At 42.6% G+C, this 72,089-nt stretch overlaps 2 protein-coding genes across 6 annotated transcripts in view; both read left to right on the top strand.

The window, feature by feature from the left end:
* The first annotated feature begins 45,987 nt into the window (after positions 1-45,987).
* Positions 45,988-55,314, top strand: LOC311070291 (uncharacterized protein). Of its 2 annotated transcripts, none has more exons than XR_014603646.1 (2): positions 45,988-47,252; positions 48,577-48,831. XR_014603646.1 is itself a non-coding variant. In XM_084094073.1 (2 exons), exons 1-2 carry the CDS (start codon positions 47,085-47,087, stop codon positions 54,338-54,340), a joined length of 408 nt encoding a protein of 135 aa, XP_083950199.1. In that variant the 5' UTR covers positions 45,988-47,084; the 3' UTR covers positions 54,341-55,314. The 2 variants fall into 2 exon arrangements, 1 of the variants encoding a protein (XP_083950199.1); XM_084094073.1 differs by lacking the exon at positions 48,577-48,831 and adding an exon at positions 54,101-55,314.
* A 4,810-nt stretch (positions 55,315-60,124) lies between these two features.
* The window catches only part of LOC311069251 (von Willebrand factor A domain-containing protein 5A-like), a 24,372-nt gene continuing 12,407 nt past the window's right edge, over positions 60,125-72,089 (top strand). For 3 of the 4 annotated variants that reach the window (XR_014603500.1, XM_084092274.1, XM_084092276.1), the window contains exons 1-12: positions 60,133-60,297; positions 60,574-60,625; positions 61,483-61,685; positions 64,348-64,570; positions 66,720-66,880; positions 66,977-67,091; positions 68,075-68,250; positions 70,263-70,351; positions 70,442-70,586; positions 70,658-70,737; positions 70,825-70,939; positions 71,020-71,178. Coding sequence is in view for 3 of the 4 variants with exons in the window: in XM_084092274.1 (XP_083948400.1) it covers positions 60,583-60,625; positions 61,483-61,685; positions 64,348-64,570; positions 66,720-66,880; positions 66,977-67,091; positions 68,075-68,250; positions 70,263-70,351; positions 70,442-70,586; positions 70,658-70,737; positions 70,825-70,939; positions 71,020-71,178 (1,509 nt within the window). In the remaining variant the exon portion in view is untranslated. Of the gene's footprint in view, positions 60,298-60,573; positions 60,626-61,482; positions 61,686-64,347; positions 64,571-66,719; positions 66,881-66,976; positions 67,092-68,074; positions 68,251-70,262; positions 70,352-70,441; positions 70,587-70,657; positions 70,738-70,824; positions 70,940-71,019; positions 71,179-72,089 lie in introns of all 4 variants that reach the window. The other variant, XM_084092275.1, reaches the window with a different exon arrangement.

Raw genomic sequence — 72,089 nt, forward strand, 5'->3', positions numbered from 1 at the left:
AGCACCACGCTCAGCACCACGCTCAGCACCACGCTCATCTCCACGCTCAACACCACGCTCAACTGCACGCTCAGCACCACGCTCAGCACCACGCTCAGCACCACGCTCTGCACCACGCTCTGCACCACGCTCTGCACCACGCTCTGCACCACGCTCTGCACCACGCTCAGCACCACGCTCAGCACCACGCTCAACTCCACGCTCAACTCCACGCTCAGCACCACGCTCAACTCCACGCTCAACTTTTTAGCTTACACAGGAGTATAAATTAAAAATTGCTCTAAACTGGCAATTTACAAAGTGTGAAGCATGGGAAATTATGATAAGTTCACTAAAATTATAATTTCCGTATTCAAAGAAATCTAATGAAATCTAAAAATAGGCAAATGTTTCTCAGCTGTAAGGTAAGGTAAGGTAAAACTTTATTATCCCACATGGAGAAATTTGTCTTGGGCCATCACCCATGCTGCAGTCAGTACACAATTAACACACAGTAATCAACAAACCAGACAATAATAGAACGATAAAAAAAACACAATTAGGTCTTAGCTCTGGCTCTGTGCATGGTGTGCAAAAGTCCTGAAGGGTTTAGCTCCAACACATACAGTACCTGTAGTTTTCAAATAAGCCTGAAGGACATGATTAGCTGCATTGGGTGAATTTAATTAGGGTTGAAGCTACACTCTGCAGGGCTGTGGCCCTCCAGGAACTGAGTTTTGCACCCCTGTAAAAGTTTATTTATTCCCACAGACAAGACCTTCTTGAAGAAGACCACTGTCTAAGACTTTGAATCCCCCATTCCAACGACTCAATGTAAATGAGCTGAAATAATGGCTTAAATAGTTTAACTGTTCTTCCCTGTTCCTCTTTCACCTTCAGGACATTTCTACAAAGTCAATGTTCCTGTAATGGTCACGCGAGGAGCTCAGCATGTCATGACCCGACCCGCTCCGACCTGCATTGAGCAGAATTCCAACCCGGTTTCTCGTCCCATGGCCGTTGCTCGCAACATCCCGGCCCATCTGTCTGTTCCCTGTGCTCCAGTGCCATCTGGTTGTGTAGCGTCTGAGACCCTGCCGAATCCTCCGCAACCGTTGCACCATCAGCTATTCCAACAAACCGACGACAAACCCTCCCCATCAGCCTCTGACAGTCAGAGCGAGTTTAACCTCGACGGCATTGAGTTCAGCCCGCAGCCCATCGACATGAGCGCCTCATCGTTCTTCACTCCGCCAGCACAGGGGCCGCGCTCGGATTATCCCCGGGATGTGGTGGAGACGGCCTTAAAAGAGCCAGATGGAGCAGCTGATGAATTAACTGCTCTTCCAGACTTGAAGGCTGAAACGAGTCATGACATTAAGGTAAACTTCAATGCAACATGCAAGACACCTATAAATATGAAACCAGTGTTGTGTTCTAGTCGTGTCTGTCGTTTCTAAAGGGGAGTCGTTTCTAGTCGTTTCGAAGGGGTGGCATACCAGTATACAGTCCTACCATTTGGACTGTCTCTGGCCCCACGCACGTTTACAAAGTGCATGTACGCAGAGCATTCCCCGCTGAGACAGAAGGGGAGCCGACTTGGCCCAGTCAGAGGAAGAATTAATATCTCACAGATCTGTGAAACCGATTATCAGTATTGATCGATTGCTCCTGTCTGCCTCGTTGCTTCTGCTGCTGTTGCGTTGGTGTGCGTCTGAAAACTTCGTATATCTTTCTGTTTTGAATCATTATTTACTATAATTCCTTGTTGTTTATACTGCTAAATATAACTTACTCAACATCACACATTAACCTGACATCGCCAGCTTCAATCTAAATCATATTGCTAGCACAACACGCTAGTAATTCGCTAGCCTGTTAACGTGCCATCCGTGCGCTCTTTATTTATTTATTTTTCTCGCGCGCGCTCGCGCCTTTTACAAGTCCATCAAACAACTTAGGTGAGTAGAATCAGTCAACAAACACGGTAAGTCATGTCATCTTCTCCTCTTATTGTCACCTGCACCTCATGCAACATGTTTAGCATATCCTTCTCTGTCAGCACAGGATTTACATGTGATAAATGCAGGGAGATAGTAAAGCTGACGGGGAAGATTTCAGAACTAGAGACACGCATCCAAGCTTTAATCGAGGTTAATTGTAAGAGTGCAAGGGCTTTAGATACTGCTTTGGATGCGACTAGCTTAGTGAACTCTGTACATTGTTCTGTTCTGGCTGAAGTAGAGCCCGTGCAGCAGGGCAACTGGGTGACGTTGAGACGCTGTAGTTGCGGGACAAAACACCGCTCTTCTGTTCCGATTACAACTTCAAATAGATTCTCCCCTCTCAATGAATCACCCACTGAGAATCCTGTTGAATGTGCCGTAGTTATTGGCGATTCTATTACATGGAATGTGAAATTAGAGACACCAGCCACCATAGTCACATGTTTGCCGGGAGCCAGAGCGCCTGACATCAAAGCAAATTTAAATGTGCTGGCTAATGCTAATCGTAAATTCTCCAAGATTATTGTTCACGTCGGCACAAATGATGTTCGACTCCTCCAGTCGGAGATCACCAAAATTAATATTAAAGAGGTGTGTGAACTCGGCAAGTACGATGTCAGGCACTGTAATTTGCTCTGGCCCCCTTCCTGTTTGCAGGAGTGATGAGATACTTAGTAGATTGTCATCACTCAGTGACTGGCTGTCTAAGTGGTGTCCGCAAAATAATAAAGAATTCATAGACAATTGGAAAAGTTTTTGGGGCAGACCTGACCTGTTGAAAAGAGATGGTATTCATCCCTCCTGGGATGGTGCTGCTCTTCTCTCTAGTAATATGGCACATAGTCTTAGAGCTCAAACATGACAATCTGGGGCTCAAGTCAGGAAGCAGACAGACTGGCTAAACCAACCGTCTGCTAGCGGCCTCGCGTCACCAAGGTCAGATAAATCCCATCACATAGAGCCTCTTTCACCTAGCTGTCATCACATAGAGACTGTGTCTGTTCCCCGAATTAGGACATACAAAAAACTTCCAAACGCATCTAAGGGTAAAAATTTAATTGATGTTCAACAAATAGAAAACAGATATAATACAAATGAGCAAATGATAAAGCTTGGGTTTCTGAATATTAGATCCCTTACTTCAAAAGCACTTATTGTTAATGATATGATTATAGACTATAATCTAGATGTGCTGTGTTTGACAGAAACCCGGCTAAAACCAAACGATTACATTACTTTAAATGAGACCACCCCGCAAGATTACTGTTATAAACATGAGCCTCGTCTGAAGGGCAAAGGGGGAGGTGTTGCTGTAATTTATAGTAATATTTTTAGAATTACTAAGAAGTCTAGTTTCAAATATAATTATTTTGAAGTGTTGAAGTATACAGGCCACCAGGGCACCATACAGACTTTATCAAAGAATTTGCTGACTTTCTATCAGAGTTAGTACTGGCTGCAGATGAAGTCCTAATTGTTGGTGATTTTAATATACATGTAGATAACGAAAAAGATGCATTGGGTTTGGAATTTAAAGACATTCTTAACTCTATTGGAGTTAGACAACATGTGTCAGGACCTACTCATTGTCGTAATCATACTCGAGATCTAATATTATCACATGGAATAGATGTTGATGCCGTTGAAATTCTGCAGCAGAGCGATGACATCTCAGATCATTATCTAGTCTCGTGTAAACTTAATTTAGCCAAGGCTGCAAAGCCGACTCCGTGTTACAAATATGTTAGACCTATCACTTCTGCCACTAAAGATTGCTTTATTAATAATCTTCCTGATCAGTTTCATCATCTCAGCATCCCAGATAGCTTAGAAGAACTTGATATTATGACAGAAACTTTTAACTCTCTCTTTTCCAGCACTTTAGACACATTTGCTCCTTTGCGCTTAAAGAAGATTAAAGAAAATAGTCCAACGCCGTGGTACAACGAGCACACTCGGGCCCTTAAGAGAGCAGCCAGAAAAATGGAACGCAACTGGAAGAAAACAAAACTAGAGGTATTTTGCATTTCATGGAAGGAGAGCTTGATTACTTACAGAGAGGCTTTAAAAGCTGCTAGATCTGCTTATTTTACAACCCTATTAGAAGAAAATAAACATAATCCTAGGTATTTATTTGAAACAGTGGCTAAACTAACGAAAAATAAAGCTTCAAGCCCTTCAAGAAGAATTGTCTAAACTCGTTAAATCATCTAAATCGACAACATGTATGTTAGACCCTATACCGACTAAGCTACTGAAAGAGATGCTTCCAGAGGTCATAGATCCTCTTCTTAGTGTCATTAATTCATCTTTGTCATTAGGATAAGTACCAAAAACCTTTAAGCTGGCTATGATTAAACCGCTTGTTGAAAAAACGCAACTTGATCGTACAGAATTAGTCAATTACAGGCCGATCTCGAATCTGCCTTTTCTGTCAAAGATATTAGAAAAAGGCAGTATCCTCACAACTGTGTTCCTTTCTAGAAAGAAATGATATCTGTGAGGATTTTCAGTCCGGATTTAGACCGTACCATAGTACTGAGACAGCTATCATTAGAGTTACAAATGATTTGCTCTTATCATCCGATCGTGGTTGTATCTCTCTATTAGTGTTAGTCGATCTTAGTGCTGCATTTGATGCTATCGACCACAACATTCTTTTAAATAGACTCGAAAATTATTTTGGCATTAGTGGAATTACATTAGTATGGTTTAAATCATACTTATCTGACTGTTATCAGTTTGTAGCAGTAAATGAAGAGATGTCTCATCGATCACATGTTCAGTATGGTGTACCTAGACTTGTAGTCAAGACCGCCTAAACCGAGACCAAGACACTACCAAGACCAGAGGGTATCGAGACCAAGACCAAGACCAAGACCAAGACAGACCAAGTCAAGACCAAGACCAAGTCGAGACCAAGACCGAGACCAAGTCGAGACCAAGACCGAGACCAAGTCGAGACCGGAGGGGAAAAAAACAGACTAGTGTTGAAGCTAAGCAATAACTTGTATGAATTCAAGAACAGCAGCATAGGGTTCAGCCGCAGTTTACATTCAATGCATATTAGATGGTATTACTTCAACTACACAGGCAGAACAATACAGAGACAGACCATGTCATGTGTGTGACTGTGAGCTCACTGTAAATGTTTATGCAGATTGGGTGAGATCAACTATGTGTAGCAATTGCATGACGGCTGTTACTGCACTATTAGAGGATTGAGACTCCCTTAACTTTTGTGTACTGTTGAGGACTGACATGACTGGTACTGACTGGTTCATCTGACAAAACATCAAACACCTCCAACACCATCTTGCTCCTCCAACAACTGTCTAAAGAATGAGAAATATGTAACCAATTGAAATTATAATTAATGTGTAGATGAAAATGTATAACATCAAATTAAAGATACACAATTATAAACTTGGATTAGGTCTAATGTTTAGTCAACACAACGGAGATATGCAGATGATATTTAAAAGACCATTTATTTAGTCTAACACCAACAACACAACATACACACACACACAGATATCAAAGATACAAATTCATCCAAGCAAATGCCTGCCTATCTCTGCCGATTTCGGAGTCTCAGACTCCAAATGAACCCATTCTGCAACTTTTAAATACTTAATTACATTTTTAAAAACGAAATTATAGGCTTAAGTGCGGGATCCGAAAGTTGGTCGTTTTGTCGCTATGGTTACACACACACACACACACACACACACACACACCGTTGGCGGTGCGCTCAAGTCATCTGTCAGTTGTGTAGTTGTGCAGTTACCCAAAATGAATGACTCCTGAATGAAGTTAAAACCCATCATGTTACTGATATGTGTTTTCTAAACCAAGTGATCAAAGTGCTCGTTGCCGCTGCGATCAGTGGCGCGGATAAAGTGTTTTCTCGTGTGGCTCGAGCACACGCCGCACTGTCAGCACTCGGACGCGCGCTTCAATCCGTTCCGTTGCGGATAATAATGTTGCATTATCGAACGTTGTGTCGTCGTGGATATTGTAATATTGTATTGCTAAATCCCCCGACCACTATGTTGGTCTGAGACAGCGAGACCTAGACAAGACCGAGAGGTCCGAGACCAAGACAAGACCAAGACCGAAGACCGTCAAGGCCGTGACAAGACCGAGACCACGTAAAAGTGGTCTCGAGACCGGTCTCGAGACCAAGACCGGTCTCGAGACATACATCACTAGGTGTACCACAAGACTCAGTACTAGGACCGTTGCTTTTCACTCTGTACATGCTACCATTAGGAGATATCATTAGGAAACATGGAATTAGCTTTCACTGTTATGCCGACGATACTCGGCTGTATATTTCTTCACGCCCTTACCAATACACAAAATTAACGGAATGCATAGCTGGTATAAAAAATTGGATGACTAGTAATTTCCTACAACTTAATTCTGAAAAAACAGAGATTCTAATTATTGGACAAAAAACGTCCTCACGTAATAATCTAGAATACCGTCTAACACTTGATGGCTGCTCTGGCAAGTCTTCGTCGTCAGTTAGGAACCTGGGTGTGCTCTTTGATACCAATCTTTCATTTGAAAGTCACGTGTCTAGCATCTGTAAAACCGCATTCTTCCGTCTTAAAAATATATCTAAATTATGTCATATGCTCTCATTGACAAATGCGGAACAATTAGTTCATGCGTTCATGACATCAAGGCTAGATTATTGTAATGCTCTACTGGGTGGTTGCCCTGCATGCTTAATAAACAAACTACAGCTGGTCCAAAACGCAGCAACTCGAGTTCTTACTAGAACCAGGAAGTATGACCATATTAGCCCAGTTCTGTCAACACTGAATTGGCTGCCTATTGAACATCGTATACATTTTAAAATATTGCTGATTACTTACAAAGCACTAAATGGTTTAGCTCCGCTGTACTTGAGCGAGCTCTTAACGCATTATAGTCCTTCACGTCTATTGCGATCTCAAAATTCCGGCCAGTTGATAATACCTAGGATGTCAAAATCGACTGCTGGCGGTAGATCCTTCTCCTATTTAGCTCCAAAACTTTGGAACAGTCTTCCTAACATTGTCCGGGAAGCAGACACTCTCTGTCAGTTCAAAGCAAGACTAAAAACACATCTCTTTGACCTAGCATACACATAACACATTATAGACATTTATAATTCAATGTTAGGCTGCATAGATTAGGTCAGCCGGAACCGGGAACACTTCCCATAAATCCTGATGTACTCGTTACATCATAAGAAGAATGGCGTCTACGCTAATATTAGTGTCTCTGTTTATCCCGAGGTTTACCGCAGTCCGCCAGATCCAGGTCGTGTCCAGATCCGATGAAGGACCGGTGCCTGGACATGATGACAGCGCAGTCCTGAAATGTCCACTAGTCTCTCCCTGCGAAGGCCTCCCTCCCCTCCCTTTACCGCTCTACAAATAAAGCGTTGTCGGGATAATTCCGGTTCGCGTGGCTACGTGGAAGCGATAAAAATTCTGTATTATAAATTTTAAGGCCAGACAAGTAGTATGTTGAGGGTTGATTAGTAGGGAAGGACTACACGCCTGCGCACATATATTCAAACGTACATACCTATAGACTGAACTCGTAATACGCATGTGCACGCCATCGGCGTTCTCACTGGTTCGCGTTTGCACAGAAAGAACTTAAAGGAGAACTCCTGGCAATTTTTAAGTTAATCTTGATCGTTATACCTTTTGTGAGTACTGTCTATAGAAAAAAAACGAACCGGATTGGTGCTTGCAACACGGAGCTGCTACAGCTAATGCCCAGAGCTCCCACTCAGCTAAAACGGCAGTTATGGGGGCATATATATATAAAGAGTGTCTTTGTGCCTCTACCAGACACAAAATGCAATTAAAATGTCTGTCCAACATGAACAGGGCCCTTACATGACAACAAGATGCGTTTAGCAACTTAGCCATTGTTTAAATTCACTATTCATAAATAGTGTTTTAGACGGCTAGCTGTAGTCTCGCGCTGAAGTCCCGGGGAACTCAGTTGTAGCCGGAAAAAGGTAAATAGCAGTGTGCAGGTGGGAGGAGCGTAGTGTGTGAGGACGTGTGTGCCCAAATGGAAGGATAAATAAAGTTTACATCAGGGGTGCCCAATCCTGCTCCTGCCGATCGACTGTCCTGCACAGTTCATCTCCAACCCTAATCAAACACACCTGCCTTTAATTTTCAGGTGATCCTGAAGACCTTAATTTGTTACTTCAGGTGTGTTTGATTAGGGTTGGAGATGAACTGTGTAGGACAGTCGATCGGCAGGAGCAGGATTGGGCACCCCTGGTTTACCTCCACAGTGGTTGCACCCGTCTTCGTCCACGGAATGGCATTTTTCTTCAACTGGCCAAACTGTGTTGTGTCTGTGTAGTCATCCTTGTCAAAGTGTTCGCTGCAAATGCGGTAATTTTTAGCACGTAGTAGTCAAGTCAAGTCATCTTCATTTATATAGCGGTTTTAACAATGTAGATTGTTTCAAAGCAGCTTTACAGAGATAAGCGTATAATTTAAGGTAACAGAGATTGTTTTGGCTTTATAGCGGTTCTTTAATAAAGTTATTTTCCAGCTAAAGTTAGTTTTGATTGATTTGCTTCCATCGCAACGATCATTTGTTATTAAATTAGGGGCCGCTAAGACGACACCATTCTCTCTACACAGACTTTAAACGCGAACCTGTGAGAAACGCTGATGGCGTTCACATGCGCATTTAGAATTGGTTCTATAGTTATGTGCGTTTGAATATATGTACGCAGGTTTGGAATTCCCTACAAGCCAAGCCTAAACAAAGTACTTGTCTTTCCTTATAAATTTTGATAAAGAATTTTATTTTATTTTGTCACTTCGGGGTAGGAACGCGAAACGAATTTTCCCGACAACGCTTTATCTGTAGAGTGGTAAAGGGATCCTCCATAGGGAGAGACTAGTTGGCACTTCAGCACTTGCGTTGTCATCGGGTCCAGGCGAAGGTCCTTCGTCAGATCTGGATACGGCCTGGATCCGGCAGGCTGCAGGAAAACCTCGGGATAAACACAGACACTAAAATTAGCGTAGATGCCATTCTTCTCATGATGTAACGAGTACATCAGGATTTATGGGAAGTGTTCCCGGTTCCGGCTGACCTAATCTATGCAGCCTAACATTGAATTATAGAAGTCTATATGTATTATGTGAATGCTAGGTCAAAGAGATGTGTCTTTAATCTGGCTTTGAACTGACAGAGTGTGTCTGCTTCCCGGACAATGTTAGGAAGACTGTTCCAAAGTTTTGGTGCTAAATAGGAGAAGGATCTACCGCCAGCGGTCGATTTTGATATTCTAGGTATTATTAACTGGCTGGAATTTTGAGATCGCAATAGACGTGCAGGACTATAATGCGTTAAGAGCTCGCTCAAGTACTGCGGAGCTAAACCATTTAGTGCTTTGTAAGTAATCAGCAATATTTTAAAATGTATGCGATGTTTAATAGGCAGCCAATGCAGTGTTGACAGAACCGAGCTAATATGGTCATACTTCCTGGTTCTGGTAAGAACTCGAGCTGCTGCGTTTTGGACCAGCTGTAGTTTGTTTATTAAGCGTGCAGGGCAACCACCCAGTAGAGCATTACAATAATCTAGCCTTGAGGTCATGAACGCTTGAACTAATTGTTCCGCATTTGTCAGTGAGAGCATATGGCATAATTTAGATATATTTTTAAGATGGAAAAATGCGGTTTTACAGATACTAGACACATGACTTTCAAATGAAAGATTGGTATCAAAGAGCACACCCAGGTTCCTAACCGACGACGAAGACTTAACAGAGCAGCCATCAAGTGTTAGACAGTATTCTAGATTATGGGTTTTTTGTCCAATAATTAGAATCTCTGTTTTTTCAGAATTAAGTAGTAGAAAATTACTAGTCATCCAATTTTTTATATCAGCTATGCATTCCGTTAATTTTGTGAACTGGTAAGTTTCGTTAGGTTTTGAAGAAATATACAGCTGAGTATCGTCAGCATAACAGTGAAAACTAATGCCATGCTTCCTAATGATATCTCCTAAGGGTAGCATGTACAAAGTGAACAGCAGCGGTCCTAGTACTGAGCCTTGTTGTACGCCATACTGAACTTGTGATCGATGAGACATCTCTTCATTTACTACTACAAACTGATAACGGTCAGATAGGTATGATTTAAACCATGCTAGTGCAATTCCACCAATGCCAACATAGTTTTATAGTCTATTTAAAAGAATGTTGTGGTCAATGGTGTCAAATGCAGCACTAAGATCGAGTAACACTAATAGAGAGATACAACCACGATTGGATGATAAGAGCAAATCATTTGTGACTCTAACGAGAGCAGTCTCGGTACTATGGTACGGTCTAAATCCGGACTGGAAATCCTCACAGATATAATTTATTTCAAGAAAGGAACACAGTTCTGAGGATACTGCTTTTTCTAATATCTTTGACAGAAAAGGTAGATTCGAGATCGGCCTGTAATTGACTAATTCTGTAGGATCAAGTTGCGTTTTTTTAACAAGCGGTTTAATCATAGCCAGCTTAAAGTTTTTTGGTACGTATCCTAGAGACAAAGACGAATTAATGATATTAAGAAGAGGATCTATGACCTCTGGAAGCATCTCTTTCAGTAGCTTAGTCGGTATAGGGTCTAACATACATGTTGTCGATTTAGTTCGGGGAACAGACACAGTCTCTATGTGATGATAGCTTGGTGAAAGAGGCTCTATGTGATGAGATGTATCTGACCTTGGTGACGCGAGGCCGCTAGCAGACAGTCGGTTTAGCCAGTCTGTCTGCTTCCTGACCTGAGCCCCAGATTGTCATGTTTGAGCTCTAAGACTATGAGCCATATTACTAGAGAGAAGAGCAGCACCATCCCAGGAGGGATGAATACCATCTCTTTTCAACAGGTCAGGTTTGCCCCAAAAACTTTTCCAATTGTCTATGAATTCTATATTATTTTGCGGACACCACTTAGACAGCCAACCGTTAAGCGAACACAATCTACTAACTATCTCATCACCCCTTGCAACAGGAAGGGGGCCAGAGCAAATTACAGTCCTTGACATTGCACTTGCGAGTTCACACACCTCTTTAATATTAATTTTGGTGATCTCCGACTGGAGGAGTCGAACATCATTAGTGCCGACATGAATAATGATCTTAGAGAATTTACGATTAGCATTAGCCAGCACTTTTAAATTTGCTTTGATGTCAGGCACTCTGGCTCCCGGCAAACATGTGACTATGGTGGCTGGTGTCTCTATTTTCACGTTCCGTGTAATAGAATCGCCAATAACTAGGGCAAATCATTCTCAGTGGGTGTTTCACTGAGCGGGGCAAATCGATTTGTTATGGTAATCGGAACGGAAAAGTGTTTTTTTGATCCGCGACTAGAGCGATCCCTCACTGTCACCCATTTGCCTTGCTGCATAGGCTCTACTTCAGCCAGAACCGACTCATGTAAAGAGTTCACTATGCTAGGCGCATCCAAAGCAGTATTTAAATCTCTAGCACTCTTACTATCCTCAATTAAAGTTTGGATGTGTGTCTCTAGTTCTGAAATCTTCTCCGTCAACCTAACTGTCTCCTTGCATTTATCACACATAAATCCTATATTGCCGATAGAGAAGGCTATGCTAAACATGTGACATGAAGTGCAGGTGACAATAACAGGACAAGACATTACTCACCGTGTTTGTTGACTGATTCTTACTCACCTGAGCTTTTTATGAACTCAAAGGCGCAGGCGCGCGAGAGAAAAATAAATAAATAAAAATAGCTGAGCGCACGGGTGGCGCGTTAACAGGCTAGCGAATTACTAGCATGTTGAGCTAGTAGTAACGGAAGCTAGCGATGTCAGGTTAATCTGAGATGTTGGGTAAGCTGTATTTTAGTAGTATAAACAACTAGAAATTGTAGTAAATGATGGTTCAAAACAAAGAAATACGAGGCTTAAACGGAGCTTACAGCACCGAAGCAAACACACACTCACAGCAGGCAGCGAGGCAGACAGGAGCAATCGATCAGGGACTTGACTAGTACTTGTATTGGAGTTTGCACATCAAGTTGAAGTACAACTAGCCACAACTGCAGAATCTCGAGGTCATGGAAAGGAAGACAATGAAAATTTAAGTTCTTGTATTTTCGCATTCTGTTGCCACAATTCGGAACGGCACAAACGCGAACCATTTCTTCTTCACTTGTGAGCAACTACGATCATCACTCTTCACACACTACGCTCCTCCCACCTGCACACTGCTATTTACATTTTTTCTGGCTACAACTGAGTTCCCACGTTCCCCTGAGTTCCCATTTTAATTGCATTTTGTGTCTGTTAAGAGGCACAAAGACACTCTTTATGTATATGCCCCCATAACTGCCGTTTTAGCTGAGTGGGAGCTCTGGGCATTAGCTGTAGCAGCTCTGTGTTGCAAGCACCAATCCGGTTCGTTTTTTTTCTATAGACAGTACTCACAAAGGTATAACGATCAAGAATAACTTAAAAATTGCCTGGAGTTCTCCTTTAAGAGTTTTCTGTTAAAACAGTGTCATGTTAGCGGCCCCTAAGTTAATAACTAATGATTGTTGCGACGGAAGTGAATCAATCAAACTAACTTTAGCTGGACAATAACTTTATTCTAGAGCTGCTATAAAGCCAAAACAATCTCTGTTACTTTAATTTCCTATATTCAATGTAAAACTGCTTTGGACAATCTACATTGTTAAAAGCACTATATAAATGAAGATGACTTGACTTGACTATGCTCCTCAGCCATCTGGAATGCCTAGGACTCAGAATGATTATAGCCAAGAGCTCACTGTCTCCCAGCCAGAGAATCTCTTTCCTGGGATTCTAGACTCAGCCAAAATGAAGGTGTGGTTAACCCATAAGCTTCGTTCAGAGTGGGGGCCTTTTCCCCCTCAGAACTTTTCAGAAGATGCTAGGCCATATGGCCTCTGCATCGCCAGTTCTTCCGCTGGGTACTGCAGTACTGGCTGAAACCCAAGGTCCCAGCTCACGCATGGCGTACAGGTCGCCTCCACGTCAAGGTGGACCACGGCTGCATCAGAGCCCTCGCCCCTTGGAAGGACCCCAATCATTATCAGATTGGTGTAAAGATGGGGTTGGTCTGGAGGAGGAAGGTGGTCTTCACAGACACTTTCAACACAGGTTTGGGGAGCTGTGTGCGAGGGCAGACCGACTTTCAGCTCCTGGTCGAGCACGGAAAAGCAGCTGCATATCAACTGCCTTGAAATGATGGCGGTTTTTCTGGCCCTCAAAACATTCCTTCCAAACTTAACCCTTTAGGTTTTTTCCTAAAACGTTCAATTTTGACATCTTAATTTCAAAAGGATATATCTTAAAAGTGATAAAAGATAGAGACTTTCTGTAAATTAGAGAAATATTAAGGATGACCCAAAGTTTATGTAGGGATTACATTTTCCCATCTAATTTGCATATTATGACGTCATATGGTGGCGGCCATCTTGGATTATAGAATTTTCATGAAAAGTCGCGTTTAAATGATAAAATGCAGCACTTCTTTCCCCCCAAAATGTCCCTCACCTTCTGTATGCTATATTGCACAATACTGAATGCTCAGGTAAATAGTAAGTAGTAAACAAACTGTGTAAATCATTACTAATAAATGGTAGAAACAAACCGAATGCATGTAGCGGTTGGCCTTTTGCTGTAGAGATTTTCCATTTACTACATACAGTAGGCACTTTGATTCCATGTATGGGGCACATATATATTATTCATATGACACACAAAGCCGGCATTCCCATCAGCTTGCGATAGACTATGCATAATAGCCCCTCTGCCCGGTGTCACACCGCCTCTGCTCCTGCTACGAGCAGCGCGAGCGCGAGGCAGATCTGGCTGCGCCCGCGCTGCTCGTAGCAGGAGCAGAGGCGGTGCACAGCTGGGAGTGTGCACAGCTCAGACTACTGTCATTGTCATTGCAACTCCCCACCCTGCCTCCACGTTGCCCCCTAACTGTCCTATGAATACTTCGACCTCGTCTAACATACCCAGTGGCATTAGACAAGGTCTCCACCACAATACTGTCGCCGCGATTGCGGAGAGGCACACGGTCAGAAGACAAAGCTGCCTAGCACGGTAAAAATCAGTAAAAATATCCCGCCTCGTTTCCCACAACACGACCCCGGGAAACATTGTTCCCACCACTGACATTGGGCAAAGGATTCACCGTTTGTGCTTGGTGTAGGGCTACTTTAGCCCCTTTCACACAGCGCTTTGAACCCGGGAAATTGCCAGCAAATTGCCAGAGCACCTTCTGTGTGAACGCAAACACGACCCGGGATTTATGCCGGGATCGATGCCGGGTTGGGGACCTAGTAACATTGCCGTGTTCAGTCCCGGAACTCGCGCTGTGTGAACAAAAGCCGTAATGATGCCGTGTCGTAGTGATGACGCTGAAGCCAGGATCGTTCCCCAGCTGTGAAATGGTGCGTAATGCGCAAGTTCATGATCGAATCAGAGAAAAAATGCACAAGCGTGGTTTTTCGAGAGAGAAATCGCAGCTCATAAGCAAACTTAAGACGCTGCTGAGACATTAAAGTCACATAAATGTCACATGTCTTTACGGGATTTTTACGGGTTGTGTGTGAACGCACTCTCTGATTCCGGAAAATCACTGGCAGTGTGAATGAACCAAAATCAAACGAACCCGGGTCAAATCCCGGGTCACTTTATCCGTGTATTTTCCGGAATCTCTGTGTGAAAGGGGCTTTTCACTTTCAGAATCACCGTCAGATATTCTCCAACTAGGGTCCGCCAATAGAAGACCCAACACTTCATTGCGGGAAAGTTTATTGATGCCATTAGATAATAATAATAATAATAATAATAATAATAATAATAATAATAATCTAATGCAAATACTCGCTGACGTTGACAATATTGCTCTGATAAAATGGCTCATTCGCACACTAGCTCCGCTTTTGTTCGCACTGATTCAATGCACTCTAGCTCGAAGATTTTGTATAGAAGCATGACTTTTTTTGAGTCGGGGATGAAGTATGACATGTCTGCAATCTAGTGGAGGGGAGGTCGAATGAAACTTGACACCCTATTTGAAAAAATCGGCCGTTTTATTCAGTGCCGCATCTTGTCGAGTAAACTCGACCGTGGCGCCTAGAGGGTTAATAGGACACCATGTCCTAGTCCAGTTGGACAACATGGCAGTGGTGTCCTACATAAACCACTAGGGAGGACTCAGAGGACTCCTATTGTGGGCACAATGCAACCTGCGCTCTCTGGGGGCAATGCATGGGAACTGAACCAGGGAGCAGACATGAGACAACCTGTCCCGAGACAATGTGTTCCCAGGGGAATGATCCCTCCATTCCAAGACGGTTCAAATGATCTGGAGCATCTTAGGGAAGACAGGGGTCGACCTCTTCACCTCTGTAGCCAACTCTCACTGCCCAATATTCTTTACAAAGAGCACGGATGCGCTGACCCACGAATGGCCCAGCCTCCACCTTTATGCCTCTCCCCCGGTCGCGCTACTCCCTCAGGTCATCAAACGAATCAGGGAAAACAGGTGGGCCATTGGACGTGGTCCAGTGGTGTATCTATTGGTGAAATCTGTGCAGCGGCCGGCTGGTCCTCGCCGTTCACCTTCGCCAGATTTGACAATTTGGAGGTCCCTGCGCTGCAGGCACACATCCTCTCTGTCTAGTTGGAGTTGACCTTTGGGCTAGCTCAACCTGCTATTACCCTTCCAGAGGCTCCGACCTCAGTCCAAGCCCTTCCTTGTAGGCATTTATTTCCATTCCCTAGCCCTACCGTCTTGGGACGGGAAATGAGCTGCTTTTATAGGCAGGTGCCCCTCCCCTTTCGGCGGGCTCTCCTCGCCATAGGTTCGTGCAGATCCAACTGAGCAGCCAATGAGCTTTCAGATCGCCTCTGTTATGGCTTTGTAGTGGCACTGTGCTGTTAAATTAAAGACTTCAGAATTCTGAGAAAAAGGAGTTTTCCCCATAGCGTCTAGCAAAGATGCAATATTCGTTCCAAGTTATCTCAGGGAACCAAGGTTATGTGACATGTTCTTCAGTTCTTAATGTTCTGCATTTTTGTGTCCTCGCCCACGGACAGTCGGATCGACAGAGGGTTATTAACAGTTATTGTAAGAGTGTGTTTATCACTGAAAATTGTATTGTATTTTTTTTTACTTTGTGTAGCATTATGGTAAAACGGATCACTATGGCAACGGCTTTCTTATCTGTACACAACAGTGTTTTGCTTTGGGCAGAACAGACAGAACGGCAGTGTCTTTTAGTTTTTCCTTTTTTGGCCTAAAACACTGTTTTAAAACACTAATTAAACAACCTTGACTGGAAACCTAAAGTAACTCACTCTCACTAAACTTTTACTCTGACTTCTTGCACCCGGGAACAATACAAGTCGACAACATTATGACTAACATTTTGCTAAGTATTTCCTTCTAAATAGGGCTGTCCCCTTTTAGTCAATGAAACGTTAGTCGACCAGAAGAGGCTTAGTCGATCAATTTTATTAGTCAGTAAGTCGCAGAAAAAAAAACTCATTAATGACGGGTCCTTGTTGTAATTACAGTATGTTGGGCAGGAAATTCAAACGTTCGCCTATCATCCATCGACCTCAGATATGGTAGTAGCAACTTTACTTGTCTGCTCGCTCTGACATTAACCTAGATAGATGTGCACTATTATTAGGAGAATATCCAAGTGTTCCTGCAGAGTGTGAAAGCTGAAGTATTAGCGTGTTTTCTGCATGACATGGAGGCGCCGGAGCAGTAACTGGCATTTAACTTAAAATACTCTGTCAGTTTTGGTCATACAGATAAGAGTAATACATCATCCCATCTTGACAGTTTTATTTGTATTCACTCACAATAACAGTCTCGGTCTCCCTGAACAGCAGCACGTCACAAAAATTTACCAAAACTCTATAGGCTACTTGCCTCACAGACATGAGAAATATATCTATAGAAAGCTTGAAATGTCTACTTTTAAATGAACCAATTAAAATAGAAAACAAATACTCTGATTATGTAATCCGTATGAAAGGTGGATTTCTCTCTATAGGCGCGTCCACTGGCGAGTCAGCTTCGTCAACTTCATCTTTGCAGAAAACTCTGACTAAGAAAACACTATTTCATTAATAAACAATTAAAATGTCTCCTTGCTTAAATTTTCTGATACATTTATAATCATTACTTTTGCCGGTACTTTGCGGCAAGATTTATGCAAGCTCTTGAGCGCGGAATAAGCATATATTCCACCCCCAGGATATATTCAAGTAATTAAATTAATATAAATGTGCGATTAGTTGACTAATGGCTTAAATAAATGAATACTAGTCGACTAGAAAAATCTTTAGTTGAGGACAGCCCTATTAATATAGCAATGCTTTATTTGCACCAATTTTTAAAATACCTTTATAAAAACAAAGACTAAAATATAGCAATTGAATATGAATTATATCTTATAACTGATAAGAATTTAAAATTGTGTACCTTGAAATGCAATGCAAGTCGCTTTGGATAAAAGCGTCTGCCAAATGCATAAATGTAAATATATCCCCCAGCCTAATGTATGAACCGATGTATGAAAAAGTAGACCTTGAACTAAATGTGAATTGCTTTGGGTAAAAGCGTTTGTCTAAATCCATTAAAAAATGTGCATGTAAAATGGGTTGTAACTGAATATGGCTCTTCAGTTTAAATATGTTAATGTTAATGAGATTTGAGGGTGGAAGAATGGAAATCACGTGTATTTGAGATCAGTAACCATTTTCATTTTAGTAAAAACGCTTTCATCATGTAGCCTTGCAGTTTTAATGAAACCATATAAATGTTTCTGCTCAAAGATTGTCGTTTCAAACACAGCATATGATACTGATGCTGTTTCATCAGCTTGAGACGGAGCTCAACTTCATCACACAACTGGATGGAGTCGCTGACAGCAGCTCCGACACGGAGGAAGATGATGATGATGAAGATCTGGGGCTTGTTGGAGAGGAAGAGTTTCTGGGAATGATCAATGGCAATGAGGAGGAGGAGTTGGAAGAGGAAGAGGTAATAAAAGCACTTACAGTACACAGAACACCGAAAGTTTCTGTTACGTTATTGTTGTTTTTCTTTCGTCAGAAATATAAACTGTATGCGGGTCATTCCAGTTTACGGACTAATCATTTCAGTCAAATCTTTAGATTGATTTGATTCTTTTGAAAATTTCGAATGGCATGCACTTCAACTGCGTTGTTTAACACGTGATGTGAATGTGCGTGCCGTTGGACAGTGTGTTGTGACGGTGGCGCTAGAGCTGCGACTGATATAATGTGCAGTGGAGCACCATACTAACAATCTCTCTCCAAAAGCAGATTGTGGAGACATTTTATTTGTTCATGGTCTAATATCATGATACCGGTGAGAGTTGAACTCTTACAGACACGATACACTATAGACCAGTTACTGAACCAAAGATTTCAGAGGGCGAGTGCCAATACGACACTTGTACGAGGAAACATGCTGATGACTAGTTGCCTGTTATTAAAGGTTCACTATGTAACTTTTTTTCAAAATTAACCAAATTTAAACAGTAAGTGAGTGTATCATGAATCTGTCTTCTAAAGTGTGTTTTTGTCTTGCTCTGATTCACTAAGGAAAGCCTGTTATAAGTGTTTATATTTTAGACCTGTAGGGGTGGTTATACTGTAATCCAGTGTGTGTCATATCTGTACTTAGAAGAGTAGCTTGTGTATAGTGTGTGAAGAGCACAGGTTAGTTGTTACTTGACCATGGATGGACCACGCAAAACTACAAACCTCCGGGGAATCACTGGTTATAAAAATAAAGAAACTCTGAACTTTTCAGGAAAATTTCTGAGAATTCAAAATAATTATGGAAATAATAATAATTATGGAAATCCATAAATTGCTTTTGAATTTAATAGGGCTGAACGATTAATCGCACTTTACATGTAATCGCACTTAAATCGAGATGGCTTATCGTGATTTTAAAATCGCAAAGGCTGCGATTATTTTTTTATGCGCAGCTTGTCAGTGACGTACAGCTCTGGAAACGCTGCTCACTCTGAAAGCACTGTGAGTTTGAGTCACTTATAACGTGCATTTGAAAAAACAACACGCGTCAAACATCTTTCCAAAACATGAGAAGCATTTATGAACCTCTTGTCCAACAACAGACAACATTTAATAACATGCATTTACTCCAAACTCACTTCATAACGACAGCTGAGCTCCTCCTCCTGTGAGATGATGAGCTTCTGACACAGAATAAGGCAGTCGTGTGTTTATAAGTCATGTTTAATCAAAGCGTTTCAATCTTCTGTTTATTTAGCTACAGCAGAGAATGTCTAATAAGGGGAGAAGTTTCACTCTCAGTAAACTTCCGGCTTCTGAACTGGTTGCAGTTCCACTCTGGCTCCATATGAGGGCGCTCACAGGACGAGTGCAGAATGAATGGAGGTCTATGACGCTATACCCCTCAAAATCCACTTTTCTCAGGATATAATTTTTTGTCTAGTAATTTGAATGTTGTCTTCGAAAGTAGATGCAAAGAAATTACACATTGCTGGGTGTTAGATTTTTTTAGTCAGTTTTTAGTTTAAAAAGTCTTTTAAAATGTCAATGACGTCATACACATCGTACGACCAGAGATACTGCTTACGGCAATCCTTCAGTCACTCTGGTGCTTTCGCGCTCTGCACTTTCTTTTCTCTCGAGAAATAGGACAACCCTTTGCCCACTATTAGAACAATTTATCATTGCACACCTGTGAGGCATTTTTCTCCTTTTTCAATTTTTATTGATATTTAGCACTATTGAGCGGGACATTTTTTTTTTTTTTTTTTTTTTTTAAGGTGGCAATACTATACCATATGTATCCTGTATTTCCTAACACAAGAATAACACAACAAGTACTCAAATTAAATTTATTTTCCGTGTAAATTTCACAGTACATACATAACCATAGGCAGATAAAAGTGCCAGCAACCAAAAAAAAAAGTTGCTGCTTTGAAAAAAAAAGACTTGGGTGAAAAAGTCTGCCTTAACATTCTGGTCCCGCTTCGGATGCCCAGAATGCTAGCGTGTTATGGGCAACAACAACTCAACCTGTAAGAAATCGAAAGGACATAAGTACTCGTTCATTCAACTTTCGACCTATAACCCATGTTGAACTTGCAAAACTTACAATCAAATCTGAGATTTCTCAACGGCAATCGGGTGAAAGAGACACATTTAGCCGTCTAGCTCCATAGACTCCCATTCATTTTGCACTCATGGGCGATCGCCCCCAGTGGAACTCTGGTGGAACTACAACCAAAATTCGGTACAATAGGACTTAATAGGGAGTGGCCAGGCTCTCCGTAGACGGGCTCTGGCTACAGTGTTAGGGATTTCCTGGAATAATGCGCCGTTATTGTACTTCTGCAGCGGGGCATATTTATCGTGTCAATCTTGTGCTCATGAAAGTCTGATCCAGTTTAAAGGAGAAGAAATGAACACTTTGTTTTCTTCTCATGCGTTCTCTCAGGATCCGCTGAACTCTGGAGATGACGTGAGTGATCAAGATATCCCAGAGATCTTTGACACAGAGAATGTCATCGTTTGCCAGTATGACAAGGTAAAAACTACAGAGAAACTATTTTATTGAATGAGGTGAAAGGAGGTGAAAATCAGCCTTTGCAAATCATACACTGGATGAAGATGATAGCTATGAAATAAAACCATACCGTTTTGTACAGGAAAAATAAGCTGGCGTCTTTCGAATGATTCTTTACTGTTATGGGTTCATAGATTGTGTTGCCCACAAGAAAAAACCTGTAGAATTATGAGTGTTAAATATATCTGAATGTACACTAGCTTTCAGAAGTTTGAGATCACTATGTAATAAAAAGCCATTCTTAATTTTACACAATCTTGGTAAAAACAATAAAAAAACAAGACTCTTTATAATATTGCAATTAGTGCTTCACTGAAACAAGTTTTGATATTATTTACCGATCTGATTCTGATACTGAATTCTGCACATCGGCCAGTAGCCTATATATAAATATATTAGGGGTGTGAACCGACACTGGTCTCACGGTTCGGTTCATTACGATTATCATGTCATCGATTCAGTTCAATTCGATATCACAAATGCACCGCGATGCACCGCATTCTCAATTTAAAATTTTTCTTCAAAAGTGATGTGCGCGCGTGTGTGTGTGTGCTCGCCTGTTCAAACAGTGACATTCCAGTTTAAGTTTCAAGGGAGTAAAGCTTGTTTATGCCATTGAGAAAATGAAAATCTGTCAAATAAATTTTGTTTTAAAGAAATGTTAATTTAAAAGCAGCGCTCATTAATCAGTGTATTATGTTACCATTAAAGATGTGTGCATCCGTCGGATGAAGGTGACGATCATCCATTTATAATCACGCATAACAACACAGAATAATTGTAATTTGACCATCGAGTGTGGATACTTAAATCAGAGAAAATTATTGGGGCGGGTGGATGATTTATTTTTGGTTGCGTATTCGGGTGAGGTTGGAGCTCATCCGCGCGTCTCTAGAGCCCCTTTCACACAGCGCTTTGAACCCGGGAAATTGCCGGCAAATTGCCAGAGCACCTTCTGTGTGAACGCAAACACGACCCGGGATTTATGCCGGGATCGATGCCGGGTTGGGGACCTAGTAACATTGCCGTGTTCAGTCCCGGAACTCGCGCTGTGTGAACAAAAGCCGTAATAATGCCGTGTCGTAGTGATGACGCTGAAGCCAGGATCGTTCCCCAGCTGTGAAACGGTGCGTAATGCGCAAGTTCATGATCGAATCAGAGAAAAAATGCACAAGCGTGGTTTTTCGAGAGAGAAAAAGCAGCTCATAAGCAAACTTAAGACGCTGATATCGATGTCTCATGTCTTTACGGGATTTTTACGGGTTGTGTGTGAACGCACTCTCTGATTCCGGAAAATCACTGGCAGTGTGAATGAACCAAAATCAAACGAACCCGGGTCAAATCCCGGGTCACTTTATCCGTGTATTTTCCGGAATATCTGTGTGAAAGGAGCTTAAAGCAGTCAGACTCTGCCAGGCGTTAACAGCTCGCGGTGAAAACTGCTAGCGTGGTTTATCAGTGGTATTACCTCCTGCATATTCTATTTGTGCATGACATGAGCGCAGCGACGGACTGGGGCTAAAAAACAGCCCTGGACTTTCTCCCAAATAGGCCCATCATCTGGCCATTCGCCCCTAGCCGTGCGCTACAGACACTATGGCCAGGATGTCCTGATACTATGCCACATACTGTAGCCTATCAGACAAGCAAGTAACATCTCAAAACCAATAATGATAATTGGGGTTGTGTTTATTAATGAAGCCTCAGCCTTCAAATAAAAACAAAAAATTTGTACAATGCCATTACATCTGCATTGAAAATAAAATACAAATAATGAAATGCCATTGGCCACAGAAACCCCAAATTACACAAACTTGTAATTTTAAAACATATAGTTACTATATCAGTCCCTCCAGTTTTTCGCGATTCCGCGATCGCTGAATATAACGCAAAATCAACAAAATGTCGCATTTTTTTGCGATCCTGCATAATTCCTAATTTAACCGGGAAATAATCACAAAAATGAAAAAGACCTCACAAAACATTAAATTATAATCACCCAATTGAAATATCTCTAGCTCTCCGCGCACATATTGAGACGCACACGCACACACACAAACTCTCCAAGCATTAGGCTATATGAAACGCGAGCACACACACACACAAACTCGCGCACATACACATACTCAATGTGACCCGAGCGCACACACACAAACTCTCCGCGCACATACTCATATGAGACGCGAGCATGCACACACACAATAGGCTACCTTAAAGATGTGGAAAAGTCGATCAAAAGTGTATCTACATTTCTCCAGGCTCGATGCCAGCAGCGCGCGATGCAGTATATCTCTCTCTCTCTCTCTAGGTCGTCCTCAGACGAGCCTTCCATCGTTGCCTCCAGTCATCCCGATTCTCCATGCATCTGGCCAGTTCGTTGGTGCTCAGGGCTCCTGCATCCCTCTTGAGTATGTCCACGTATGTTAGCGTGGGACGTCCTCTTGACCGATGGCCATGTGTTGGTTCCCATAGCACCAGCTTGCTGGCTGGCAGCTCTCGATGCCTTCGGCAATGTCCTGCAAGTCTCATTCTCCTCACAGCAATCTTGTTGCTCACTCTTGGTACTCCCTCATACAGGATTTTGTTGGTTACATGCGCACTCTTACTGATGTTAAGCACTGCATGCAGCATCCTGGTGTAGCACCCGTCCAGGGACTTCTCTAGGGTTGGATTCAGGGTCCAGCATTCACTGCCATAGAGGAGAACGGACTCTACCGTCGCGTAGAAGAAGCTGAGTTTGATTTGGCGGGAGAGGTTGGAGTTCCATACACTGTTCATGCCGTTCAGGGCCCTCCATGCAAGTGCCTTCCTCACTTTTAGATCTTGCTCAGTTGAGTTGACCCATGCGCCCAGGTACTTGAAGTCCTCAACTTCTTTCAGCACAGTGTCTCCTGCTGTTATCAGAGGTTGATGTTCTGGTGGAACGTTGTAGGTCATGACCTCAGTTTTCTTTGCATTTACCCTAAGGCCAACCTTAGTACACTCTAGCTCTACCCTGTGTAGTAGTTCCTGTGCTTGTTCCATGTTGTCGGAGAGAAGACTGATGTCATCCGCATAGTCAAGGTCTGTCAAGACTACTGCCGGGTGTCGACTTGACTTCCTTGGTGTCAGCGTGAAGCCAAGTTCCTGCTCTCGCCCACTGATTGCCTTCTTGAGCGCATAATCAAGGACTATGATGAAGAGGAAGGGGGCTAATGTATCCCCTTGCATAACTCCAGCCAGGATGTCAAACTCCTCGCTGTTGCCATCTGGGGTCACCACCCTGGCCCTTGTTCCTGAGTACATGGACTCTATTGCCCGGAGTAGGTTCAGAGGAATTCTGTATGCCTTCAGGATCTTCACCATCGTGCCTCGGTGAATCGAGTCAAATGCCTTTTTGAAGTCTATGAAACATAAGACTGCAGTCAGGTTGTCCTTCCTCACCTCCTCTATCAGTCTCCTGAGTGCCAAGATCTGGGTTGTAGCAGTTCGCCCTTCTCGAAAGCCGTTCTGATTTACTCTCAAGTGGGGGTCGATTGCTTGCCGGACCCTGTTAAGAATCATGCGGTTGTAGATTTTCGCAGTGATACAGGTCAGGCTGATGCCTCGGTAGTTGTCCGGCTTCGAGAGGTCTCCGGATTTGGGCACTGGCACGATGTTTGTTAGAGACCACATATCAGGCAGCCGATTGTGCAGCAGAGCAAGGTTGCAGAACTCTAGAATGATGTCATCAAGATCACAGTTCTTCAGCACCTCTGGAGGTATGCCATCCGGACCAGCGCTTTTTCCCACTCTTACTGTGGCTTTTGCCCTGACGAGCTCACCGAGTGTGAAGGGACCATCGATGACGTTCAGGTTTGGGAGGTATGATGGTATTTCCTCTTCCTCAGCTGCGACTGCTGTTTCTCCCAGCAGCCTTTTGAAATGGCTTGACCAGGTCGCCACCCTCTCCTCCGGGCTGTGTGGTCCTCCTTGGTCCTCTTCCGCCCCGTCATTTCATTTATGACCCTCCAGGCCTCCCCATACTGCTGTTCCCCTTGCGCCGCCTGCACCCTCCGCACTCTTTCCATCAGTTCTTCCCCTTTGATGGTATCATAGGTTCTGAAAAGAAACTGTTTGGCTTCGTTCAGCTGGCTGCGCCTCTCCTCAGTTGGTTCCCGCTCAAAGTTGAGGCGGGCTTCCTCCACCATCCCACGTGCTGCTATGACCTCTGGGTGTTTTGATCGCAGGGAGGTTCTGACTTTCTCCATCTTAGGCACGCACAGTCTGGTCGCCTCCATGTTCACAGTGACGAATCTCCTGTATTCGCCGCTTGCCTCCGCTCCCCTGTCCAGCTGCTGGAATCGTCTCCTCACCTCCTCTGTGTATCTGGTTAGAAGGCCAGGGTCACTTGAGAAATGCAGTATATGCTATATATACACTTTACATGCAGTATATGCGGTAAAATAAATGCTGCAAAGACCGGTAACGCGACAAATATGATGAAGCCCTTGACAGTGCACGGAGTAAACATAGCAGAAAGTTGCTCCGTCTTCGAATGGTAAATGAAGATATACCTTGTTGATCCCTCTGACAGTGTTTATATTGCAATAATGACCTACTGAATGTACACTGCCGTTCAAAAATCTGTTGGTTAATCAGAATTTGTTTTCAGTAAGGATGCTTTAAAGTTTAAAGTGATCAAAAGTGACCTTAAAACATGTCACGTGTAATGTTACAAAATATTTCGTTTTTAAATAAATGCTGTTCTTTTGAATATGTTATACATCAAAGAATCATGAAAAAAAAATCCAAAATGTTAAAGCAGCAAACTGTTTTCATATTTCTGAAGGATCATGTGACACTGAAGCAATGATTTTGAAATATATTCAAATAAGATTTTAAATTGTAATACTATTTCACAATATTACAAGTTTACTGTATTTTTGATCAAACAAATTCAGCTTTGGTGAGCATGAGCTCAGTGAGTGTCTGGCTCACTCATTGGCTGTGCTGCAGCAACTGCACATCCAACTTGCCAGGTTACTATAGTGCGGCCGGCTACGCAATACTCGTTCCCTACTCTCAGGGAACTGAGGTTACGATAGTAACCGAGTAGTTCCCTTTCGAACGGTCACTTCGTATTGCGTAGCTATACGCAGTGGGGACGCCATGCAAAACGCCGCACTGTAAGTAACTGGTTGCCTACTGCAGCTCAGGACCCCTTAACTCAGGATTTACACACAGCTCTACAGTATAAATGACTACACCTGCTGTTAATAGCCTATTTACATATAGGTCAGGTAGAAAAATTACCCATAGGTTGTTTTAAAAGTTAATTTGATGAGACCAAAATAAACAAGCTTTATGCATTGTTTGTGATTTGTGTCATGTATGACTATTGTGCATTTGACATAATACTATTATGGTAAATGTGATGTCCTAATTATAAAATATAAAAATCGCAAATTTTTTCACAAATTTCTGGAAATTACCACCACAAAATCAGTCATTTTGATCGCAAAAATCACACAAAAAAATCGTGAAATCCTGGAGGGACTGCTATATACCAGGGGTCTCCAACCTTTTTGTGTGCTAGGGCTACCTCAAGGGATAAAATAATCTAGAAGGGCTACTTGTTTGTTATAGGCCTACTCAAATATTTATTATACATATAACATGGTGCTTTTTAACTTTACCTTCAACTTTTTTTTACTTTTCACCATCATATGCGAAATAATAAAATATCTTGATATTCTGGTTCAACAAGCGTTTTAAAAAAATCAACAATTCCTGAAAAATTATGAAAATGTATATTGATTTTTTTTTTTATTCTCTATAAACCTATTGTATGTGTTATCAGTAGCACAAATATTTAGTATTAATATAAATGCAAAATAAATAAACTGCCATAACTTCTAAACAAAAACATTACTGCATTACATTTAATTAAAAAAAAAATTACTACAGTTTTACTATAGTAAAGTTGTGGAGTGAAATGTTTTCTAACTGGTTTGTTCTTGGAACAATGTTTCGCCTGTTTTTTGCGCTGTTTCATCTGTCTTTTAACTAACTTAAATCACATAGTCATCTGTGGGTTTATAATAGAGATAGAGAATTCTGCGCTGGTGGAAATGCTTCTCAGTGGATCGCGCAGCTCTGTGTAATAATGTTCGCGTTATCGATATCAGCACTGCTTGCTTTGGCCGCGCACAGATCAAACAAGTTCCGTTCCGCTTTTTGAGCGTTTCCCATTTGATGTTTATCAAACGCAACGCAAACGACAGCGTTTAATCAAAGAAAGTTGGGTAATTCAGTGGCAAGTTGGGTAAAAAGTGCAATAGTAAGTCTGGTAAGTGGTAAGTCTTATAAAACTAATTCTGTCAGTGGCTAGTAGGCCGACTCTTCTTCCTCAGTTTTTTTTTTTTTTTTTTTACACGTAGCATGTAAGTGATCGTATTAGTGCCCCTGCTGTTGGCTGTTCATATTGCTTTAGGCTATAGACTTTTTTCTTTTTTTTTTGCCGACGGCCCTCGGTTGGACGGCCGTTCTGGACTTTTCCAGAACGCACAGATTGTCAGTCCGTCCCTGCATGAGCGCACACAGCGCGTGTCTTCTGCTGGTCATGATTACCAGGTTGTTCATAAAAGCTGAAATGTGTCCAGATGTAGGCTTTAAAAGTAGTTGGAGCATCTTTAATCACTCGCACTCGCGTCTCGCCTCCCTCTGCCATTGTGTACTACCACGACAAAGCACGTACGCGACAAATGACGTCAGAAAAGCGTCAGTACATTATAATCGGTTATGGTCTATTACTGAACCGATACCGAATCGTCCTCGTCTGCATCGCGATGCATCGTAGAAACGATCAATTTTGACACCCCTAAAATATATTAGTTTTTATTTAACTACATTTAAGTTCTATTTCTGCAAAACCAAAGCGGGCTCATGTGAGTTTATGTGATGTGATTAAAAGTTAAACTGCAAGTTAATTATGTTATATATGTTATGTTATGTTATTATGTCATTTCTAGACACTGCGTTGTCAGTTTTGATTGTTTTGCTAATGGAAATAGTTCCAAAATGAGCAGAACAGTTGAACGACATGTACAGAGTTTCATGTGTCGTTATTAAATGATTCAGCATTTTTTAACAAACCGGGAGACTCGAAATGATTCAATGACCTGTTCATAAAGTGGTCATTTGCTTTATTCATGATCGAATCATCCGGTTTGAACGAATCGGTTTAATGGATGATTCTGTGGTTCACTTAAGTTTTTTCCGCCACCCACTGTCAGTTTTAGTTTCATATAGCCTAATTATATTGCTTAATTTTTCCAAAATGTCTGTATAAAAAATTATCTCATAAAATGTATTTATTAAATAATTCCAGTGTAAATGTATTTTGTTAATTAGTAAGATCGATTTTGTTGATTCTGATTTCATTGGATTGGTAACAGCCCTATAGTGGATATTGAAATCAAAACTAACTTTAGCTGGACAATAACTTTATTCTAGAGCTGCTGTAAAGCCAAACAATATCTGTTACTGTAATCTATTATCACTGTAAAGCTGCTGTGAAACATCTATATTGTTAAAAGCGCTATATAAAGGAACTTGACTATTGTTAATTAATGTAATTAGAATATATATACACACTACAGGTGTGACATGAGATTGGGTTCACAAGAACGAGACGATGAGATTTTTGCACAGTAATTTTAAGAAATCCTCAATGACAAAATTCATGACTGGAAAAATAGTCTGCAGGTGCATTTTGAAATTTGTATGTGCTTCTGTTACTTTCACTGTTCAATCTATGCTCTATCATATTTTATCTTTCATGTAATATCACAGCACATATTTAGAGCTAATTCAGCAGAGCTCAGTGCTGAGGATTGGGTCAGTGGTTTAAATGTTTAAACACCAGTGAAATATCACAATTCTCTATTACAATTTTGATACTACAGCAAAACTACTATTAAATGTAAATTTAAAACATTAATAAAGACAGTAAACAGTAAGTAAACAGTCAGTAATAAAATAAGACCTAATAATCAAATTACAAATAGCACAAATAAATAAAATATAACAAAAAAGGCTACAAATGAAATAAACTGTTTCTAGAGTTTTTCAGGTCTAACAAGTCAAAATCAAGTCAAAGTTTATTTATATAGCACGTTTTAAAAACAACAGGTGTTTAACAAAGTGCTGTACACACATATCCTTTATCAATAATGCAAACAACCAACATGACTTAAAATAAAAGGAATAAAAAACAAAAACAATAAAACAATACTCTCACATAGCATCAAATGCCAAACTGTAGTAGTGAGTTTTGAGATTCGATTTAAAAATAGCAAGGGTTTGAGCCTGTCTGATGTGCCGGGGCAAACTATTCCAGAGCTTCGGTCCTGCTACTGCAAATACTCTTTCACCTCTGCTTTTTAATTTCACCCGAGGGACAACCAACAGCAAATGGTCAGCAGACCTAAGCGCTCTTGACGGAGCGTATTGCCTAATCAGTTCTGACATATACTTAGGAGCAAGGCCATGAAGCGATTTAAAAACAAACATAAAAATTTAGAAGTTAATTCTAAAATAGATTGGCAACCAGTGAAGAGAGGAAAGAACAGGTGTAATATGTTCACGCTTTCGTGTCCCTGTCAACAAGCGAGCTGCAGCATTCTGAACCCTCTGCAGTCTAGAGAGAGAGGCCTGACTAATGCCTATATAGAGGCCATTACAATAATCTAGACGCGATGAAATAAAAATGTGGAGAAGTCTTTCAAATTCTCTAGAAGACAGAAATTATTTCACCTTGGTGAGTTGTCTCAATTGGAAAAAGCTCGATTTAACTACCAAGTTAATCTGTTTATCCAATTTAAAATCACAATCCATAGTGAAACCTAGATTTTTGACATAAGGTTTCACTAGTGGATTCAACTCACCAAGATCAAAATTTAGTGATTCATAAGTACCACCGGGAGTAAAAAGCATAACCTCTGTTTTGTTTTCATTAAAACATAAAAAGTTCTGTGCCATCCAAGCTTTAATTTCCTCAAGACACTGGAGTAAAGGCGCTAAGGTGCAAGTGTCTTTTCTTTTCAAAGGCAGATAAATTTCGGTATCATCTGCATAGACATGAAACGAAATTCCAAATTTTCTAAAGATATGACCCAGGGGCAGTAAATACAAGGCGAACAACATAGGCCCCAAAATGGAGCCCTGGGGGACCCCAGACGTGAGAGAAGCCGTAGAGGAGACAAATTCTCCAAGGCGAACTGCAAAAGTTATTTCGGACAAATACGACTTAAACCATGCCAACGCAATACCCTCAACACCAACACATTCTTCTAAACGTGAAATTAAAGTCCTATGGTCTAAGGTATCAAATGCAGCTGAAAGGTCCAATAATAATAAAATCGCACAATTCCCTGAGTCAGTGGTAAGTAACAAATCATTTGAAACCCTCAACAATGCAGTTTCTGTACTATGCAAAGACTTAAAACCAGACTGAAACACTTTGTGGATACCATTTAAACATAAAATTACATTCAACTGTTCAAATACAACCTTTTCGAGTAATTTAGACAAGAACGAAAGTCTAGAGATGGGTCTAAAATTAGCAAAGACTGATGGATCCAGATTAATTTTCTTAATAACCGGTTCCACCACTGCATGTTTAAAAGATTTGGGTACAACTCCCGTAGCCAGGCTACTGTTAATAATAGCAAGAACCGAAGAGCTAATGGCATCAAATGCATCATTTAAGAGTCGTGGAGGAACAATGTCAGTGTGACATGTAGATAATTTCATTTTGACAAAAGTCTCCCTCAATGAGACAAGGGACACCGGCTCGAACTGATTTAAGACAGCAAAGCACTCAAAATTAATAGGTTGGAAAATCAGAGAAGATGATACTAAAAACTAACAGTAGTAAGATAAAGATCCATAAAGATCCAGCAGCCATATCACCCTGTAGCCCAAGACTGGTCTCCCACTGAAGATCAGCAGGGTTGAGTCTGGTCAGTTCCTGGATGGGAGACTTCTGGGAAACTAGGTTGCTTCTGGAAGAGGTGTTAGTGAGGCCAGCAGGGGGTGCTCACCCTGTGGTCTGTGTGGGTCCTAACGCCCCAGTATAGCGACGGGGACACTATACTGTAACAAGCACCGTCCTTCAGATGAGACGTTAAACCGAGGTCCTGACTCTCTGTGGTCATGAAATCCCAGGATGTCCTTCGAAAAAGAGTAGGGGTGTAACCCCGGCATCCTGGACAAATTTGCCCCTTGGCCTCTGTCCATCATGGCCTCCTAATCATCCCCATATACTGATTGGCTTCATCTCCTCTCCACCAGTAAGCTGTGTGTGTGTGTGTGTGTGTGTGTGTGTGTGTGTGTGTGTGTGTGTGTGGTGGGCGTTCTGGTGCAGTATGGCTGCCGTCGCATCATCCAGGTGGTGCTGCACATTGGTGGTGGTTGAGGAGATTCCCCCTTTCACGTAAAGCGCTTGAGTAACCAGAAAAAGCGTTATATACATTTAACAAATTATTATAAAGTTACAAGTCAAGAGCTGTGAGAGATTTCTTTTTCCTTTGTTTGATTAGCATTAAAACAGAACAGCAGGTTTATTAGTCTGCCGTCACTTTAAGACTGAATGTACAGGTCCAATATAAATATAGTCAGTTATATCTCAAGTATCGTAGACCGTGTTTAATAGATATTTGCGAAGAAAGGTGTTTTTTCGTAATTTTGTGTGAATTCTTCTGTACAAGCTCAAGACGTGAAAGACAGCGCACAAATACTGAAGTGAATTCTCTGAGACGCCAAACACTGAGTGTTCCACTCCACTTTCAGACACTCACGATCTTCCCTAAGCACTTCCCCTTTGTGAAGTGGACAAGTAAAGTTTATATGGACAGACCCTCGACCCGGAGCGAGTCTGCTTCATATGTACACTTCAGGCAGCTCCATATACCACAATGCAACGCGGTTGTGGCATCACTGTTTAATTGACTACCACCACAAACAACTCTTATGATATGAATTATTATTTTTTTACATTAAAAACAACCCAAACACACCTATATATAGAATGCTGCAGGGAAAAAAAGTAAAATATATATTAACTCCATAGAAGTGATCAAGGGCTTCAGACGTTCCAGTTCAGCCAGTAGTGGACACTCGTGCAACGTAAGCAATGACGTTCATACGAGTGACCGAGACTGAGGGAGTGATATTCAGGGAACAAGACTTGGGGAACGAGACAAGGGCTTCATTCCTTCATTTCTCTTTGGCTCTCAACGAAGGCGGTCACATTTTCTTTCCCCCTCCTTCCCCTTACCTTCCCTGCTTTTGCTCCTCTCGTCTTGTCTAGTCTACTGTCTTGTACTTTGAGAGACTCTCTCCACACTGCTCTCCAAACTAAGAAATTATGGATTTGATCAACTGGTCTCTCAATGCAATTGACACCGGATGGCTGCTTGCCTGTGCTGGGTTAACTCCATCCCCCACTCCCCTCCCCTGTTGCAAGTCTTGTGTTTTCATGTTGTAGAGTGTACTTATTATGTGCTAATGTTGCTGAGGTGTTTTTTTCCTGTTCCCACACTGTACTCCTCACAGGAGCATAGTCTGGGGGTTGCCTTTTTCTCCTCACCTCTCCTCATGTCATGCTGTATTATTTTTTTTCCTCAATCCCGTCTTCCTGTCCTGTCTACCCCCTTGTTATATTGTATGTATGTTTGTATGGGCAGGTTGATGGCTAATTTCTCTGGTACTTGTGACTAAGTGACAATAAAGGCTATGGAGTTGATTTATTTATTTATTTATTTATTTTAAAATTCCCTTTAAAAATGTAATGCAGCATCCAAATGTATAAAGGCGTGTTAGGGTTGTTTTAAATAAAAAAAAATATAATTAATATATTATAGTTGTTCGTTGTGGTGGTGATTAGACGAGATCTGTCGTGACATCACAATCGTACTGCATTGTGGGACATGTAGGTGCCTGAAGTGTACATATGAAGTAGACTCGCTCCCTCGGTATCGAGGGAGCGAGGGTCTGTCCATATAAACTTCCCTCATCCACTTCACGAAGTGGAACGCACTTCAAAATGGCGGCAGAGATTCCCCCAAGGGTGAGTGCTTAGGGAAGTTCGCAAGTGCGTGTCTAAAAGTGGACTGGAACGCAGCCTGAGAGAACGAGACTGAGGGAACGAGACTGTGGGGGCGAGACTGAGGGAGCGAGACTGAGGGGGCGAGACTGAGGGGGCGAGACTGAGGGAGCGAGACTGAGGGAGCGAGACTGAGGGGGCGAGTCTGAGGGTTCGAGACTGAGGGAGTTGAGGGGGCGAGACTGAGGGTTCGAGACTGAGGGAGTTGAGGGGGCGAGTCTGAGGGTTCGAGACTGAGGGAGTTGAGGGGGCGAGACTGTGGGGGCGAGACTGTGGGGGCGAGACTGAGGGAGCGAGACTGAGGGGTCGAGACTGAGGGAGCTGAGTGGGCGAGACTGTGGGGGCGAGACTGAGGGAACAAGACTGAGGGTGCGAGACTGAGGGGTGAGTCTGAGGGGTCGAGACTGAGGGAGCTGAGGGGGCGAGACTGTGGCGGCGAGACTGTGGCGGCGAGACTGAGAGAACGAGACTGTGGGGGCGACACTGTGGGGGCGAGACTGAGGGAACGAGACTGAGGGGGCGAGACTGAGGGGGCGAGACTGAGGGAGCGAGACTGAGGGAGCGAGACTGAGGGAACGGAATACGGTATTTGGGGTACACGCTTCGGATGTTTGCATTCATGATCCAATAAATATAAATCATCATCTAGTGCTGCTCGCATTTCATAAGGAACAGATGTTCTGTGTGTCCCAGCTCTTCTGTGGCATGTCACTTTTTGTGATCATCCTGAGATTCTGATTGGTGCTTCATCAGTTTGACTACTTAGTGTGGATGTATGTAGAGAACCTCTGTTGGTTGTGTTAGCAGTAGTTATTTATGTCTTTTTGTTTTCTGAATGAGAACATGGATAAACCTGTGCAGAATAATGGCATTTTTTGAGTTTTGCAGAGAATATTGAATGACACTCGTGTTGGACAGACAGATGAAGATCTTGCAGTTCAGTTTAACTGCTCATGTAAACGGACTAAATCTACATTCATTTGTATTTTAGTTATTTTAGTTTGCACAAATCTCCCATACAAAACCATTTTCAAAGAAATAATATTTTAAATGTTTTAAATTGTTTACTTGTTTGTTTATTTGTTTGTTTTATAGATTCACCGTAGTAAAAACCGCTGGAAGTTTTACCTGAAAGATGGTGTGATGTGTTACGGAGGGAAAGACTATGTGTTCTCCAAGGCTGTAGGAGAGGCGGAGTGGTGATGGAGAGAATTTACTCTTTCACAAGTATTTTCCTTACCTTTCATAATAATTACATTTTACACGATCTTCAGATTTTCTTTGTACGAGTTTGTAACATTTGATACTGTATTCTGTGATACAGAAATTAATGTTGGTGCTTAGATAGATGTTGAGGTGTAGTTTTCATTAAATATGACTCCCTGTGGTTTATGTTTTTGTTATTTTTGAAATGTGGGCTTTTGTTTTTGTTTGTTTTCTGCCATCTGCTTCTTTTCTTTTCCCAGGTGACGACAGTGATGGTCCCGAACACTGTGTGTTATAAAGATGTTAAAGTCCACATCAGGAAATGTGGTTGATTTATATTGAATTGGGCAGAATTATATATAAAAAAAAAAAATATTGATTATATTGAATTATACTAATGACTCAACAGAGATTTACTTTCTATAGTTATTGTGTTCTAATTATAATATGGCGTAAGTGTCGAAGCTCGTACAGTGTGAAGCTTCATAGATAGTTTTCATCAATACTCTAACCTTGCATAGCTGTTGCTTTGCTGGTATTGACCATGTATGTTTTCTTTATGAGAATAAAAATAAAGCAATTAAACTCAGTTATATGTTTCAGTCTGTGCTTAATTATTTTGTCCTTTTTCATTTAGTGTCTTTCATCTCTTCTTTTCTGTCTCCCACTGAACCCCTGGAAAACATTCGTGTTCTATAAGGAGAACAAGGACACCATGGAGGCCATCAACCTCCGGTCCAAGTTCTTCAAGTGTGTGTGTGTTTGTGTTTGTGTTTGGGTTTGTGTGTGTGTGTGTGTGTGTGTGTGTGTGTGTGTGTGTGTGTGTGAGAGAGACGAGTCTGCAGCTGGTGAACGCGGATCACACACAGCGCTGGCGTCATACACAGAGTTCAGGGTCACGTTCTCCTACAGATGAGGGCCAGATCCGTCTAATGCTCAGGACACACTCCTGTATTCTGCTCTTCTGTGTCTCCTCAGGATCAGCGCTGAGAGATTATCTCAGCTCAACAAATGCCTCATGAACCTGGAGCTGGGAAACTTCAGCTGCAAGAAACATGCATTAAAACTGGGTGAGCTGCAGGGAAAGAACTTCACTAACCCTGACTTCACTAACCCTGACTTCACTACACATGGTCCTCAGGTGAGAATCGACGTATGAGTTGCTATTCTGTGGCATGTTCTGTGTTCTGTGTTTTTCAACTAGATAAAGTTAGACCGGTTTAGAGCAACTTCATTCTAAGCTGGCCAAAAAAAACATGTCGCAGGTTATTTTCTATGTTCTAACCTCTACAAAATCTAGTCGTAAGGGTTGAATGTATCTAACCCATTTGCCCCATAATTTAACAAAAGTGCTCCTTTTAAGGCGAATTGAAAATGTTATAGATTCCATTACATAAATCTCATTCACTATGTTTATCCACTCAGACATCGCGGGGGGATCGGGAAGGAGCTAGCATCTTGTAATTGCCTTTTTGGCTGCTACTGTCAAAATAGTATACAGGTATTTGTTAACCTTAAATATACTAATTAAAGCTTTTTGAAATTCAAGCCAAAAGAGTTTAATCTTTGGACATTCCCAAAATATATGCCAATGTCCTGCATCCCGAGCCCCACACAACCTCCAACAGCAGGCTGTGCCTGTGCCAAAGTGTACCTTTTGCCTTGGTGTTAGGAAAAAGCACACTAAACATTTCCAGCTAAACTCTCGCCATTTATGGGAATTCGTACATTTCCAAGAGGATTCACATACTTCATACCATTCTTCATTAGTTATTGAAAAATGTCCTTCATTTTCCCATTTTTCTTTGCTGTAGTCCGTAGAGTGAGACCTCTTTGTCAGAAACCCTTTATAAAACTTGCCAATAGCACCTTTAACTATATTGTTTTTAAAAGCCTTCAGAAAAATTGTCAAAATTGGGTCATCTATCTCAGTTTTGGAGATAATATTCTGCTGGAAATAGTTCCGCAATTGGAGATATCTAAAAAAATCTAAATTGTTGAGCTTAAAATCACTCTTAAGACTGTCAAAATCTTTTATATTCCCATTATGAGTGAGTGAATAAAAAGTCGTCACACCCTTTGAAATCCAGTATTTGAATGTGCTGTCTATCTGGTTGGGGCTGAACCCAGGGTTAAATGCACACCACTGCAATATCTGTATTTTGTCATCCAAATTATATTCTCCCTTGACTTAACGCCATATTTTCAATTGTGTATTAATCCAAGGGTTTTGAATCATTTTGATATGTTTATCCAAATTTTTATAAGCTAGAACAGCATAGATTGGCGGATCCTTCATTATTGAGAGTTCAATGTCTTTCCATCTAGGATGGAATTTTGATGAGCACATATAAATGAGTGGGTTTATCTGAGCTGCATAAAAATATCCATTGAAATACAGTAAGGCGATTCTTTTGAAAGCTGTAATGTTTTATATTTGATCCTGGGTCTCTTACCCTGCCAAATAAATCTAGAAATTATTTTATCAATTTCTGAGAATTCTTTCTGGGAAATTTCCACTGGAAGAGCCTGAAACAAAAACAGATACCGTGGAAGCACATTCATTTTGACACTATCGATTCTTTGGCACAAAGTAAGAAATGAGATTATGTTCCATCTTGTAATATCCGCCTTAATTTTAGTTAATAAGGGGCCATAATTAATTTCTCCCAATAAAGAAATGTCCTTTGGTAAAGAAATACCCAAATACTTCAGTGATTGTTGGTCCCATTTAAGAGGAAAAGTTTCACAAAGCTGTGTAGGAGGGGAGTAATTAAATGTTAAGAGTTGGATCTTTTGTATGTTTAATTTATAGCCTGGGTATCGACCAAATTTCTGCAATGTTCATCAACTCAGGAAACGTGACAGTAGGCTCCGAAATATATACCAAGACATCGTCTGCGTACAAAGCAACTTTATGGACTTCCCCATTTATAGAAATGCCTTTAATACTTGAAGTTTGTCACCATTGTGCAAGTGGTTCAATATATAAAGCGAAAAGGAGCGGTGAAATAGGACAGCCCTGCCTAGAACCACGCTGTAGTATAATAGATTCTGACAAGTGTCCATAAATTTTTTTCTTGCAGATGGCTTACTATATAGTGTACGAATAACCTGAACAAAATTGGTATGTACCCCTAGTCTTCCCAGTACTTTGTAAAGAAAAGCCCAGCTGACTGAGTCAAAGGCCTTTTCAGCGTCAAGGCTCACCAAGAGAGCCTCCAGTTTGTTTTGTTGAATATGATGTAGGATATGTAAAGAGCATCTAATGTTATCATGAGTTTGTCTCTGCAGAACGAAACCAGTTTGATCTGTGTGTACAATATGCGGAAGTATCTTTTCTAATCTTTTAGCAAGTATAGCTGTGAACAGTTTATAATCAACACTGAAATTGGCCTGTAAGAACCACATTCTGTTTTATCTTTTCCCTCCTTAGGGATAACTGAGATAACTGCTTCACTCCATGAAGGTGGCATTTTTGATTTTTTTTATAACTGTATTAGAAGCCCTTAGGATGCTTGGCAATAACTCATTACAAAATGTTCTGTACCAATCTGAGGGAAAGCCGTCTGGGCCTGGTGTCTTATTAGCTTTCAGTCTAGAGATGGCGGCATTTATTTCCTTCTCGTATATTTCAGCTGTCAATATGTTATTGTGTTCTTCTGATAGAGTAGGTAAGTTAAGTGAGTTGAGAAAATCCTCCATTTGGGATTCACTCTCTAAAGATGGTTGAGTATATAGACTTTTATAATACTTCTCAAATGCTTCTTGTAATTCTTCTTGTTTATACAGTATAATTCCAGAATCAGGATGTTTAATTTTGTAAATTGTGCTATCTACTCTTTCTTTTTGTAGTCTTCTAGCGAGAATTTTTAAAGCTTTAGGGCCGGCTTCATAATATTTTTGTTTTACAAAGACAAAATTTCTTTTCAATTTCGTGTTTTCTAAATCTCATTGAGTAAATTAGGGCATTGCTTCTTCTTATGTTGCATTTCTAAATTCTGTAATTTTTTATTAAGGTCTAACCATCTTAATTGTTTTTCTTTCTTATTATATGCACACCATGATATAATTTTTCCCCGAATTACAGCTTTTAGAGTGTCCCATATAATTGATGAATCGACCTCACCAGTATCATTAATATCCAGAAATTGTTTGATCTCCTTTCTCATCAAAGCCACAAACTGGGGGTTGTTTAGAGCACTTGTGTTAAGTCTCCAAAGTGTGTTTCGTGGAAAACCCTCTATTTGTATTGTACAATAGATAGGGGCATGGTCAGATAAATCAATAGAACCAATATCACAACTGGTAAATCTGTAGCGGTCTCTCGAAAACACATAATAGAAAAAATAATCTATTCGAGAGTATGTATTATGTGAGTGAAAATAAAACGTATAGTCGCGACCTGAAGGGTAAAAATCTCTCCACAAATCCAATATCCCCAGTTCGATCATCAGGCTATTCACTTTTTTTATGTATTGCAGTCATAGGTACATTTTTCGATGCGTCAAGGTTAGGGTTAAGACGAAGGTTTAAGTCACCTCCCCAAATTACAATTCCTATTGCGCCAATCATTAAGTCAAAGACCTTTCTATAGAAGACAAAATTACTTCCAGGTGGAACGTACACATTACAAATGGTTATTATTACATTGTTGATCTTCCCTGAAACTACTATATACCTCCCTTCTTTATCAGACTCCTCTGAAATATACTCAAATGGTACTTTTTGTGATATTAATGTTGTAACTCCTCTCCTTCGTCCATTTTTATAAGATGAAAAATATGCCCTTGTATAACCCATTCTTCTCAGCTTTTCATGTTCTGTTACTGAGAGATGAGTCTCCTGTAATAATACAATTTGTGGTCCTGCCCGTTTTACTTTTGATAGTATTTTACTTCTTTTTACTGGGTTTGAAATCCCCTTCACATTAAATGAAACTATCTTAATGTCCTGCATGATCATAATATCCTAGATAATGTAATGTAAGAATAGAACCAAAATAAAATAAAAACACACGTTTTCCCCCCTTCTGACTTGTGCACAATTAGATTCTCTCCCAAAGAACAAATAAAGAACTCGAACAGTGAACAAAAACCAAAAATAAAAAGTGAAACAAAAAAAGGTCCTTCAAAGGTAGAGGCTCGTAACCAAAGAGCCCTGCATGGCCTTATGTTGGTTAGGCCCCAATAGGGAGACGTCTCACGTCTTTGCTGAGGGAGGGCCCTAATAAATGTCCACACACTAGCAAAATTCAGTCTGAATGAGATCACAACCCAGTCCCGACTTCTTAAATGAAAACTTATTATTAAAGAAAAATAAAAATATTTTACAAAACACAAACAGTGTCTCCATAACCAAGAAAAATAGAGTCAGACTAACCCCAAGTATCCAATAAATAAAGCAAAAAGAGATCCTCAGACATCGATGTCTCTCCTAAATACCTGAAGCTTCTCCCTGAAGCGAGAGCAGTGGCTATCTTGCATGGAATCACTCATCATACCGGAGTGATGGACTGCTCTCTCGGAGTGATGGACTCCTCTCTCGGAGTGATCGACTCCTCTCTCGGAGTGATGTCTGCGAGCCGTACGCCAAGAAGACAACAACTGTAGTTCCTCTTGATCCGGGTCGGCTGCAGGTTTCACCACGGTGACGGGTAGCCCTCGCGCTGCCATATCTCTTGTTGCATCGGCGGCATCCTTGTATAGATGAGTGCCATTGTCGTAAAAGACATGCATTTTATACGGGTACGGGGTTTGAAACTTGATGCGTTTCTCTCGAAGTATCTTCTTGGCCTCTCTATATTCATTGCGTTTTTTGAGCACTTCAATAGGGTAGTCGTGATCCACGAAGAAGCGCACACCTTCAAAAAAAAACTCTTTCTTTTGCCACGCTCTTCGAAGAACCTCCTCTTTCATACGATAACTCCCAAACTTCACCACGATGGATCTGGGCTTAGCCTGGGCATCTGGTTTTGCAGTCAGAGCACGATGTGCTCTTTCAATCCCAAGTGACAAGTCGTTGGAAAAGCCCAGCGCGATTTTCAACATGTTGTCCAGAAATTTCACCATATCAGTTCCCTCTTTATCTTCCACTATTCCGTATATACGAAGATTGTCCCTGCGCGCTCGGCCTTCCTGCTCGACCAGACTCGCCTTTAGGCCAACTTGGCGTTCTGTTAACCTTGTGATTTAGCCCCGATATCATGGCAATGTTTCAACAACATTATGCAACATCACAACATTTATCAACAGTTGCGTAAATGTTTGGCTGAGATCTTGCATTGACAACTGTTCTGTAAAGTCTCCAGCACATTCCAAAGACTTTCAATGGGGTTAAAGGTCACGACTCTGTGGTGAAAATAATTCCTCATGCTCTCTGAATCACTCTTTCACTGTTTGAATCCGATGAATCTTTCCAACAGATGTTAAAGGGTCTGTAAACCTTATACGCCAGGCCACTTATCAAGACGGGCATCAAAGTAAATACTAGGCTGTTTGTCCATTGGATGAATGGACACTTACCTGTATTGAAACCAATTCATGTCACCGTTTCAAAATGGATCCAACCCTCTCAATGTATGATCGGGTATAAAAATGCAACTTTTCAGCAGATGACTGATGTTTGATTAAGTCATTGAGTTTTGATGGCGCTGAAACAAACACATCCTTCAGGGGCTGCGAAGCCAAAGGCTAAACAGTGCACCTTGTAGTGTGTGTGTGCGTGTGTGTGTGTTTATGAGTCATCATCTTCTCTTTTGGAGTGATTGTATTCTATGTGCTGAGTGTTAAATGTATTCTAAAAATAAACTTGCTCTGTCAATCAGCATCTTTTCAGGATAGATCATTTGCTGGTTTATTATTTATTACGACACTTACATTGCGTTGGGAGCTGACTGGCAAAATACTAAAGAAAAAGTCAAGTCAAGTCACCTTCATTTATATAACGCTTTTAACAATATAGACTGTTTCAAAGCAGTTTTACAGTGCTAATAGGAAATTACAGTAACCGTGATTGTTTAGGCTTTACAGCAGCTCTAGAATAAAGTTATTGTCCAGATAAAGTTAGTTTTGACTGATTCACTTCCGTTGCAACGATCATTAGTTATTAACTTGGGGGCCGCTAACACGACACCGTTCTAACAGAAAACCCTTAATGTGATTCGGCTGCTCATTTGCACAGAACAGTGCCTGATGGCTCGAGAACGCAAACCATGAAATAGGATCCAAGATACAAGCCTTGAACCGGAATTATCCCAACAACGTTTTATCTGTACTGAGGTAAAGGTAAGGGAAGGAGGCCTTCACAGGAGAGAAACTAGTTGACACTTCAGCGTGTTGTCGTCGTGTCCAGGCGCAGGTCCTTCATCAGATCTGGATCTGGCGGACTGCGGTAAACCTCGGGATAAACACAGACTAATATTAGCGTAGACGCCATTCTTCTTATGATGTAACAAGTACATCAGGATTTATGGGAAGTGTTCCCGGTTCCGGCTGACCTAATCTATGCAGCCTAATATGGAATTATAGAAGTCTATTAATGTGTTATGTGTATGCTAGGTCAAAGAGATGTTTTTTAGTCTAGCTTTGAACTGACAGAGTGTGTCTGCTTCCCGGATAATGGTAGGAAGACTGTTCCAGAGTTTTGGTGCTAAATAGGAGAAGGATCTACCGCCAGCAGTCGATTTTGATATTCTAGGTATTATCAACTGGCCGGAATTTTGAGATCGCAATAGACGTGAAGGACTATAATGCGTTAAGAGCTCGCTCAAGCACTGCGGAGCTAAACCATTTAGTGCTTTGTAAGTAATCAGCAGTATTTTAAAATGTATACAATGTTTAATAGGGAGCTAGTGCAGTGTTGACAGAACCGGGCTAATATGGTCATACTTCCTGGTTCTGGAAAGAACTCGAGCTGCTGCGTTTTGGACCAGCTGTAGTTTGTTTATTAAGCGTGCAGGGCAACCACCCAGTAGAGCATTACAATAATCTAGCCTTGAGGTCATGAACGCATGGACTAATTGTTCTGCATTTGTCAATGAGAGCATATGACGTAATTTAGATATATTTTTAAGATGGAAAAATGCGGTTTTACAGATACTAGACACGTGGCTTTCAAATGAAAAATTGGTATCAAAGAGCACACACACACACACACACACACACACACACACACACACACACACACAGGTTCCTAACCGAAGACGAAGACTTAACAGAGCAGCCATCAAGTGTTAGACAGTATTCTAGGTTATTACGTGTGGAAGTTTTTTGTCCAATAATTAGAATCTCTGTTTTTTCAGAGTTAAGTAATAGGAAATTACTAGTCATCCAGTTTGTTATATCGGCTATGCATTCCGTTAATTTTGTGAATTGGTAAGTTTCGTCAGGGTGTGAAGAAATATAGAGCTGAGTATCGTCAGCATAACAGTGAAAACTAATGCCATGCTTCTTAATGATATCTCCTAAGGGTAGCATGTACAGAGTGTGTGTGTGTGTGTGTGTGTGTGTGAGCATGTACAGAGTGAACAGCAGCGGTCCTAGTACTGAGCCTTGTGGTACGCCACATCATACCTAGAGATTGGCATGGGGTACTTTCCATAAGATCATCTCTCAATGCAAATCAAACTAGCTTTTAGGCTAACTGAAATAAAACCATGCCAATCTCTAGGTATGGTGAATGCTATGTGATGATGTGGGGCTATTTTAATTCCAAAGGCCAAGGGAACTTTATCAGGATGCATAGTATCCTAAAAATTAATAATAAAAAAATACTTAAAAATAAAAATCTGCCTGCCTCTATGGGAATTTAACATAGGGGTGTACACACTTATGCACCATGTATTTTAAGGAAGAACATTTATTTATTTACGATACATTATTCATTCACAAAGAAAATTGGTGTCCTAAAAGGTTGGATTTTTCCTAATTTTTTAAATTAAGGCATTAAGTTCAATTTCCAAAATATGATTTTTTATTCCTCTTTTTAGTCAACTTTAGCATGGGCAATGCTGAAGGAGGGAGGACAACGTTGTAAGTACGTTTGAACACACCCAAATGCAATCCGACTACGCCACCCCGTAAAGAAATGGGGAAATACCCAAAATAAGGGAAACAGGTTCGTAGGCTGAAGTAATCCGAGAGAGGCGTGTGAACAATGTACAAAAGACTTTATTCGAATCACCATAAATAGTTAAAATGTTCAATGATAATCAATGTCAAATGTCAGGTCACCATCAAGCACTGTCACAATCAGAAACTGTGTACTGGACAAAATAAAGATATCAATTTGAAAATACTCACAACAAAAAAATGAACAAAAGAAATAATAAAAGACACAGGCTTTCCAGTGGCAGAGGCAGGCTAGATGGAGTGAAGACCCTATCTATGGATTTGTGTAACACACACACACACACACACACACAGTGAGAGGTGAATCCAAACAGCACTGCACTCCACACCACTGCACCACCACCTGTAAGACTCCAAACTAGCTAGCTAGCCTCCCAGCCTCAGGCCAGCAGTGCCTAGAATACATCAAAGCAAACAAATTAAATTCAATAATACAGTGGAAATATTTCCATTAAAGTAAACAAAACAAATCAAATTCAATATTACAGTGGAAATATTTCCATCAAAATAAACAAAAACATTTATAAAGAAACACTATTACAATATCAAACTTAAACTATTGAAAATATACAAAACAAAATACGAGTAAACAATGATATAAACAACACCACACAAAATGAATGAATGCAACAGTTCGAATGCTCACTGAAGCAGGTCCCAGAATCAGAGTTCCCCAACCTAGCGTGGAAACACTTATCAGGGCACGAGCGATGACATTAATAATGCCCTAGATGTAAACCAGCCCTATAAAACAGCAGGAAAGGAAAAACAGCAGCGCATCCTCCTTTAACAACGGATATAAACTTCCACCTTCAAGAAATGCGACGGGAGAGACAGCTCAGCGCACCAAAGCAATTCCTCGTGCCACACGGAGTGTATAGTCGCTCACAGCTCATAATGAATTAACATGCAGGAAAACTTTTCACTGATTTCACGGCTGACATGCAGTGGACAGCCTATGACCCAACCAGGCATAAAACACACGTCTACACCAGCGCGCTCAGTATGGGCGGTCCTAGTCGTGACGCACCCCCAGGCGATCTAACTCCAGCCTTAAAATACCATCAGTGCCACCTCCAATTGGCTCTGGTGGGTGACAATCATGCGCCAATGAAACTGAATTACGTCACCCACCTTGCCACATATATATATATATATATATATATATATATATATATATATATATATATATATATATATATATATAACATTATGCACAAGGAATCTGACAACAGCCGGTATGATCTGATCTCACCATCATCGAGTCCGTCTGTGATTACATGAAGAAACAGAAAAAACTGAGACAGACTAAATCCAGAACAACTGCGGGAACGTCTCCGAAATGCTTGAAGAAACCTTGCTGCAAAGCTACAGTACTGTGGAAAGTACTGGCACTTGTGTTAAAATGCTGTAAAGTGAGAATGCTTTCAAAAATAAAATCACAAATTGAATTTATTTATGATTTTAACTTCTATTAACCAATTCAAATCAATATATGGTGTAACAACCCTTTGCGTTTTAAACGGCTTTTGTCCAGGTACACTTGCGCATAGTTTTTCAGGTAGCTTTGCAGGAGGTAAATGTTATGAATGTATGTATGTGTATGACCTTGTTTACGTGGCTGGACAATAATAAATGTGTGACTAATGTAAGACTGAGACAGAGGGCCTCAACTCAAGGGTAGCATATGATAAACAAGTCTAACAATGTGTTAGTTATGGCTGAGACATATCTTCATTTAGCCTAGAGTAATAACCTTGGGGGAGTCAGGACTATAAAGAAGGAAGGATGCCCTCCTCTCATTCTCACACTCTGCAGCCACTGTGTATGACTGTATGATTGCTGACCTTTCCTTGCAAGGGAATAAATAATCTTTAAAGACAATTGTTGCATGTTTGTCTCTTATTCAGTAATCGAAAATTGTTTGCCACCACAAGTTGGCGTTGTCGGAAGGATTCATTGGATGTGTCTCTTGGACCCGAGAGCAGACGGTGACCATCCTGGACTGCAGTTCCAGCCCTACCTCGTAAACTTCAGAGAGATGCCGACCACAAGGGCCCAGGAGGGACACCACTGGAATCATCCAAAGAACTGAAGAGGCGTAAGCTGAGACTGGTAAGAGAAAAGTCTAAATTATAAGGGTTATCTAAGATGGATTGACTCATGATGGTGAAGGGAACACTGTGGTGTCTAGTACGGGGATACTAGCAGGGACGTGCACAGGGGGGTTGCTCAGGTTGCCCGGGCAACTGCCCATATGCCCTTCTGACGGGCACCAAAAGTGAAAGTCAGTAGGGGAAGGGCAAACTCTGTTTACGTGGCTGCAGCGCTGCATGCGACCGGTGTAGCTGTCGATTCTGTTCCCTACCGGAATTCCTGTTCCCTACCGGAATTCCTGTTCCCTTTACGCAATCATACTACAAATCATGCGTAGTTGCCCAGTTACCATATGTACCATCAGAACTGAATGCGAGCAAGAAGCACAACTGAATGTACGGGAAGCCAAAAGGTTAAAGGATTGTATTTTTTTCCCAAAATTTAAGCTTTTTTTTTTTTTTAATTAGAAGCAAGTTTTTCCCCATCTGTCAATTCAATCCAGATTATTTATTTTCAAATTTAAAACAATAAAACAAAACAAAAAATTAAAAAACAATAAACAAATAATATGAGGAACTATTTTTCTCATGTGTATTTTGGTGACATTTAACATATTGTTAATACATTTTGTATACTGTTTACAAAGTTGTATATCATAAACCTGTCATCTCTGACGTTTTGCAGTCTTTATAAATAATAATAAGACCATAATATGAGGCATTGATTTTGGACATAAACACAATCAGATAAGGCATTTTGTATGGGCAAAATTTAACTGAATATATTCAGACATAATACAAAAACTATGAACAAGTGCAAGATTAATTCAATTCACAGAAATATTATTATTACATGTTTAGCATGTAAATTTGGAGAAACCTATCAGTGACTTGTCTTGATAGGATATTGAAAAAATACAAGTCATGTTTTTCTGTGTTATTATTAGTAGTAGTTAAGGTGATTGAGTGCTGTATTTCAGTGTTTTACTTCTTTGTGTATATATATTTTAATAAAGACCCTGTTATTCTCATTCCTTCATATAGCCCGTGAGTTTTTTTCAGGTCAGAGCAACTGCCCTTCAAAATTCCTGTGCACGTCCCTGGATACTAGTCTAGTGGGTTTATATAATCCACAGTACTGTAGTGGGGGAGACCCCGATGGTCTAGATGATCAAAACTGTGAGCAAGTGCTCTCCTTTTTCAATTAAGGTGAAAATGTATCTCTCTAGAGACGTCTGGAGTTATATAAGTGCACAGGGGAAAAACCCCCACAGAAAATAGTGACCATCATGAGGAAATCTCAGAGTAAAATCTCAGAGTAAAAAAGTGAAGAACAAAAAGGGTGTTGTGTGAGTTGTGTGTGGATTGTAAAAAACAATCATGTGCTGGTTGAATGAGGCAGAGCGGAGAGAGAGAAAAAGAATGCAAAAGGAACTAGCATATAGAGCAGTTGGGCATGATGATAAAAAATCTAGCGATGAGATAAAACTCACTGAAAACTTAAAACTTACTCCACCAACAGCTATTAACGCTTTTCCCGTTCTGTCTGTTTCAACACCACTACCCTATCTGTATCCTGTGGCTGAGCTGCAAGCGCTGAAAATGATCCAGACCTCGACTGCTCTTTCCTCCAAGGTGACAAGTGCAAGCCCAAGGAGGCGACCAAGATGAAAGTCATGTTTCCCCAAGAGCCTCATCACCAGAACCGAAAGACGAAGGAGCAGCAGGGGGGATTGAAAGAACTCCCACAAGGTCATCTCCCAATGAACGCTCAGAAAAGTCAGTCTGACTGAAACCTAAAGTGACAATGAGAACTGGTCTGAGGTGCCAAATGAAGGACAAGGAGGAAGAAAAGGACTTTCAGCTCCCAATGATTGAAGTGGCTGGACCAGAAGGTTCGATGATGGTCTGCAGACCATGGGCTGAAAAGGAAATAAACCAGTCATGGCCCATCTGTGTAATCCAAGTGACTCAGGTGAGAAATTTGCTGAGGCACTAACTATATTCTGTAAAGAATTTATTCCAACAATGCAGGAGCTGAGGCGACTGTTATCTGTGAGTCTGGGAGTGAGCAACTGGCATAAAGTGAGTGGTAGAGTGCCAACAGCAGACAGCAAGCGGAAACATCCAGACAGGGATCATGGCCCGAATGAGGGCTGACCGTAAAGGCTGCTACATCTGCAAATCTGACGATCATGATGTGAGAGACTGCAAAAAATGTAGACTGTGCAAAGAAGAGGGACACTGGGGTGCTATACGACCATGTGATTTGCAGTGTTTACAGAGACTGTACTGTGACTCATACATTTATTATGTCACCAGCATGTCCTATTCCATTGATAGGAAGAGATGCAATGTGTATTTTGGGCCTGACATTGATAGTCAATTCTGAGGGAATTGAAATAGTGTTGAAATAGAATTGAAAATGAACAAAGTTGTTTGTTGGAAACTCCAAAATGGGCTTATGAATGTGTAGAAGGGCAAAGGACAGGGATAAATTACAACATGTACATATTATGACTCCGACTGACTTACACTGCACATCACATGTCGTGGTTGACAGAGATGAAAACTTTGAAGAAATATGTTTGGCAGAACCGATCAGTGACAACTTGTGTTTTAACTGTATGTTTTGGAACGATCATATGTGTGCCTTATCTGTAAGCTTGACAGGAGAACAAAGCTCTTTTTATTTAGTGGCTGGGTCTCTACCGCATTTATCTTTAGCTAAAGCTGTAAACCAATGATGGTCTGAGTTAGGGCCTTTTGTGAAGAGTTGTGTTGAATCTGAAGATTGGATAGAATCAGATCAGGGCATGTAATTTAACAAAACTTTAAATGGATTTTCTACTTGTAATGAAAACTATAAAGTAGAGGTTGTGAGAACAATAGTCCATATGAGGACAATGATGACGAGAGTTGTTGCAGGACAGACATTACATTAATCCGGCCTTAAATATGCTCCATTTAAAATTGTGGGCAAAACATAAATATGATGTGGGGTTAATTGCGGGTTGTGAACCAGTGACAATTGTTCAAAAGTCTGATTACAGACCGTGTCAACAACAATACTCGTTGAAAAAAGAAGCAGTGCTTGGAATCACGCTGTCACGGTTCATGAGTGCGCTGCTTCCTGCTTGTCTCGTGCATTTGTTATTGTTGTCTGTGTGCCGTGTGTGTGTGGGGGTGTCACCTAATCATTTATCATTCAATTAACTCATCTGTAATCAGCTTCGGCGCCAGCTGCCACTCATCTCTAGTTCCTTTTAAGACTCACTGAATTCTTCTCTTGTTGTCAGATCGTTGGTTGATGTCTAGTGCTGTGTTTCCTGTTTCCCGTGCGTTTGGTGTTATCCTGGAGTCCTGTTTTTCGTGTTCTTCGTGCCTGGATCTTTTGTCTTCACCATCACGCCGTTTCACCGCCGGATTCACATCACGACCATCTAGTCCCTGCGCCACCCTGCCTCAGCCGTCTGATCATCAGTCTTCTGCCTGTCTATGTACTTCTGTTTGAGTGACTATTAAATTATATATTCTTGAGATCGCCTGCATTTGCTTCCTTTTTCCAGTACGTCATGACAGAACGATCTGACCCATCGATGGGAGCAGCAGGCGAAACCCAGATGTCGATGGACGCATTCATCGGCGCGAGCATTCAACGAATGGACGCTCAAGAGGAGGGGCTTAACAACACTGGACGTGCCATACAGGCACTGGTGGCGCAGGTGTCCGAGCTGACCCAGCAAATTCAACACCTGCGCATGCCCACTGCGCCACCCACGCCGTTCGTGCCCCCCGTTCCTGCTGATCCGCTCTCCCAGTCCGAGCCTCGCATGCCAGTCCCTGAGAGGTATGCTGGAGAACCTGAGTATTGTCGTGCTTTCATTACCCGTTGTGAGATGCATTTCGCCCTACAGCCACGCACGTTTGCCACGGAAACTTCTAAGGTGGCATTCGTCCTCACTCTCCTGACTGGGAGGGCGGCCCTTTGGGGTACGGCGGTGTGGGCGAATAGAGACCCTTGCTGCACGTCGTTCCAGGCACTCGCGGAAGCGATGAGGAGTGTTTTCGACCGCGCGGCGGCCGGGAAGGAGGCAGCTAGGAGGTTGGCGGAACTCAGACAGGGAAGTCGCTCAGTATCGGACTATGCCATTGAGTTCCGCACCCTGGCTGCCGAGTGCCAATGGAACGACACGGCGCAGTGGGACATGTTCCTGCATGGGCTGGCTGACCGTGTCCATCAAGAGATCTACGCCCTGGACCTCCCGACGACCCTCCATGGCCTGATAGAGCTGGCGTTGCGGGTGGACTCCAGGCTTGCCCGGATGAGTCGACGCACGCCAACCGAACGCCCAGTCCACTCCATCGACTTCCCGAGGTCCAGCGGCACCGACGCGGTCAGCCCCATCCACGATACCGAACCCATGCAGGTGGGAAGAGCTCGGCTTTCCCGGGAGGAGAAGGAGAGGCGGAGATCCCTGGGCCTTTGCTTGTACTGTGGAGGATCTGGAGATTTTCTGAACACGTGTCCGTTAAAAGGCCCAGCTATGGGCCTAACTATGAGGCTACTGTCGGGTGGGATCTCCGCTGCTAAGACCTCAGGAACACCATCAGCGACATCTACACTCCTCCCGGTTAGACTTAGATGGTCGTGTCACCAACACCACTGCCACGCACTCTTGGACTCAGGGGCCGAAGGTAATTTCCTGGATCATCACTTCGCCATCAAACACCACATTCCTCTGCAACCACTCACCCAACGCATCTCTGTCCACGCACTCAACGGCCAAGACCTCCCTGTTATCACCCTGTCCACTGCTCCTCTCACACTCACCACCTCCGGAAATCACACTGAAACCATCACCTTCTACATCATGGACTCCCCCCTGGCCCCTATAGTACTTGGACACCCCTGGCTCACTCAACACAATCCCAAGATAGACTGGCAACACAGAACCATCAATGAGTGGAGCACTGAATGTCATAAGTCTTGTCTTCTGTCTGCCTGTTCGTCTGTTTCCGTGTCTGTCTTACAGGAGAAAGCAGCGGACTTGTCAACCTTGCCCGAGGAGTACCACGACCTGAAGGAGGTGTTTAGTAAGTCTCGAGCTGCTTCTCTTCCTCCTCATCGTCCCTACGACTGTGCTATAGATCTACTGCCAGGTAAATCTCCGCCTAAAGGCAAGTTGTATTCACTTTCTGCTCCAGAAAGGGAGGCCATGGAGAAATATATTTCTGATTCTCTGGCAACCAAGTTCATTCGCCCTTCCTCTTCTCCTGCAGGGGCGGGGTTCTTTTTCGTGGGGAAGAAGGACGGATCCCTGCGACCTTGCATTGATTACCGGGGACTGAACAACATCACGGTAAAGAATACCTATCCTTTGCCGTTGATGTCTTCAGCCTTCGAGAGGTTGCAGGGAGCGACTCTCTTCACGAAACTGGATTTACGCAATGCCTATCATTTGGTCCGCATCAGGGAGGGTGATGAATGGAAGACCGCCTTTAATACCCCCCGGGGACACTTTGAATACTTGGTTATGCCCTTCGGGCTTTCCAACAGTCCAGCGGTCTTCCAGGCACTCGTCAACGACGTGCTGCGAGATATGGTAGATCAGTTCATATATGTTTACCTGGATGACATATTGATTTTTTCTTCATCTCTCCAGGAACACGTGCAGCACGTCCGACGAGTGCTTCAGCGGTTGCTAGAGAATGGGCTTTTTGTCAAGGCGGAGAAATGCAAATTCCACGCACAGTCGGTTCAATTTTTGGGGTACGTTATCTCGTCCGAGGGGATTCGCATGGACCCTGACAAGGTTAAGGCTGTGGTAGAGTGGCCAATCCCAGATTCCCGCAAGGCCCTGCAGAGGTTTCTGGGATTCGCCAACTTCTACAGACGTTTCATCCGTAATTTCAGCCAATTAGCCGCACCTCTGACCGCCTTGACCTCCTCCCGAACTACGTTCAGGTGGACAGACGCGGCTGGCGTCGCGTTTGCCAAACTCAAAGACCGCTTTGTTTCGGCAGCGATTCTCATCGCCCCTGATTCCTCACGTCAGTTCGTGGTGGAGGTCGACGCGTCAGAGGTGGGGGTAGGAGCAGTGTTGTCCCAGCGTTCCCCCACGGACGAGAGGATGCACCCTTGCGCGTATTTTTCACACCGTCTGTCTCCTGCCGAACGCAATTATGACATTGGTAACAGAGAGTTGTTGGCCGTCAAACTAGCGTTGGAGGAGTGGCGCCACTGGTTGGAAGGGTCGGGGGTACCTTTTATTGTCTGGACCGATCATAAGAATCTGGAATACATTCGTACTGCTAAAAGGTTAAACTCCAGGCAGGCTCAGTGGGCACTTTTTTTCGGTCGTTTTGATTTTACTCTCTCGTACCGCCCGGGTTCCAAAAATGTTAAACCCGATTCTTTATCGCGTCTTTTTGATCGTTCCGAACGCCTGGTTACTCCCGAGTGCATTTTACCGGAGAGTCTATTTGTCTCCACACTCGTATGGGAGGTCGAATCGAAGGTCAAGAAGACCTTAGAAGGGGTAACGCCCCCGGTCGGGTGCCCACCGAACCGCTTATTCGTGCCGGAGGAACTACGGTCTGAGGTTATTCAGTGGGGTCATTGTTCCAACATAGCCTGTCACCCAGGAATCAATCGCACGAGGTTTTTGGTTAAGCAGCGATTCTGGTGGCCACGGATGGCCCGCGACATTCACGATTTTGTATTGGCTTGCTCGGTATGTGCCACTGGTAAGACTTCCAATCGCGCGCCAGATGGGTTACTCCAACCGCTGTCAGTCCCTTCGAGACCCTGGTCCCACATCGCTCTAGATTTTATTACCGCCCTCCCGCCCTCCCAGGGCAACACGGTTGTTTTGACCGTGGTGGACCGGTTCTCGAAGGCGGCTCATTTCATACCCTTGCCCAAATTGCCGTCAGCCAAGGAGACAGCGGTTGCCGTCATAGACCACGTCTTTCGTTTACATGGCCTTCCGATTGACGTGGTCTCTGACAGGGGTCCCCAGTTTGTGTCCAAATTCTGGCAAGAGTTCTGTAAATTACTGGGCGCGACTGTTAGTCTGTCCTCTGGGTTTCACCCCCAGAGCAATGGCCAGACCGAGAGAGCCAACCAGGATTTAGAGAGAATGTTACGGTGTTTGGTTTCCAAGAATCCGACTTCCTGGTGTCAACAACTGTCTATGGTGGAGTACGCCCACAATACGTTACCAGTGTCATCCACGGGCCTATCTCCGTTTGAAGGTAGCGTAGGATACCAGCCACCTATTTTTCCCAGTCTGGAATCCGAAGTCGCGGTTCCCTCCGCACACGCCTTTGTCCAGAGGTGCCACCGCACCTGGACTAGAGCCCGTGAGACTCTACTCCAGGTGGGGGCGCGCACTAAGGCTAACGCCGATCGCCACCGGTCTAAGCCTCCCATTTACGTCGTCGGTCAAAAAGTGTGGCTTTCAACTAAGAACATTCCTCTCCGTTCCGTCTCGAATAAGTTAGCACCCAAATTCATTGGCCCGTTCACTGTCACCAAGATTATTAGTCCGGTGGCAGTCCGCCTCAACCTTCCTCCAGCGTACAGGAGGATACACCCCGTGTTCCATGTCTCCAAGATTAAGCCTGTGTTTCGATCAGCGATTAACCCGCCTGTACCGGTTCCCCCACCGCCGCGTCTTGTAGATGGGGAACCGACGTATTCGGTTAACCGTATTCTGGACACCAGGCGGAGGGGACGAGGATTCCAGTACTTGGTGGACTGGGAGGGTTACGGTCCGGAGGCGAGAAGTTGGGTTCCTGCGAGAGACATACTGGATCACTCCCTTATTGATGAATTCCATCGACAGGTAAGGGAGTCTGGGGACGCCAGGAGGTGTCCCTAGGAGGGGGGGTACTGTCACGGTTCATGAGTGCGCTGCTTCCTGCTTGTCTCGTGCATTTGTTATTGTTGTCTGTGTGCCGTGTGTGTGTGTGGGTGTCACCTAATCATTTATCATTCAATTAACTCATCTGTAATCAGCTTCGGCGCCAGCTGCCACTCATCTCTAGTTCCTTTTAAGACTCACTGAATTCTTCTCTTGTTGTCAGATCGTTGGTTGATGTCTAGTGCTGTGTTTCCTGTTTCCCGTGCGTTTGGTGTTATCCTGGAGTCCTGTTCTTCGTGTTCTTCGTGCCTGGATCTTTTGTCTTCACCATCACGCCGTTTCACCGCCGGATTCACATCACGACCATCTAGTCCCTGCGCCACCCTGCCTCAGCCGTCTGATCATCAGTCTTCTGCCTGTCTATGTACTTCTGTTTGAGTGACTATTAAATTATATATTCTTGAGATCGCCTGCATTTGCTTCCTTTTTCCAGTACGTCATGACACACGCCAGTGTCCCAGTCACTACTAAAAGAGGGGATTATTGTGCCATGAAGTTACTGTAACTGTATTGCCTGGTTATGGTGGACATGTGGTCTAAGTGGGTTAAGGTTTTCCCCACATCAAAAAAAGATCCAGTAGCAAAATCACTTTTGACTGAAATAGTGCCAAGATGGGGAATCCCGAGAAAAATTAGTTCAGACAGTGGAACACACTTGCTGTGAGGAACTGGGCTCAGTTGGGTAAAAGCCCTACCAATAGTCCTGATGTACATGAGGATGAGACGGAGGCCTAGATCAAACCTAAGCACTTATGAGATAATGTTTGGAAAGCCTCCATTTATGGGTATGGAAGGGGTTAAACAGCGAGTGCCACCAAACAAATTGTGTGGATATAACATGTTGAACTATTGTAAAGAAGTGTCTTGTCTCCTATCACACATTTGTGTGCAGGTAAAAGCAGCTCAAGGAAAAGCAGCTGACAGACAACTGCATGACCTCAAACCAGGAGACTTCATGGTGATAAAGGATCTGAGGAGGAAGAGCTGGAAGGCAAAGAGGTGGCTGGGTCCGTTCCAAGTGCTGCTAACAACGCACACAGCGGTGAAAGTAGCAGAGAGGGTGACGTGGGTCCATGCCAGCGATTGCAGAAAGGGTCTAGCTACAGAGCCAGGAGAAGGATCGAAGGAGTGACCATAAACAACAGATGTGACAACCAACTGTTTCTGATGTTGACTACCGTTCTCTGAACGAGGGCAAGGCTAAACAAGAGAAACAATTCTGAGGCTTTTTCTGAGAAGTATGCTGAGACTTTGAAACAGTCAAAGATGATGGCGCATCTCTTACCTAATCGGTCTCAAGCCCCCCCTAGAGCGTCCTCGGCTCAGCGTCTGGCTGGATACGCTAGGCGCGCATCCTGAGCGCGAGAGAGCGACGCGAGCCTGAACCGCCACTTCGCCAAAGGCAATTCAGGAAGCCCCGTTTCAGCACGAAACCGGCCTCTAGTAGCCAAGGGCGGCCGGCGGACAAGAAGGGGCAGCGTTCCTGATGTTCGTGCCAGGAGGAAGAGAACGACAATGGACCTGTGGCGAAAAGGGCGTGTTCCCGCTCAGAGTTCCCTCGGCAACCTACAGTGAAGCCCGAGAATGTTGTTGTCAATGTTATGAAACCACTGTGTTCTGTTTCAATAAACATAAAACATTACATGTCTCAGCAAAAGAGCTCTTTTCCTCCCTTGACTATTACCCGCGACATAAGTGAAGCCTCTCCTCCGGGAGACGCTTCGCAGAGCGGAAGCCCGGGCCAACCCGAGGATGTGATTTCGTGTGTCCCCGTGCAAAGAGCCGCGGACGAGTCATCGGTCACTCATATAGCTGTCAATGCTTCGCCAGCGGCTGGCGCGTAGCCCCCGCCGCAGCATGCGTTAATGCCCCCTCTATTGAGCCACCTGAGCGCATGGTCAACGCTCCCAGCGGCTTCAGATTGGGTAATCAACACTGTAAAACGCGGCTATATGCTTCAGTTTGCTCGCAGACCACCCCGCTTCGGCGGCGTGATTATGTCAGAAGTATCAGAACAGAGCGCCCCGCTGCTACGGGCAGAAATCTCCTCTCTCCTGGCCAAAGCAGTAGAGATAGTGGCCGGGGAACAGAGAAATCGCGGATTTTACAGCTGCTATTTTCTAGTCCCGAAAAAGGATGGAGGTATGCGCCCCATCTTAGACCTGAGATTACTGAACAAAGAGCTTGCGAAAAGCGCGTTCAAGATGATTACGGTGAAGCAAATCCTCGCGCATATTCAACCTGAGGATTACTTCATCGCAGTAGATCTGAAGGATGCGTACTTTCACATTCAGATAGCCCCGCATCACAGGCGCTTTCTGCGTTTTGCATTCGAAGGTGTCGCATACCAATTCAAAGTGTTGCCGTTCGGGCTAGCTCTGGCCCCCCGTGTAATGTGCATGAATGCAGCGCTCGCATCCCTGAAGCTCAGTAGGATGCGCATACTGAACTATCTCGACGACTGGCTAGTCATCGCTCAATCGAGAGGCGCTCTCGAGGAACACAGACGCAGACTCTTTGCCCGTCTGACATGCCTGGGACTGTCTGTGACCATACAGAAGAGCATGCTTCAGCCGAGCCAGTCAATCACATTCCTGGGTATGGTTCTGGACTCACGCGCTTATCAGAGCCGTTTGTTGTAGTCCTTAAAAAACGATTTCTTTAAAAGCAAAAATCTCCCTTTGCCTTGAACTTTGAGTGTTGTAACTTTGCAGATGTTGTTTATGCTCAAAAAGCAACATTACACACTAACGAGTGAAATCATACTCAACCACCCCTTTAAGTTAATTTCCAATATTTTTTATTATAATCTTTATATATTTTTTTATTGTATTTATAATATTTTATTTTCATAATTGTAATTGTATAATTAATAAGTGTCATAATTTGTATATTTTTTCATTTGTTATTATCTTAAGTTGTTAATTTTTAGATTGTTCTTAATAAAAGTTTTATATATATTTTTTTTTTTTGGATGGATTGTCATGTATGTGTGTTATATTTGAGTAAACAGAATCCTTAAGTTGTATTTTGTTGTCTATTATATGTAGTTATTCATTTGCTGTCTATTTGATGACTAGTCTATTCTTGGGCTACGTTCAGACGTCTATTAAATTTTCACTGACAGGCCAAAATTAGCCTTGTTTAAGCCTAGACGTCAGGGCTGTGTTTGGACGGCTATTAGACGTCTTTTAAACGCAAAATTGCTTTCTGGGTAGTACCTACCCGAAACGAGTACTTATCATAAAAGTCGGTTTTAAGAAAATATAGATGAATATTTAGATTTCAGGAAATGTACTTTATAATATAAAATATAATGTAAGCTAAAACTGTAATATAAATCATGTCCACTCATGTTTCAACTTTCGGACGCCCCTCCCACGATTGTTGATTGACAGCAGCGTTTCAACACAGACCTGCCCTCGCTCGTGAGCGAGCTGTCATCATAGTCCGTCATTGTTGATACGCTGGAGCAGAATGGCGTCTAAGCGATTGTAGTGTTCTGTTCTTGGGTGTAATAAGGAACACAGCAGTCATTTTGATGTTCCTAAATCCGAAGACTGCTTTACAAACGAGGGTCAGTAAAGCTGGTTTTGCTAAGAAGCTGCTCCTGAAAAAAGGATCGGTACCAACTATTCGTGTTCCTGCTGCACCTCCAGAAGAAGAAGTGAGTGTAACGTTTTATTAACCTTTATATTAATATTAATATTAATCTTTGCAAATCGCTTGCACGCTTCACGATGAATGCGGCTGTTTACACTCAGGGTACATTACGGCATGTTTTCTATGTACAACAACATTCTCAATATAATTCATAATCCCACGTTTATAATGAACAATGCAATGGTTATTGTGTTATTACAAACTGTGTATGCAGGTGTTAAAGTTAACGTGGTAACACTACACTAAGCTTACTTTAATTGTTGAACTTCTTCGGGGCCGTCATCTTGTTCCGGGTCCGACTCCGGTTCAAATTGATACGGTTGGTTGCACAGATGTGTCCTCAGAGACTCCCGCTGCCATTCTTTCTCCAAAATATACCCTCAACTGTTGTCAAGGCAACACTCCACGCGTTACCGTGCTTCCCTCCCTCGTATCAGCCTGAGACGAGAGATTTATGTATTTTTTGTGCATAAAATCGTCATTTTGCGTCATCGTCGGATTTTTTGGCCAGAGGCTAGAAACTACAGGGAGTAGGAGGAGCTAGATCCGCATGTTTTCAACCCGCCCATAGGAAGTGGGATCTCATTCACAGAATGTACAAATAGTGTCAGCCATCTTTCTTTGGAAGCTAAGCTAGCAGGCTCTTGTTCTGTGGAGAAAGCTGAGTAGTAGTCTTTTTCCCGGACATGTCCATCGAGATACTACAAAATGTCCGGGATTTGGCTTTTGCTTTCTGCAGTCGCCATTTATTGTTTACATGCACACCTTTTGTTTCAGTCTAACTGAATTCATTCCGATTGGTGAATCTGAATGTAGTGTTTACATGAACGCTAAACAAGTGATCGGTTGATGTGCGTTTTAGCATTGCTAAGAAAATTCCCGCTCCTCCATGAGATACGAGACCGGTGCGTCTCACAGGTGTCGCTCATCAGTAATCACGCCACCAGCCTCGCGCCGTTCTCCCGCGGCCCTCGGCCTCGTCCTGCTCGCCACAGTAAACATAATGAATGGCGACTGTAGAACGCAAAAGCCGAATCCCGGACATTTTGGGCGATCTCGAAATCCCGGGCAGACTCGTCACGGAGACTCACGATGTAACAGTATTAGCTGTTACTTTGGTATTTTTTCATACTCACCACTAGGGGGCGCATGAGCGTTAGAACCTCTTGTATTTAAAAGGGTAGTAGTATAGAAGTCGTCAGTTTGTTTGGAAGAGGGAAGCGTGGTTTTATCCAAGCACCTCCTGCAACACTCATTGGAGTCCTCATTGAGAAACTTTGTTTCCAGTTCAATCATGTAAGTTTTGTTTCTCCTAATGTTGTGCAATTGTTTTCATTTGATTTATATAATATATGATATATATCTTTTCTTTTTGTAGATGGACTCTTTATACGTTACTTTATATTTTGAGACTGTTGAATCCATATGAGTTGCTAAGGCTCAACTGAAATGGACATCAAGTGGTTTCTAACCAATGGATTGATCTCACTGCATTACCTTGTGGATTATCAAGTATCCTAAGTACAAGAATGTGACTGTGGGCTATCTAGTTTTTTTTTGTGGATTTCCTTGGATTACTGGAAGAGCACTTGAAGGTTTTTTTGGACTTTGGACATCATCCTAAAAATTGACTATTTCAACTTTCTTTGTAGTGATTCCATTCAACTCAACTACAAGATTGAACTGATTAGATAGTTTTATTTATTTTCATTTGTCATTCTTTTTCTATTGATTTTCATTTGACATTATTTTTCTATTGATTAAGTCTTTCTTTACAGACCATCTGTGTGGATACTGCTTTCATTTGTTGAACTGGTTTCATTTCAATTCATTTTCATATAAATGCATTGTTTTGTTTATTTGTTCTGTTTCCTAAATTGATATAAAGGTATAAAAAGTTAATTCCTGTCTTTATTGTTTGTGGCTACACACTGGAGAACATATTAAGATTTTGCAGTAATACGTTCTTAGTTGGTGGGCCCCTCCTATTATTCAGATATATATAGCTGCATGGTACTAAAGTGGACAGTGGTTATAACGATAAAATGGCGTCTTTTTAGTTCCGAGTGAACTAGTAGCCTAGCCTAGTTGTTTAACTGCGCGCTCTTACCGGTAAGCGTGGCTTGGGAGTGGCCTCGTAGGGCAGCGAAGCAAGTGCATTCTGGGAGTTGTTGTCTTTCATCCACATGAGCCAAAAATACATTTTCTGGCTTTTCTCAGTCTAGAAGGCACCAACTTCTAAAATAATTTCACATTTCTTCTACATAAATGACCCATTTTAAATACACATTCATCTTTCCAGAGGTGAAGTGTCCCTTTAACATATTTATCATTGTAAAATGTTTGATTCCTGCTGAATCCTGAATATTTCATTGTAAATATTTTAATCTGAATAAATGAATCTGCCTGATTTCTTAATGTTTCAGTGCTTTACTTCATCTATCGGGCGTGTTTTCAGACAGACTGTATGGATCTACTCTCGTTCTCACACCCAGAGCAAACATTCACAGAGCTGAAACAGTGCATTCCTCTCTTGTCTTTTGTTTCTTCATTCTCAGAGCGACTGGGTCTTTATGCATTCTTTGCTCACAAAAAGGAGTCAAAGCATTTTTTGTGGACTTGACATCAATTGTTTTCCTGCTGCTCGTGACAAATGATCACATTACTGATTCTGATCAGATCTAAACACTGCTGTTGTCCTCCTGAAAGCACAAATGCTGGTGAGGCAAATACCTTTACAATGTAATCATATCTGCAGGATAAGACATGTAAAGTGTTCTGGTCTTCATGATAATCCTGAAAATATCCCTTTAACATCCAATATCTGTCACATGTGAACTTTGATCACATTAAAGCAGAATTCCCAGCTGTCATCTGTTGCCCACAGCTAGTTCTGTATTTTTCATTGGTTTATTGCATTTAATACAGCTTTGGCATTTTTACCAAGTCTAATGTCTTCATGAATGTTATTTGAAAACTCGTTATTGGTTAACTCGCTAAAATTGTTGCTTTTAACAGGTCTGAACCAACTGTGTACAATCCAAAAACTGACATCTGATTGCACAGGTTTGCTTCAATATGGTCAGATTACCAGTTCAGTGCTTTCAACCAACAACCGCTGCGTCTGAATCTCATACTCTCATGAGTTGGTACTTTTAAATAATGACTTCGTTCTAGAATGAGTGAGTAGGCTAGTAAGAATGTAAGCTGGGCGTACCACATTCGCATGTTGTCATTATCACGTGACAGCGTCATTGCGTCATTCATAACATTGATGATGAGCGCCTTCGCCTCTAAACTGCGCCTGATACAGTTTCAGTTACTGCGAGTCATCGATACTTCCTGAAACATCTTTACACGGACAGCCAGAAAGTCATTTTCATCTTATTTACTGACTGAGTCGATCGCTGAGGATTTATAAAAGCAGTAAGACTTGATTTCTGTTTACTTTCACTTTGTAAGAAAAATGATTTAATCTCTTTTAGTTTCTTATGAACCATTTTTTAAAATTCCTGTTAGCAGTAGTACCTTTAAAATGCTAAATATTTACTATTATTCTTTAAATCGTGTGTGTTTACGATATTTCTGTACTGATATACACACTTTTACACAGCGGCTCTTTATCTTGCTGCAGATTATAACAGAGGTTATGTCGAGTCAGACACATGAAATAATGTTTATTAAAGCTGATTTGTTCCTCAGAGAGCCAGAATGGTGAACTGCTGCGGTCTCGTGTCGGAGAAGAATGAGCCAGGTATAAACTCTCACTTCCTCATTATTATCACTGTTATACCAGCGCCACCCTACCGGCCCAGTTTACCCCAACAGCAGCTGCAGTGTGTGTGTGTGTGCAGATCTTTTGATGTGTGTGTGTTTGTGCAGATCTTCTGATGTGTGTGTGTGTGTGTGTTTGTGCATATCTTCTGGTGTGTGTGTTTGTGCAGATATTCTGATGTGTGTGTTTGTGCAGATCTTCTGATGTGTGTGTTTGTGCAGATCTTCTGGTGTGTGTGTGTGTGTGTGTTTGTGCAGATCTTCTGATGTGTGTGTGTGTGTGTGTGTGTGTGTGTGTGTGTTTGTGCAGATCTTCTGGTGTGTGTGTGTGTGTGCTGGTCTGCTGATGTGTGTGTGTTTGTGCAGATCTTCTGATGTGTGTGTGTGTGTGTGTGTGTGTGTGTTTGTGTAGATCTTATGATGTGTGTGTGTTTGTGCAGATCTTCTGATGTGTGTGTGTGTGTGTTTGTGCAGATCTTCTGGTGTTTGTGCAGATCTTCTGGTGTGTGTGTGTGTTTGTGCAGATCTTCTAATGTGTGTGTGTGTGTGTGTGTGTTTGTGCTGATCTTCTGATGTGTGTGTGTGTGTGTGTGTGTGTTTGTGCAGATCTTCTGATGTGTGTGTGTGTGTGTGTGTGTTTGTGCAGATCTTCTGGTGTATGTGTTTGTGCAGATCTTCTGATGTGTGTGTGTTTGTGCAGATCTTCTAATGTGTGTGTGTGTGTGTGTGTGTGTTTGTGCTGATCTTCTGGTGTGTGTGTGTTTGTGGAGATCTTCTGATGTGTGTGTGTGTGCGTGTGTTTGTGCTGATCTTCTGATGTGTGTGTGTGTGTCTCAGTTCCTCTGAAGAGCATCTCGGTGCAGCTGCAGGTTCGGGATCTAGGGGTCTCCGTCAGCTCCAGTCTCCAGTATGTGAACGAGGAGGATCGAGCGCTGGAGGCCGTGTTCGTGTTCCCGCTGCCGGCCGACGCCGCCGTCTGCCACTTCAGTGCCCAGATCGAGGAGCAGGAGATCGTGGCGGAGCTGCAGGACAAGCAGAGCGTGAGTCTCAGCACCTGAGGGCTGACAGATGTGATCATGTTAACAGGGTGAGGACAGCTTCACCTGAGGCAGGAATGTTAAAGTCTCAGTCCGACAGACAGATGCTGGACTGTAGTTCAGTTCAAACCCGCTCAACACACACACCTGTCGCTTTCAAACAAGCCTAGGAAATCTATGCAAAGTTTTATACATTAGAATCTGTCCGTGGTTTTCTTTGATTTTTAAAATGTTTGTTCAGATCACACATTACACAACAGAAGGTTTTGTTATCTTTCTACACCAACCCATTTAATTCCGGAGAGATTGTGCAAATGCAGAATTTTGCCATGATAATGTTTTTGAAAACTTTGCACTGTCTCTTAGCCTTTGAATAAAATGTGTTTTTTTTTTTAGTGATGTGCCTTTTAAAGGGTTAGTTCACCCAAAAATGAAAATTCTGTCAGTAATTACTCACCCTCATGTTGTTCCAACCCCGTAAGACCTTCGTTCATCTTCGGAACATAAATTAAGATATTTTTGATTAAATCTGAGAGCTGGATCACTCCTCCATAGGCTTCTAAGTGACTGAAACTTGCTGGCCCAGAAAAGTTATTAAAGAGATCGTTAATATAGTCCAAGTGACTACAATGGCTCAATCTTAAGTTTATAAAGCGACGAAAATACTTTTTGTGCGCAAAAACAAACAAAAATGTTTTTGCCTGGGCCTCGAGTTTTTGCCTGGGCCTTGAGTTAGTTTACGTAGTTTTAGTGAGTAAGTTGAGTGTTTTAGCACAGCGCGTCTGTGTTGCACATCACACGCATCACACACATGACAAGCGTCGGCCAATAGTGAGCCTACGTGGTGACGTGCAACACAGACGTGCTGCGCTAAAACACTACGTGAACTCACTCGAGGCCCAGAGAGAAGGAAATGAATAGTGGAATAAAGTCGTTATTTTTGTTTGTTTTTGCGCACAGAAAGTATTCTCGTCGCTTGATAAACTTAAGATTGAGTCACTGTAGTCACTTGGACTATATTAACGATCTCTTTAATAACTTTTCTGGGCCAGCACGTTTCAGTCACTTAGAAGCCTATGGAGGAGTGAGCCAGCTCTCAGATTTAATCAAAAATATCTTAATTTATGTTCCGAAGATGAACGAAGGTCTTACGAAGGTCTTGGAACAACATGAGGGTGAGTAATTACTGACAGAATTTTCATTTTTGGGTGAACTAACCCTTTAAGGCTTCTACATGTGAAGTACCTCTGTTATGAATGGCCTTCTCTCTGTGATTGTGCAATCAGTAATAAATCTCACTGGTTTCAGCTTTTCTGTAGTGTTTTATATAGTTGAGGAGGCCCTCAGGTGACCCCAGAAATTTACACCATTAGAAAACATTTTTTCCACAGATTTGGAAAGGGCCAGTCAAAGGTCTAATGAGGCTTTTGCAGCATCATGATTTACCTAAAATACAGCAATATTAATATTAATCAAAACATGGCATGGGCATATACAGGAGTGGCAGTGTCCTCAGGTTTGATCCAGGTCTCAGTTATGGCCATGAGGTTGAGACTTTGAGTAGCAATAGATGAAATAAAGACTGGTAGTTCCAGAGAACAACTGGAATAGAGAGTAAAGTAGTAGAGGACATAGGGATAGTACCCAGATTGTAAGGATTGTGCTGCCTCCAATGTCCAGAGCTCAATTTACGAGTGTTGGCAGTAATGGTGGAGATTTGAAAGCACATAGTGAATTCAGTTCACTAAAACAAACAAATGAGAACAAGCTGTGCAGAAAGGACAGAAATGGGGGGAAAAAAGCAATACTCAAGTGTCTTGCCGGTGTCTTTGCTCTGTGGAGTCGCGCAGGTCGAGTCGCTGCTCTTTACACTCTTTGCTCTTCATACAATGAGGGCTTCACACAAGGGCTTCACCAATTATATACACGCCTTATTCCTCGTTATTGAATACAGCAGGAATAACCCTACTAATTAGCGAAGCGAAAATCAAACAAACAAGTGTTGTAAAGTTTTCTTTCATCGAAGCAGAGACCAGGAGACAGTTGGGATCGCGTTCAACGGAAGTTATTCTTTATTGAGAACTCCGCTGTACGTTGCTGTAGTACTTCCAACATGATCTAACTCTAATACAGTATGCATTGTAGTTATATACATTCCAAGGGGGAGGGATTACATAGAGGCGGGAACTCTGAATAAAGCATGCAAATGAAGTGGGAACACACCCTACTCTGAGTCCAATTGAATCAGCATAACTATTCACATGCTGATACTGGCCAGGAACTCCAATTCCAAGAGCCATCCGAGAGCCATTAAAGACAAAAGGTGAAAGTCAATCAACCTAATGATTCAATGTCTGGGCTCCGAAAGGTGAGAATCTCAGTGATCTGACTCATTTAAAACACAATAGAGAAAAACAGGACTGGCAGAAACTGTTGTTACTATTATCCTAACCTAACCTTAAAATGCTAACTTCAATGTACTCAACTTTTACTGTTGCAAACTAAATTAAACATTTAATAAATTTGTAATCCAACATAAGCAAAGAAACAAACGAGACTTCAGCACACATTTTACCACGGTTCGTTTCCTAGCAACGAAGAACCGTGTTGAAATCTAATGTGAAAAGGGTCCTCTCCTGTTGCTTGACCGCTTCTTCTCTTGCAGGCGAGGGATCAGTATGATGATGCTGTGAGTTCAGGTCAGCAGGCGTTTCTGCTGGAAGAGAGTGATGAGAGTTCGGATGTCTTCAAACTGAGTGTCGGGTGTTTGTCTCCGGGTCAGAACGCCGTCATCAACATCGTCTATGTGATGGAGCTCAGCGTTCAGGCCGACCACGCACTGCGCTTCTGTCTGCCGGCCGTACTCAACCCCAGATACACACCCACAGGTGCGGTTTAACCCCAGATACACGCCCTCAGGTGCGGTTTAACCCCAGATGCACGCCCTCAGGTGCGGTTTAACCCCAGACGCACGCCCTCAGGTGCGGTTTAACCCCAGACGCACGCCCTCAGGTGCGGTTTAACCCCAGACACACGCCCTCAGGTGCGGTTTAACCCCAGACACACGCCCTCAGGTGCGGTTTAACCCCAGACACACGCCCTCAGGTACGGTTTAACCCCAGACACACACCCTCATGTGCGGTTTAACCCCAGATACACACCCTCAGGTGCAGTTAAACCCCAGAGACACACTCCAGATACACGCCCTCAGGTGTGGTTTAACCCCAGATACACACCCTCAGGTGCGGTTTAACCCCAGATACACACCCTCAGGTGTGGTTTAATCCCAGATACACACCCTCAGGTGCGGATAACCCCAGATACACACCCTCAGGTGCGGTTTAATCCCAGATACACACCCTCAGGTGCGGTTTAATCCCAGATACACACCCTCAGGTGCGGTTTAACCCCAGACACACGCCCTCAGGTGCGGTTTAATCCCAGACACACACCCTCAGGTGCAGTTTAACCCCAGATACACACCCGCAGGTGCGGTTTAACCCCAGATACACGCCCTCAGGTGTGGTTTAACCCCAGATACACACCAGCAGGTGCGGTTTAACCCCAGATACACACTCTTGATACACACCCTCAGTTGCAGTTTAACCCCAGATACAGACCAGCAGGTGCGGTTTAACCCCAGACACACACTCTTGAAACACACTCTCAGTTGCAGTTTAACCCCAGACACACACCCTCAGGTGCGGTTTAACCCCAGATACAGGCCCTAAGGTGCAGCTTAACCCCAGATACACATCCTCAGGTTTAATTTAACCCCAGACACACACCCTCAGGTGCGGTTTAACCCCAGATACACACTCTCAGGTGCGGTTTAACCCCAAACACATGCCCTCACATGCGGTTTAACCCCAGATACACACCCTCAGGTGCGGTTTAACCCCAGACACACACCCTCAGGTGCGGTTTAACCCCAGACACACGCCCTCCCGTGCGGTTTAACCCCAGATACACACCCGCAGGTGCGGTTTAACCCCAGATACACGCCCTCAGGTGCGGTTTAACCCCAGATACACGCCCTCAGGTGCGGTTTAACCCCAGATACACACCAGCAGGTGCGGTTTAACTCCAGATACACACCAGCAGGTGCGGTTTAACCCCAGATACACGCCTCCAGGTGCGGTTTAACCCCAGACACACGCCCTCAGGTGCGGTTTAACCCCAGACACACGCCCTCAGGTGCGGTTTAACCCCAGACACACGCCCTCAGGTACGGTTTAACCCCAGACACACGCCCTCAGGTGCGGTTTAACCCCAGACACACGCCCTCAGGTACGGTTTAACCCCAGACACACGCCCTCAGGTGCGGTTTAACCCCAGACACACGCCCTCAGGTACGGTTTAACCCAAGATACACACCCTCAGGTTTAGTTTAACCCCAGATACACACCCTCAGGTACGGTTTAACCCCAGATACAAACCCTCAGGTTTAGTTTAACCCCAGATACACGCCAGCAGGTGCGGTTTAACCTTACACACAGGCCGCAACACTGACTGTCCACATCTTCACAAGTGTTTTTCCACTGTGTATTTCTACATAGTTTTAAAAAATCAGTTATGTTCAATTTAAAACAGCAAAGATTTTGAAAACAAAAATATAGACATAACATCTTTTTTATAAAGCTATTCTTCCCAGAAAGCATAGTGAATGATGTAGTCAAACCTTTTACTTCCCCTACACTACTGGTCAAATGTTTCTGAAAGAATCTCTTCTGCATCACAAAGGCTACTATTATTTGATTAAAAAAACAGTAAAAACAGATAAATATGATTACAATGGAAAACAGCTGTTTTCTATTTGAATATATAGTAAAGTGTAATTTATTCCTGTGATCAAAGTTCATTACTCCAGTCTTCAGTGTCACATGATCTTTCAGAAATCATTCTAATATGATGATTTGATACTCAAAACATATTTATGATTTTTATCAATGAAAACGTCAGTTCTGTTTGGCGGTTCGGCTCTATATTGATACTGGTGTTGTATAGTATCTCTGTTTGTCCGTGTGATTCTCTCAGCTTCAGCCGCTGGTGTTCCAGAAGTTTTCTCAGCATCTGTTATTCCGTACACACTGTCTCTGAGTGTCGATGTGAGATCTTCAGACCGCATCTCCAGACTGGAGTCCAGCTGCCCTCTGGATCCTCTGGTGTTCCTCGACGCACACCACACTCATGCCACGGTACTGTGTGTGTGTGTGTGTGTGTGTGTGTGTGTGTGTGTGTGTGTGTGTTTGTGTACAGTTTTTATGCACCTAACGTCTGTAATGTGTGTGTAGGTGAATCTGAGTGCTGGTCACCGGTTCGATAAGGATGTTGAGCTGCTTCTGTACTATGAGAATACCCATCAGCCCCGTGCTGTCGTGGAGGCCGGAGCCGCCACGGCTCAGCCAGGTACAAGCTTTAGTTTTTACATGAATTCAGTATGCTGTAAATATACTAATGTGTGAGTTAAGGGGTTACTTCACCCTAAAATGAATAAATCGCAATAATCTTTGTGCTGTGTTACTATTGATATGAAACAAAGTTCAGATTTCAAATTACGTCCATTTTCTTACAAAATTCCAAAACATAAATACCGTTTTGGGGCTGTGGCGTGAGATCGCTCTGGCTCAGCTCAGCTCAGCTCTAGAGAAGCAGCAGCGCACACATGATCTTCTCTTCCACCTTAATAATACCAGTTACAGCGCGAAATAAACATGAATGAGCATCTGAAAGTGTGTTAAAAGACAGAGTGCAACTTATCAAGATCTGTATCCTGTGACATGGAATTGCTCAATCAGTGTTTCAAACGTGGAAAGACGTCAGTAAAACAGCTTGTAAACAATGTCATGTATCGTCACATTTACCTCAGAAAAACCATATCCAGTGACCATAAACTCGTTAGTCAGCTAGAAAAATTAACTCTAGAGAGGAGCATTTTGCTAAATATATGCACCATATTACATATTCATTATAATTTTTAATGTTCTTTAATATTTAATGCATGTTTGAATAAATCTATTCTAATCATTTCATATAACTTTATTATTATAAAAATAAATAATGGTGTAATTTTTATTTTTAAGTTTTTATACAAATCAGTTCATTTTTACCTTCAATATTATAGCAGGCTGATGAAGCCTAGTAGGCTACAACTGACTCTCATAGTTTACAGCATTAGTTAAGAGATTTGAAATTTGCCATGTATTGTTGCCTACCTGATATCCAAAATAATCAATATTGAATCGAATCGAACCGAATTGGAAGCTTGTGAATCGAAATCGAAGCGAATTGTGAAATTTGTGTCAATACCCAGCCCTTGTAACACGAATCATACAGAACAGAATTCAGGCCATTTACACCCTCTTACCCTGTTTACACTGTCTCTGTTTCAGGGTCTCTGATGGGTGACCCAGTGCTCATGATCAGTTTGTACCCAGAGTTCCCTGCAGACGTGATGTCATCGCTGGCATCTCAAGGCGAGTTTGTGTTTGTAGTTGACAGATCGGGCAGTATGGACTGCAGCATGCATAATGGGAAAGACGCACAGATGCGCATCGAAAGTGCAAGAGTAAGATTTTGGATTTCAGAAATTACACGCATATATTGAGATTTATTGAGTCACTTTACTCTGTACTGTACATGTCTCTACTGTACTCACTGTACATGTTTCTCTATATACACTACTTAAGTCTATACTGTACTCACTTTACATGAGACTCTACTGTACTCACTGTACATGCCTCTAATCTACTCACTGTACATGTCTCTACTGTACTCACTGTACATGAGTCTATACTTTACTCACTGTACATGTCTCTACTGTACTCACTGTACGTGTCTCTAATCTACTCACTGTACATAAGTCTATACTGTACTCACTGTACATGTGTCTCTAATCTACTCACTGTACATAAGTCTATACTGTACTCACTTTACATGAGTCTCTACTCACTGTACATGAGTCTCTACTGTACTCACTGTACATGTGTCTCTAATCTACTCACTGTACATAAGTCTCTACTGTACTCACTGTACATGTGTCTCTAATCTACTCACTGTACATGAGTCTCTACTGTACTCACTGTACATGTGTCTCTAATCTACTTACTGTACATAAGTCTATACTGTACTCACTTTACATGAGTCTCTACTCACTGTACATGAGTCTCTACTGTACTCACTGTACATGTGTCTCTAATCTACTCACTGTACATAAGTCTCTACTGTACTTGCTGTACATGAGTCTCTACTGTACTCACTGTACATGTGTCTCTAATCTACTCACTGTACATAAGTCTATACTGTACTCACTGTACATGTGTCTCTAATCTACTCACTGTACATGAGTCTCTAATCTACTCACTGTACATAAGTCTATACTGTACTCACTGTACATGTGTCTCTAATCTACTCACTGTACATGAGTCTCTACTCACTGTACATGAGTCTCTACTGTACTCACTGTACATGTGTCTCTAATCTACTCACTGTACATAAGTCTACTGTACTCATTGTACATGTCTCTAATCTACACTCTACTTAAGTCTATACTGTAACTCACTGTACATGAGTCTCTACTGTACTCACTGTACACGGGTCTCTACTGTACTCACTGTACACGGGTCTCTACTGTACTCACTGTACATGTGTCTCTACTGTACTTACTGTACACGAGTCTACTGTATTCACTGTACATGTGTCTCTAATCTACTCACTGTACACGGTCTCTACTGTACTCACTGTACACGGGTCTCTACTGTACTCACTGTGCATGAGTCTCTACTGTACTCACTGAACATGAGTATCTACTGTACTCACTGTACATGTGTCTCTACTGTACTCACTGTACATGTGTCTCTACTGTACTTACTGTACACGAGTCTCTACTGTATTCACTGTACATGTCTCTAATCTACCCACTGTACATAATTATCTTTACTGTACTCATTGTACATGTGTCTCTACTGTACATGCATCTCTATACTGTACTCGCTGTACATGTTTATCTGTGTCTCTACTGTACACACACACACACACACACACACACACACACACACACACTGTGTCTCTACTGTACACACACACACACACACACACACACACACACACACACACACACACACACTGTGTCTCTACTGCACACACACACACACACACACACACACACACACACACACACACACACACACTGTCTCTACTGTACACACACACACACACACACACACACTGTCTCTACTGTACACACACACACACACACACACACACACACTGTCTCTACTGTACACACACACACACACACACACACACACTGTCTCTACTGTACACACACACACACACACACACACACACTGTCTCTACTGTACACACACACACACACACACACTGTCTCTACTGTACACACACACACACACACACACTGTCTCTACTGTACACACACACACACACACACTGTCTCTACTGTACACACACACACACACACACACACACACACACACACTGTCTCTACTGTACACACACACACACACACACACATACTGTGTCTCTACTGTACACACACACACACACACTGTGTCTCTGTAGGACACGCTGCTGCTGCTGCTGAAGAGTCTTCCCATGGGATGCTACTTCAACATCTATGGATTCGGCTCTCACTTTGAGTCCTTCTTCCCGTCAGTAAACACACGTTAGTTGTTCTTCAGAAATGATCTCGTGCTGATCAGTGGTGGTTTAGTGAGAGACTGTGGTGTGTGTCGTTGCAGTCAGAGTGTTGTGTACAGCGAGGACACGATGGAAGAGGCTCTGAAGAGAGTGAAGAGCATGAGGGCAGACATGGGCGGCACAGAGATCCTTCAGCCTCTGAAACACATCTACAGTCAGCCCTGTTTCCCGGATCACCCCCGACAGGTACACACTCATCATTCAACACGCTTTCTGAACACTGCTGAGGTGTGTTTCTGAGCCTGACTCTCTCTCAGCTGTTCATGTTCACTGATGGAGAGGTGTGGAACACCAAAGAGGTGCTGGAACTGGTGAAAAGTCATGCTTACTCTCACAGGTGGGCGCTCACATCTCGCTCCTGCTTTACTGATATCTCCCGCTTCACTTCAGGTTCACTTCATGTCAGACGGTCATGTGTCCTCAGGTGTTTCTCCTTCGGGATTGGAGAGGGTGCGAGTACGGCTCTCATCACAGGAATGGCCAGAGAAGGTTCAGGTCACGCTCAGTTCATCACGGGCACTGACCGCATGCAGCCCAAAGTAAGTTCTGCTTCTGGACAGAATCAGTATGAGATGGTCAGGGTTTCTATTCACCACTCTCTCCTGTCCTTCTCTGTCAGGTGATGCAGTCGCTCCGGTTTGCTCTCCAGCCGGCTGTGGATAATATCTCTGTGGACTGGACCGTTCCCGAGGGCGTTACGGTGGACATGCTGTCTCCACCCATCAGGGCCCTGTTCCAGGGTCAGAGGGCGCTCATCTACGCTCAGCTGAAAGGACAGGTCAAAGCTTTTTAATCGGGTCCTATTACGCCCTTTTACGAAGTCTTGATTTTGTTTTTGGGTGTACTAGAATATGCTTTCATGCTTGATTGTTCTAAAAAACTTTATTTTTCACATTTTTTACATTATTACAGCTCCTCTCTCCCCAGTCTGTCCCGAACGTGTTGTTTAGTTCCGGTTTCGATGAAGTCTCTCCTTCCGAAATACAAAATGTGCTGTGATTGGTTAGCTGGCCCAGTGCATTGTGATTGGCAGTGCTTGGCGTGTGTTCGGAAAATGTCCTGCCCCTCCATAACCGAGAGTTCATCGTGGTTCTGAAAGCTGTTCTTCATAACGTGCAGCACACAGATAAACATCGGGATTATAATGTCCAGGAACAGTGTTTAAAATAGTAAACACTTTGCGACTTTAAACACACGTGACTTTTCGATCGTGCCCGTGCCCCTCTCTCCCTATCTCTCTCTCACACACACACACACACACACAGTCACACACACACACACACACAAATATAAGTAAACACTTTGCAACTTTTCGATCGCGCCCGCGCCCCTCTCTCCCTATCTCTCTCACACACACACCATATTCCAGCATTGCAATCTTTACATCGCAGCCTGCTTCAGAGCTAAGGCGGAGCTACAGATTAGGTGTCCCCAAAGAACCCGCGTATCTAACAGTAGTTCCGCATTACATGAATTAATTTGCACGCGAGTTTTATTTATTTTTATACCATGTATTCTCCGTGTAAATTTATACACCGAACCGTGACGCCCGTACCGTTTCGGTTCAATACGAATACATGTACCGTTCCACCCCTAGTCTACAGTGAAATACAGTCACACATTACACTGTTTGGCATTTTAACAGTGTTTAATCCAGCTACTAGCTAACGGTATGCTAAAGTTAACTGC

This window comes from Abramis brama (genome assembly GCF_963993115.1).
Source record: "Abramis brama genome assembly, chromosome: 19".
In the NCBI taxonomy this organism is placed as follows: Eukaryota; Metazoa; Chordata; class Actinopteri; order Cypriniformes; family Leuciscidae; genus Abramis; species Abramis brama.

What these genes read in the sequence shown, in the direction of transcription:
- LOC311070291 (XM_084094073.1), top strand. Translation starts at nt 47,085, where the DNA reads ATGAGAACTGGTCTGAGGTGCCAAATGAAGGACAAGGAGGAAGAAAAG. An exon ending in GTGTAATCCAAGTGACTCAG is followed by an intron (nt 47,253 to 54,100) that starts GTGAGAAATTTG and finishes ATTTGTGTGCAG; the next exon opens with GTAAAAGCAGCTCAAGGAAA.